At 46.9% G+C, this 65,595-nt stretch overlaps 3 protein-coding genes and 1 pseudogene across 10 annotated transcripts in view; 2 read left to right on the forward strand and 2 right to left on the reverse strand.

Moving 5' to 3' along the window:
• Positions 1–14,954, forward strand: part of PIGR (polymeric immunoglobulin receptor) — a 17,936-nt gene extending 2,982 nt beyond the window's left edge. For both annotated transcript variants that reach the window (XM_054658139.2, XM_514153.8), the window contains exons 2-11: positions 2,902–2,997; positions 4,022–4,366; positions 5,735–6,391; positions 7,657–7,989; positions 8,739–9,065; positions 10,316–10,496; positions 10,905–11,026; positions 11,679–11,810; positions 11,926–11,984; positions 13,059–14,954. In XM_054658139.2, coding sequence (XP_054514114.1) covers positions 2,955–2,997; positions 4,022–4,366; positions 5,735–6,391; positions 7,657–7,989; positions 8,739–9,065; positions 10,316–10,496; positions 10,905–11,026; positions 11,679–11,810; positions 11,926–11,984; positions 13,059–13,154 — 2,295 coding nt within the window. In that variant the 5' untranslated portion in view covers positions 2,902–2,954 and the 3' untranslated portion in view covers positions 13,155–14,954. The remainder of the gene's footprint in view (positions 1–2,901; positions 2,998–4,021; positions 4,367–5,734; positions 6,392–7,656; positions 7,990–8,738; positions 9,066–10,315; positions 10,497–10,904; positions 11,027–11,678; positions 11,811–11,925; positions 11,985–13,058) is intronic.
• A 6,247-nt stretch (positions 14,955–21,201) lies between these two features.
• On the forward strand, positions 21,202–40,591 carry FCMR (Fc mu receptor). Of its 7 annotated transcripts, XM_001165443.7 has the most exons (9): positions 21,233–21,331; positions 22,590–22,662; positions 30,385–30,720; positions 31,437–31,550; positions 32,527–32,749; positions 34,144–34,274; positions 34,625–34,768; positions 34,973–35,031; positions 39,313–40,591. In XM_001165443.7, the coding sequence occupies exons 2-9, from the start codon at positions 22,626–22,628 to the stop codon at positions 39,439–39,441; spliced, it is 1,173 nt and encodes a 390-aa protein (XP_001165443.1). In that variant the 5' UTR covers positions 21,233–21,331; positions 22,590–22,625; the 3' UTR covers positions 39,442–40,591. The 7 variants fall into 7 exon arrangements, with proteins under 7 accessions (XP_063648726.1, XP_001165443.1, XP_063648725.1 ...); XM_063792655.1 differs by lacking the exon at positions 34,973–35,031; XM_054658131.2 differs by lacking the exons at positions 21,233–21,331; positions 22,590–22,662 and adding an exon at positions 22,760–23,139.
• LOC107969967 (large ribosomal subunit protein uL13-like) lies at positions 36,241–36,868 on the reverse strand (annotated as a pseudogene).
• An 811-nt stretch (positions 40,592–41,402) lies between the features above and the next one.
• Positions 41,403–56,947, reverse strand: IL24 (interleukin 24). Its single transcript, XM_016949893.3, has 8 exons — positions 56,767–56,947; positions 52,511–52,582; positions 50,686–50,770; positions 44,967–45,162; positions 44,125–44,187; positions 42,804–42,962; positions 42,384–42,458; positions 41,403–41,486 (listed from the first exon to the last, which is right to left on the reverse strand). The coding sequence occupies exons 1-8, from the start codon at positions 56,945–56,947 to the stop codon at positions 41,403–41,405; spliced, it is 915 nt and encodes a 304-aa protein (XP_016805382.2).
• Between the last annotated feature and the right edge of the window lie 8,648 nt (positions 56,948–65,595).

A 65,595-nucleotide genomic window follows, 5' to 3' on the forward strand; every position in this document is an offset into this window, starting at 1 on the left:
AACTTAGTAAACTGAAAATGATCTAGCACATCCTAGCCTCAGCAGTGAAAAAACAACTGCTAGTTTAAGGACCAGAAAACGTGCCCTCATGCATGATATAATATCATATATATAAAACCCAATAAAGCAGGTCCCTTTGCTCATTTAAAGAGTGATAATGGGGTAGTGACCTCAAATTAGGATTCTGCTGTGGGTCTTGGGGTCGAGAATCCCTATAACCCTTAGATTTCCAACCTGTGTCATGAGGATAACAACATCTATCTCTTGGGTTGTTGTGCTGATGGATGAAGTCTTACAAGAAAAGAACCTAGCAAAGCATTTGGCACGTAGCAGGTGCCCAACATTATGTTCTTTTTCTTCCTTCCTTAAGCAAATCCTTTAAATCCAGCCCCAGCCACCCTGGGCTGGGGAGGTCTCCCTGAGATTTGAATCCCCAGGTTTGGAAGAAAGTCTCTGGTTTTGAGAGGAAGGGGTCTGGAATGATTCTGAAAGCTCGAGGTCCTTTCAAATGCTACTAGAGAAATTGTGCTTCAAGTTTTAGCTTTGGGCAAAGAAAAGCTCCTGTTCCTGAAAGCAGGGGTATCCTCTCCTGCCAATCATCCCGTCTAGGACTGGACTGTGTGCATCCCGCTGATGTTGCCATCTGCCCGACCTGCCTGTGCATGCCTGATGCTCTCATCCCTGGCTTGAGACCATGCAGAGGGTAATGGGTGCACACACATGTCCCCTCTCTACACAAACATGCACAGCCACCCAAACATGTCACAAAATGAGAAGTCTGGGACAGAGGTCAGGGTCTTCACCTTGGAGAAACTGGCATCTGACTCTCTGCAACCCAGGCCAAGTCCAGAGGAGGGCTGCATCCCCCAGCTCAGCTTGTGGGAAGACCACTCCTGTCTCACACAAATATGAGGCAGCTTGCTTATCTAGAGGTGAGGACAGGAACAAGAAGCAAGGACTTTTTTAAGGGTTCTTAAAAGCAGGCAGCATTTTGTCGTCCCACCTGTGACTGCACCCACCCTGTGCCAGCACAAGTAGCAAATGGTAGATCTCCCAGGACTTTGCAGCCAGCCCATCCCAACTGTTTCTGAGACTTCCTGGCCTCCTGAAAGCTGCTCCCACCTGGGAGCATCTCCCATGGCAGCTTGCAGTGCCCACGCAGGTGATGACATCCCAGCTAGTGTCCCCTGATTGCTTCCATGTTGGAGCTGACTGGTATTTGGCCAAGGCCCCACTCCAGGCATTAATCATTGACCTGGTAAGAAAGGTCTGGGGCAATTAACCGGACTCAAGAAAGCCTCAACGTTGCCATCTGACACCCATATTTGTTCCCACTCCCTCCCTTTACTCTTCCAAAGAACTGCAGAAACAAAATACCTTTATATTCACAAGGAAATAAAAGGTTCCTTGCTGGGAAATTCCCCTGCAACAAAGAAATAACCAAGATAAACAACTCTATTGCCTTTGGCTCAAGCTGGTGAAGGGAGTCTGGGAGCAGGAGCAGGGGCCAGGGTGGTGAGGGAGGTCTGGGAGATAACGCCCAGCTTCCTCCTGCTTACAGCGTCCTTATCTTTATGGGCACTCATTACTGCCCAAACTTACGATCATTTAACACTCTCTTTGTCAAGACAACTCCAAAGTTTAAAGTCTGTCAAAGTCTGGGAAAGTGGAGACTTCTGTCTCCTCCTCTAGGCTGTAGTTGGGGTCTTGATGACAGCTGCTGTCAGGCAGGCCCCTGGGACCCTCAACTCTCCTCAGCCCTGGGCTGTGCCCACGGTGGAGACAAAGTCCACACAGGCTGCTCCGTCTGAGTGGTCTCATCTTCGATTCTTCATCTTTGTCTGCCAGGCCTTACCAGGCAGGATTACAAAGACCCTAACACCTAAGCTTTTAACCCCAATTCCATAATCAAGTTGCTGGGAAAACGTAAGCCTATCATTCAGCATCTCAAGACCTCAATGTTTTATCCATAAAATGGTTGTGATTATACCTGTCTGTCTTATTTCAAGGGAACATATAAATCTCAAATGAAATAATGTAAATGGTAGTGCTTTCATAAGCAACAGGGTCTCTACAAATAACACAAATAAGCATAAGGTAAAAGCATGCTCTTGTATTTGGGGTGCGATACAGTAGTGGAGAGGTTAAGCACATGGACTTTGCAGTCAGACAAAGGTGGGCCCAAATCTTCCCCGACCCCCATTCTGTGTACCCCCACACACTTAACCCCATGTGCCCTTGAGGAAAGTACTTAACCTTGAAGCCTTCATTTCCTCCCATGTGAATGTGGATAAGGATACTAACCTTACAGGGCTGATATCAAGTCTGTATGAGATAGTACACATAAATTATTCAACACAGTGCCTGAGACAGAATAAGGGAGCAATCAATGGGGTTAGGACCATCATCATTACATTTACAGCCTTAATAATCATGACACCTCCTCTGTGGGTCTCAGTTTCCTCATCTGAACACACTGTGAAATATGTCAGCCCACTTCACCTCCCAGGAATGTAGGGAGGGCAGCTGAAACAGAAAGATGGGGGCCACATATTGGTAGGAACCAATCACCCAGCAAGCCGTTCCTGAGATCTTATGGTGTGCCTGGGACTGTGTCTCATGGGCAGGGAAACAGAACAAATGACACAATATCTCTATCCCAAAGGAGCTTGCAGCTTAGTTGAGAAGACAAAAGCTACTTATAGCTATTAAGGATATACAAGTGTTGAAGGATGATAAGACTTTGAGTTGTTATGGAAAAAGTGGAGGCACTGATTCATTCAACAGGATTTATGTCCGTTGCTGGAGATACAAAGCCAAACAGATGTCACAGAAACTCTAAGGTCAACTAGTCTTGGAAGACAAGGGGCGCTTCATCTCCTTGTGATTATTGTTTTTCAGCATTGCACAGGAGAAGTTGGCCTGAGTGGTGCGGCGCTCAGGACCCACCAGCAATGCTGCTCTTCGTGCTCACCTGCCTGCTGGCGGTCTTCCCAGGTGTGTCTACCAGGTCCCAACTCCCCAAGCTCCACCCCTTCAGCCTGCCCGACTCCAGGGTTCACCTCCCTGGGGACACTAAAATCAGACTCATCCCCAGGGATGTCCCTCTCAAAGTTGGCACTTCCTTGAGGAAGAGTCATACAGAGAAGACGCTGAAAGGCCACATCTGTGAGCATTGGAAGTCAGGGACAGGAATGGCACTTCCTAATCTCAAGGCCAGGGGTCTGTGAAAGATCTTCTTTGAGAATAACAAAGACCTTAACTTCAACCAAGCATCTCTATGACCCGCTGTGAAATCTGAGGGAAGTCACTTATCCTTTCTGGCTCTCAATATTTTTATCTGGGGGGAAAAAAGAAAAGAAAATCATCTACAAAGTGCTTTTAGAAATATAAGGAAATAACACATGGCAAGTGCAAACATGTAACACCTTACGAAAGTGGTGTTATTGTTTGAAAAAACAATGGATGGCTGGATGCTGGCTCACAGCTGTAATGCCAGCACTTTGGGAGGCCGAGGAGGGTGGATTGCTTGAGGTCAGTAGCTCAAGACCAGCCTGGCCAACATGGAGAAACCTTGTCTCTACTAAATAGAAACCAAAATTAGCCAGCATGCACCTGTAGTCCCAACTACTTGGGAGGCTGAGGCATGAGAATCGCTTGAACCTGGGAAGCGGAGGTTGCAGTGAGCCGAGATCGTGCCACTGCACACCAGCCTGGGCGACAGAGAGAGACTTTGTCTCAAAACAATAAAAATATATAAAATAAAAAACAAGGGTTATCATAAATTTGTCATTCCCTTGTCCTTGAAATGGTTATCATTAATGAATAACAATTAGAATTTAATCATGATTAAAACAGTCACTTTATTTAATCTCAGCAATTTTCCAGCTGTGATATACGATAAATTATCAACACAGGGCCTACGTGTCAGGTAGAAAACCACATCTCCTCATAGTGGGTTATCTGGAACAGGCTTTACCTCCCAAGGGCCTCAGAAAGCCTCTCTCTTCTGTACCCACAGCCATCTCCACGAAGAGTCCCATATTTGGTCCCGAGGAGGTGAATAGTGTGGAAGGTAACTCAGTGTCCATCACGTGCTACTACCCACCCACCTCTGTCAACCGGCACACCCGGAAGTACTGGTGCCGGCAGGGAGCTAGAGGTGGCTGCATAACCCTCATCTCCTCGGAGGGCTACGTCTCCAGCAAATATGCAGGCAGGGCTAACCTCACCAACTTCCCGGAGAACGGCACATTTGTGGTGAACATTGCCCAGCTGAGCCAGGATGACTCCGGGCGCTACAAGTGTGGCCTGGGCATCAATAGCCGAGGCCTGTCCTTTGATGTCAGCCTGGAGGTCAGCCAGGGTAAGGATCCAAGCTCCTTGGGCTTCTGGGGGAAAGTAGAGGGAATTCTCTAAGGTGCATGGAGGGCTTGAGGAGGAACTTCCTGACAAGGATGTGTAGCCGGGTTGGGAGTCAGAAGGCACCCCTTTCCCCAGGCAAAGACTTCTTAGAACAGGAGAAGGAGACAGATAGGGCCTACTTGGGGGTGATGAGTGAACCCTTCTAGGACTTGGTGGCCTATAACGTTTTAGGCGTTCTGGAGACCCCAGCTTAGAAGGGTATCAGAAGGACAAGTTTTCTGGTGTTTGCTACAGGTAGAAAGGGAAATCTGACATCAGGCTAAGGAGATAGAAAAGGTAGGGAGAGATTTACAGGGATCCTTAAATTCCTATCATTAATGCACCTTTCCATCAAGGTTTGGGCCGCCAAAAGGCTTCTTGTAAAATGCATATATTTTTTTTTAACCCAGGAACCTTTAGTCTTTTGGTTTTATCAGGGTAAATTAGATTATTAGATCTTGACCAAAGACCAAGATCCTGAAAGGATGGGTTGCTAACAAGCCTATTCTAGTTGGAGAAAGAGAAAAAAAGAAAAGCTCTTTCTGACAAGGGTTTAACAATGAGGCTGTTTTAGATAGTCAAGGGCAACTCAAAAGAGAGGTCTACGGAGAAAAGAAATTCAGGGGGACTCCCAAAGACATGTCGTGCTCCTTTGGAATATACATACTATTGTCTGTGGACTAAATGAGGAGGTCATTTAGGTGGGGATCAAGATTCAAAACCACAGAATCTTTAGAGGTGAAGAGGGCTTAGAGTTCACCCTAACCGGACACTTAGAAGAACATGCTGATGATGGGTATGCAGCCTCTGATTAAGCACTTTAGCAGAAACTCACTGCTCCCCGAGACAGCCCATTTCACATTTAGACTCTTGTAATTTTTAGAAACTTCTATTGTATGCGTTGAAATCCATCACCCTGCATTTACATTCATTCTGTTCATTTCAGCACACATTAATTTGGCCACCTACTACCCAGAGGCATTGTGCTTGTCACAGCAGAGGGGTCAAACATGAGAAAAACATGTTCCTGCCTTCAAGGAACTTCCAGTCCATGGAGAACATAATTACCCATACACCAGATTGGATGTAATAAGTGATGCAGATGTATCAAGAAAGCACAGGGCAGGGAGAGATTAGTGTTAGCTTGGGAAAGGTTTCATGGAGGAGACAGCTGTCAAGCTGGGCCTTCCGAAAGCATTCCTCTGGGAAGGAGGGCATTCCAGGTTATAAGTCCACCCACACCCTAACTAGGAATAGCAAATAGTCCTATGTTGCAAGAAAGTAGAATCGTAACTTGCCTGCCCCCTACCTTGCACCCCTCATCCTGCAGGTCCTGGGCTCCTAAATGACACTAAAGTCTACACAGTGGACCTGGGCAGAACGGTGACCATCAACTGCCCTTTCAAGACTGAGAATGCTCAAAAGAGGAAGTCCTTGTACAAGCAGATAGGCCTGTACCCTGTGCTGGTCATCGACTCCAATGATTATGTGAATCCCAACTATACAGGAAGAATACACCTTGATATTCAGGGTACTGGCCAGTTAGTGTTCAGCGTTGTCATCAACCAACTCAGGCTCAGCGATGCTGGGCAGTATCTCTGCCAGGCTGGGGATGATTCCAATAGTAATAAGAAGAATGCTGACCTCCAAGTGCTAAAGCCCGAGCCCGAGCTGGTTTACGAAGACCTGAGGGGCTCAGTGACCTTCCACTGTGCCCTGGGCCTTGAGGTGGCAAACGTGGCCAAATTTCTGTGCCGACAGAGCAGTGGGGAAAACTGTGACGTGGTCGTCAACACCCTGGGGAAGAGGGCCCCAGCCTTTGAGGGCAGGATCCTGCTCAACCCCCAGGACAAGGATGGCTCATTCAGTGTGGTGATCACAGGCCTGAGGAAGGAGGATGCAGGGCGCTACCTGTGTGGAGCCCATTCGGATGGTGAGCTGCAGGAAGGCTCGCCCATCCAGGCCTGGCAACTCTTCGTCAATGAGGGTAAGACCCTAGAGAGGGAGGGGGAGTAGGTGGGGCAGTCTCGCAGGTGAGAGCCAAGCTCAGCTCCCTCTGAGTGTATTCATCAATAGTCATCAATCAGCCAACAGCATCCACTCAATGACCAGCCCCGAATTGGAGGCTGCGTGGGCTGCTGCACAGGACAGCAAGAAAAAGCAACCTCTGCCTGATGGCAGCTCCTAATTACTCTTCTGTTATCAAAGTCCTTTTGATGGCTGTCCCTGCTTAACAAGCAAGAGGTGAGTAAAGCTCTTGATTGAGGCAGGACTTATAGACTGTGTTTCAGGGCTGTGGCAGGCTCTGCAGGGGCCCTCTGTCCCCTGAACAAGATGGGTGCCTCATCCCTCACATTCAGATGGAAAAAGGATTGGCTTATCTTGGTCTCAATGCGTTCCCAGGAGCGCCCCAGCCTCTAAATGTTTCACTGTCACATTTCGTAGGGTTATTTGTGAATTTCAGCACCATCTGGCCCACTCAGCCCTACTCCAGTGAGCCATCAGCATGGTGAAAGAATTAAATCCCAGCTCTGTCTCACCCCAGAGCACCCTGCATAGAGTTGCCCTCGTGAGAAGCAGCAAACCAGTACTTGCAGTTCCAAGTATCTGTGCTTGTGACTTTTTTTTTTAAGGGGCTTATATTCCCTGCATGCCATGTCCACATCCAGCTCTGGGTCTTCACCAGAATCCCCTGCATCTTTGGTCACCTGGTTCTCTCTGGACCTCAGCTTTAGCTGCCTGGAGAATGGCTATCGTCTTTGAGATGCCCCTTGGGGCCCCAACAATTAAGCCCACCTTTGCTACATACTTTATAGTTTACATCATACCATCCTAAATATATTTTCTTGATTTGGGCATAATCCATTGGGCCACTTTTGTGGAATACACTTGTTAGTGTACTAAATAGACAAAAACCTACACAGAGGGAGACTTTGTAAGAAGCCAAAGAAGAAGAGCTGATATCCTCTCCTTCAACTCCTTCCATTCTCTGCTCAGAATAAGATGGGGGAAAAGAACAACATGTGCAGGCTGATGGGGAGACTCCAAGCCCTTGGAGTCTGGCCCTGGTGGCTCCAGCTGCAGGCTCTGTGACATTAGGAAAGCTCCTTTTCATTTTCTGAAGAGGGTAAGGTGATGCGTGTAAACTTCACTCCCCCTTCTGGCTGAGACCCCGGGAAGAAGGCTTCTCAGGCCACGCAAGGCTCTTCCTGCGTGGCCATCCTCCCATCCCATCTCTGTCTGTGCTTCCAGAGTCCACGATTCCCCGCAGCCCCACTGTGGTGAAGGGGGTGGCAGGAGGCTCTGTGGCCGTGCTCTGCCCCTACAACCCTAAGGAAAGCAAAAGCATCAAGTACTGGTGTCTCTGGGAAGGGGCCCAGAATGGCCGCTGCCCCCTGCTGGTGGAGAGCGAGGGGCGGGTTAAGGAGCAGTACGAGGGCCGCCTCTCCCTGCTGGAGGAGCCAGGCAACGGCACCTTCACTGTCATCCTCAACCAGCTCACCAGCCGGGACGCCGGCTTCTACTGGTGTCTGACCAACGGCGATACTCGCTGGAGGACCACCGTGGAGATCAAGATTATCGAAGGTAGGAGTTGACAGGGAGGGAGAAAGCTCTAAGACCTCTCCAGCCAGCAGCAGCATCCCCAACCACTCTTCCTCCTTTTTCACCCGCCTCCACCCTGATGGGCCAGACCTCAGGAGGGAGCCCACCTATCCAGAGGTCACATTTTCATGCCTATAACACGCACCTTACACTCTGAATTACCATACATGGTACCTCCTACTACCAAGAACATGGGCTTCTTTCGCAGTGTGCAGGCATCAGCTGAAGTCAAGGATTGCAGATACCTCTTTGTATTGAGTCTAGAAGAGAAGGAAGAGTGAGGAAAGCAAACTGAAATCCATGTGCGAAGATCTATGGTCTATGGTAGACTCTGGATTGATCATGGTGCTCATCAATATTAATTATTACCTAGGCACACAATTACATTTCTTATGTAGTCAGAATAACATACTTATTTCTAATGCTATCCAAAGAGGATACGTAGACTGAACATGGTGGTGCATGCCTGTAATCTCAGCACCTTGGGAGGCCAAGACAGGAAGATCGCTTGAGCCCAGGAGATGGAGGCTGCAGTGAGCTATGATCGCACCACTACCCTCCAGCCTGGGTGACAGAGAGAGACCCTGTCTCAAAAACAAAAACAAAAACAAATATATATATATATATATATATATATGACATGTGGACAAAGGTTCCCACCAGAGTCACTTCCCTGCAGCATCTCCAAGTACCAACTTCTGTGTTTATTTCTACCTCCCTCCCTCCTCCAGGAGAACCAAACCTCAAGGTACCAGGGAATGTCACGGCTGTGCTGGGAGAGACTCTCAAGGTCCCCTGTCACTTCCCATGCAAATTCTCCTCGTACGAGAAATACTGGTGCAAGTGGAATAACACGGGCTGCCAGGCCCTGCCCAGCCAAGATGAAGGCCCCAGCAAGGCCTTCGTGAACTGTGACGAGAACAGCCGGCTTGTCTCCCTGACCCTGAACCCGGTGACCAGGGCTGATGAGGGCTGGTACTGGTGTGGAGTGAAGCAGGGCCACTTCTATGGAGAGACTGCAGCCGTCTATGTGGCAGTTGAAGAGAGGAAGGCAGCGGGTGAGTCTCCAAGGACAGGGCCTGCACCCCTCAGACCCAGAGGCAGGACTTCCTGAAGGCCCCTGCCTAAGAGCTTCTCAATCAGTGCTGGCCCCTATGTTTGGCTGTAAGAGGCTGAAAGTGGAGAGTGGGAAGGGAGGGGACATTTAGGTCCTATATAGCCTCGTTGAGCCCTTCAAAAGGGACATCTCGAATAAACATACCAACTAAGAAAAAATAGTGGGTTTGCTATTTAACCTCGGCATTAAGACAACTCCCAGCTGAATGTGGTGGCTCACACCTGTAATCCCAGCACTTTGGGAGGCCGAGGTAGGCAGATCACTTGAGGCCAGGAGTTCAACACCAGCCTGGCCGACATGGAGAAAACTCGTCTCTACTAAAAATACAAAAATTAGCTGGGCATGGTGGTGTAATCCCAGCTATTTGGGTGGCTGAGGCATGAGAATTGCTTGAACCCAAGAGGCGGGGGTTGCAGTGAACTGAGATCGTGCCACCGCACTCTAGCCTAGGCAACAGAGCTAGATTCCATTTCAAAAAAAAAAAGACAAGTCCCATAGTTGCCACTTCAACCCAGATTGAAGTCTCTTCTATATCTGGAAATATTCTTCTCTGTATAGAAGAATAATATGCATACATCACTGTCATATGCAATATGTTCATCCCCCTTCCCCCTGCCAAAGCTTGCCCTCGAAAGAGGGCCAGATACCTTCATTTACAAGGTCTGATCAGGAAAATTAGGAAACATCTAGTAAATTTGCATTTCAAGTCCCCTTTTAAAATTTCACATGAAATGTTTTAGCCCTAATAAGGGTATTTGTAGTCCCTCAAGAAATCCTATTGTGTCTGGACCCTGCGGATGGGACTCACTGAGGGGCCCATCGCCAGGCTACCTCCAGGGGGCAGCACTATCATACCCAGCTGGGCAGTCAGGAAGCCTGGGGCAGCGTCTCAGAGCCTTGAAAATCTCCCGGGCATAAGTGATGGGTCAGCCTTTATGCACAGCTGGTCTATGACACGAAGCCTTGAAGGTCCCCACTATACTTTTGGTAGTAATGGGGCAGAGATCATCTGTGACAGCTGAAGAAGGCCATCACAGCAGTTTCTAATGTCATCCTGGGTCCTACCCCAACAGCCTTGAGATCAAACCCTGACCCTGTGACTCCTCATGAAGTCTCCCCCAGACTCCTTCACCTCGAGGAGTAAGAGCATAGAGAAAAATCACAACCCAGGCCCACTCTTCCCTGCTGCAGGGTCCCGCGATGTCAGCCTAGCGAAGGCAGACGCTGCTCCTGATGAGAAGGTGCTAGACTCTGGTGTTCGGGAGATTGAGAACAAAGCCATTCAGGATCCCAGGCTTTTTGCAGAGGAAAAGGCGGTGGCAGATACAAGAGATCAAGCCGATGGGAGCAGAGCATCTGTGGATTCCGGCAGGTGAGGAAGGATTCAAGGCTCCCCACTCAGAGAACACCCCAGAGCTGAGCACCTGAGGCTGGGCCACCAGGTCCAAGGAGGAAAGCCCATCTGTCTCTTGAGCACTGGGGCAGCCCTTACTACCTCTGCTTATACGTGGGAGGGTCCTATGGTACCCTCTGCCCTTCTCCCATGACTGGGGAGGTGTTTACAATTCAGTTCAATCTTCCAGGCCTGGGATGCAACAAGGCCCAGTGCGTGCCTTTGCCAGTCTGGGAAGGCTTCTTAGAAGAACAGAGCTAGGAAGCTGCATCAGCAGGGTGGGGTGGATAAACCTGGGAGGAAAAAGGACTGAGCCAACCTTGCCAGCACATCCTCGGGCCCCCAGATCTCCCTTCCAGGGATGAACTAACTTAAGCCTTCTTCCAGCTCTGAGGAACAAGGTGGAAGCTCCAGAGCGCTGGTCTCCACCCTGGTGCCCCTGGGCCTGGTGCTGGCAGTGGGAGCCGTGGCTGTGGGGGTGGCCAGAGCCCGGCACAGGAAGAACGTCGGTGAGTCCCTGGGATACTCCCTGCCTCCCACCTCCAACCCGAGCCCTCAGTCCTGAATCATCCACCCATAGAGGAAGCTGCTGTGTCTCTTCTTTTTCATGAGCTAAAACAAAGGATCCCGAGAAAGCAGGATGGGGAAAGATAAACCCACACATACTCGAAACTGAAATTCAGAGCTGCTGTCCAAATACTAACACTGGAAAATCATCTCCAATTACCCAGGATCTAGGTTCAGAGACAGGGCTGCCAGGAAGAGGAGATTGGGTTTCAGGAGACCCTGGGCTTGGACTAATTGGATAACTAATGAGCCGTGTGACATTGGGCCATCCTTATGCCATGCCTCAGTTACCTCATGGCTCAAGTCAAGGATGATAATCACGACCTCACGGGGCTGATGTGAGGACCAAAGGAGATGCTTGCATTGGAAGGTCCCAGAGTGACAAAGATCAGGGATTACCAAGTCCTGATTACCCAGGAAAAGGGACTGGGGAGGAGACTTGGATCATTTCCATCCCCCCGGGTCATAGTCAGAGCTGCACCACCTCAGCTGTCCAGCAGGGCTACAGTGGATCTGCCCAGAGAGAAGCAGCCCAGCCTGGCCTTCTAGGTCCCAGCCCCTGTCCCTACACCAACTCCTCTTCCTCCCGGACAGACCGAGTTTCAATCAGAAGCTACAGGACAGACATTAGCATGTCAGACTTCGAGAACTCCAGGGAATTTGGAGCCAATGACAACATGGGAGCCTCTTCGATCACTCAGGAGACATCCCTCGGAGGAAAAGATGGTATGACCCTCACTCAAGGGAATGCTCAGCCCCTGGGGAGAGTAAGAATTGGTCCCACATCTGGGTTGGGAAAAGGAGGCTAGTAAGGGCTAACCTACCCTCTTTCTTCACACAGAGTTTGTTGCCACCACTGAGAGCACCACGGAGACCAAAGAACCCAAGAAGGCAAAAAGGGTGAGGAGGAAGAAGGAAGCCCCACTACGTGACAAGGAAATGCAGCATGAAGGGATGCAGTTAGACTTCAGAAAGAACTACCTCAACATGGGGGCCGATCCCAGAATAGGGAGGATGATATAAATAGTCCTCAGGAGTCCTCAGGACTTTTTGAGGAAGAACTATATCTTACTGGTTGTGGGATGCTGATGTGGATAAGGCCCAGGAAGGAGGTGAGCTATATGATTAGGCTGTAAAACTGCAGGAGAGAGGCAGGCCAGGAGATGAGGAAAGCAGGTGCATAAAAGATGGGAAGCTACAATGCCAAATGCTGGTGATTAAATGGATGCTCTTCCTGGGTTGGGGGACCCAAGGACCTCAGGCCACCCATCCTCCCTTGAGGGTTTGCTCAGGACCAGCTTTTTGCCTGGGCCTAGGAGACATTTGCTTGCGGTGGGCAGTTTGAGGCTAGAAGCCCCTGCTCACTTCTCTTGAAGCCCCACCAGAGGCAACTCCTGCCTTGGGTGCCATATACCATCCCCTCAATCTTCCCTAGGACTCAGGGGACCAAGAAAAATAACATCTCATGCCTTTAATCCCGAGGTGATAGTTTTTGTTGTTGTTTTTATCATATCTACTTTTTCTTGAAACATCTCTGGCATTTAGCAAAGTTAGAACGAGTTATTCCTGGAACAGCCTTCCCCTTTAACTTTGTGGTGCCAAAAAGCTACCTGTCTGGGCTGGTAGAGAAATAAAAACATACACCACTGTGGTTGACCCCAGCCTAGGCCACCTTGCCGGTGGACTGTGTGGGCAGCTTCCGGGGACAGGCCCGGGCAACAGAGGCGGTTCCACTCCGTGTGTCAGAAGGAGGTAGTGAGACAGAAGGAGATATTTTTAGAGGCTGCAACTTTCCATTTCTCAAAATGCGTCCTTCTTGGTGAGCATGGGGGCTGGGATGAGAACAGTGGGCCCCAAAGGCTTGTGTTGCTTGGACCAAGATCACGAATTCAGGACATTAAGCACCTCCCCTCCCCCGACTCCACCCACTGAGCCAGTGCCCCCAACACTGATGCCTCTCCTCTTGCCCCTTAGTCATCCAAGGAGGAAGCCGAGATGGCCTACAAAGACTTCCTGCTCCAGTCCAGCACCGTGGCCGCCGAGGCCCAGGACGGCCCCCAGGAAGCCTAGATGGTGTCGCCGCCTGCTCCCTGCACCCATGACAATCACCTTCAGAATCATGTCGATCCTGGGGCCCTCAGCTCCTGGGGACCCCACTCCCTGCTCTAACACCTGCCTAGGCTTTTCCTACTGTCCTCAGAGGCGTGCTGGTCCCCTCCTCAGTGACATCGAAGCCTGGCCTAATTGTTCCTATTGGGGATGAGGGTGGCATGAGGAGGTCCCACTTGCAACTTCTTTCTGTTGAGAGAACCTCAGGTACGGAGAAGAATAGAGGTCCTCATGGGTCCCTTGAAGGAAGAGGGACCGGGGTGGGAGAGCTGATTGCAGAAAGGAGAGACGTGTAGCGCCCCTCTGCACCCTTATCATGGGATGTCAATAGAATTTTTCCCTCCACTCCATCCCTCCCTCCCGTCCTTCCCCTCTTCTTCTTTCCTTCCATCAAAAGATGTATTTGAATACATACTAGAATTCAGGTGCTTTGCTAGATGCTGTGACAGGTATGCCACCAACACTGCTCACAGCCTTTCTGAGGACACCAGTGAAAGAAGCCACAGCTCTTCTTGGCGTATTTATACTCATTGAGTCTTAACTTTTCACCAGGGGTGCTCACCTCTGCCCCTATTGGGAGAGGTCATAAAATGTCTCGAGTCCTAAGGCCTTAGGGGTCATGTATGATGAGCATACACACAGGTAATTATAAACCCACATTCTTACCATTTCACACATAAGAAAATTGAGGTTTGGAAGAGTGAAGCGTTTTTCTTTTTCTTTTTTTTTTTTTGAGACGGAGTCTCTCACTGTCGCCCAGGCTGGAGTGCAGTGGCTCAATCTCGGCTCACTGCAACCTCCGCCTCCCAGGTTGACACCATTCTCCTGCCTCACCCTCCCAAGTAGCTGGGACTACAGGCGCCTGCCAGCACGCCTGGCTAATTTTTTGTATTTTTAGTAGAGACAGGGTTTCACTGTGTTAGCCAGGATGGTCTCGATCTCCTGACCTCATGATCCACCTGCCTCTGCCTCCCAAAGTGCTGGGATTACAGGCGTGAGCCACCGCGTCCGGCCTCTTTTTTTCTTTTCTTTTTTTTTTGAGACAAAGTCTCACTGTGTCACCCAGACTGGAATGCAGTGACACAATCTCGGCTCACTGAAACCTCTGCCTTCCAGGTTCAAGCTATTCTCATGCCTCAGCCTCTCAAGTAGCTGGGACTACAGATGTGGGCCACCATGTCTGGCTAATTTTTTTTTTTTTTTTTTTTTTTTTGTAGAGACAGGGTTTCGCCATGTTGACGAGACTGGTCTCGAACTCCTGGCCTCAAGTAATCCGCCGCCTCAGCCTCTCAAAGTACTGGGATTATATAGGCATGAGCCACTGAGCCTGGCCCTGAAGCGTTTTTCCCAAAGGCCCTCAGTGAGATAAACTAGATTTGGCATCTCCTGTCCTGGGCCAGGGATCTCTCTACAAGAGCCCCTGCCCCTCTGTTGGAGGCACAGTTTTAGAATAAGGAGGAGGAGGGAGAAGAGAAAATGTAAAGGAGGGAGATCTTTCCCAGGCCCCACCATTTCTGTCACTCACATGGACCCAAGATAAAAGAATGGCCAAACCCTCACAACCCCTGATGTTTGAAGAGTTCCAAATTGAAGGGAAACAAAGAAGTGTTTGATGGTGCCAGAGAGGGGCTGCTCTCCAGAAAGCTAAAATTTAATTTCTTTTTTCCTCTGAGTTCTGTACTTCAACCAGCCTACAAGCTGGCACTTGCTAACAAATCAGAAATATGACAATTAATAATTAAAGACTGTGATTGCCACCAACGAGGCTCAGACTGTATTTGCACCCAATACCTTCTGTCTCCCAGACAGCCTCTTCAGAGCTTTTCTTTTCTTTTTCTTTTCCTTTTTTTTTTTTTTTTTAAGACAGGGCACTCTGTTGCCCAGGCTGGAGTGCAGTGGTGCAATCATGGCTCACTGCAGCCTCAACCTCCTGGTTTCAAGTGATCCTTCCACCTCAGCCTCCAGAGTAGCTTGGACTACAGGCGTCCGCCACCACACTGGCTAACTTTTTGTATTTTTTTGTAGAGACAGAATTTCGCCATGTTGCCTATGCGGGTGTTGAATTCCTGGGCTCAACTGATCCTCCCACCTCTGCCTCCCAGAGTGCTGGGATCACAGACGTGAGCCACTGCATCTGGCTGCCTTTTGCTTTGGTCCCAATTTTAGGCACCCTGGGACCCCCTTGTCTGTTAAGATCATTCCTAGGTTCTGGTGCTGAACCATGTCATATCCTCTAAGGGCTGCCCAAGCTGTCTGTTGGCAGCTAGCCCCCCATCTCAACCCTAGACTCTTCCACAGGGCTTCTGTGTGTGGAGAGTTCTCTCTGCAAGAGAGTTCTCCCCAGTCTGCCATCCTGCCTGATGTGAACCTTTGCTTCCACCCAGGCCTTAAACATAATGCTGTGGATGCTATGAGCTTCCCAAGCCTACTTTTTCCTGGGACTCAGACTTCAGGCCTCCTTTGGTGTTCCCTCCAGCCCCACTAACTGCAGTACTCCAGTCTCAGTTCCCAGGCCCTGACCTGGGTCAGAGTCTTGGGCTTCTATCCAGCCAGAAGAGGGGGCATCAGAAATGTTTTTTTCTTTCTTCTGTGATGGGGATGCATACCTTCTGGAATGACAGCAAATCGTTCCAGGAGGATCAAAATGACAGGTGTGTCAGAAACTACCATTGTCTTACCCTTCCAGGAAGCTGTTCTCTGACTCACCAAAGGGCCATGTTTATGGTAGAGGATTAAGATGCAACTTCTGTACGCATTGCAATAACCAGCGAGCCAGTCCTGAACTCGTGTAACCTATCCCAGCCCTTTGAAGCAAAGGTCAAGAAATGTCACTAAAGCCAAAAGCGATCTTATATTATTCCTAAGTGATATTGTCAGTAAGGCTCAAAGTCCATCTGCTCCTCGTGTAGCACGAGAAACCCTTTTAAATAAGGAAGCTGGTTCATAGGTTCCAGTGGACGTGAATTTGGAGAGGATATGATTCAGCTTAGTACAGGGGAGTGACAATAAACTGCAGGATTGATGATGATAAACCAATTAGCAACGGTCAGTGACCCCGAGCATTCAAGGAACTGTTTAAACATTTGATGACAAGGAAATCTTTCCCAAGTTCTTGAATTATCTTAATGTTTATTCTTTTTTAAAGTCCAATATGTAAAGACAGGACTATCATTAAGGCCCAACAGGACTATTATGAAGGCCCAACTATTATTAATGCTCAACCACTGCTGGGCATTATTAAGGCCAAACAGTGGTTAGGAATTTTTTTTTTTTTTTTTTTTTTTTTTGGTAGAGACAGGGTCTTGTTTGTTGCCCAGGCTGGTCTGGAACTCCTGGCCTCAAGCAATCCTTCTGCCTCTGCCTCCCAAAGCATGGGGATGACAGGTGTGAGCCACTGCACCCAGCCAGGAACTTGTTTATAGCAATTGATTTTGTTTTGTAAAGCTAAAAAATAGATCTCTGATTTAGACTTTTCCAAAACTCAAGACAGAACATCTCTCCTAAGAACATTAAACAGCAGCGAGAGGAACTGACTGTGCTATGGTCTATGAAACCGGTCCCCCAGGCAGAGAAACAAGTAGAGTTTCCCACCCCATCCCTCCCAGCTTTCCTAAAATAATTATCTATACTAAGGAGTCTGTGCAACAAAAATAAGAGATCATCTCAAAAAGGCTACATGTCTAAGTGGACAGTGGACACGCTGAGAGGCAAGCTGTGAGACTGAGACCAAAGTTCCCAGCAGGCTGTGGAGCAAGGCAGGCATGGAGAGAGGATCATCGGTATAGGAGCCAAGCAGCTCTGGAGTGTCTCTTCCAAGGCTGATTCTTAAAAGGGCAGCCAAGCCACTCTCCCTAGAGCCAAAAATCTTTGTCCTAGATACAGGGACATGAATATCCTAAAATCCAGGTTGTTGCTGTTATGTCACACTGAAGTTGATCCAAAAGTCCTGCATATTTGGAGTTTTAACCTCAGAACTCCAATAGGAATATGGCCATAGTCAGGAAAGAAATCTTAGTCATCAAAATCCTACCATTTATTATCTTTAAAAAAGTCACATGGCTGGGTGCGGTGGCTCACACCTGTAATCCCAGCACTTTGGGAAGCCGAGGCGGGCAGATCACAAGGTCAGGAGATCGAGACCATCCTGGCCAACATGGTGAAACCCTGTCTCTACTAAAAATACAAAAATTAGCTGGGCGTGGTGGTGGGCGCCTGTAATCCCAGCTACTTGGGAGGCTGAGGCAGGAGAATTGCCTGAACGCAGGAGGCGGAGGTTGCAGTGAGCCGAGATCGCACCACTGCACTCCAGCCTGGGGACAAAGTGAGACTCTGCCAAAAAAAAAAAAAAAAGTCACAAATGGGCTTATTGTTATAAAGGTAAATGCTCCAAGGCCCTGCTGCTGTGGAGTGGCTTGCTCTGGGACAGGCAAGCCTGGGGTCCTGCGGTGCTTGGAAGGACAGGACAACAGGGTCCCTGAGTCAGGTACCTCTACCTGGGGGGGGCGGGGGGGGGGCTTGTTCTTGGTGAGTCCACCAGACAAGGAGATTCTTGTGGTCTGTCATTGCAGAGAACAGTGTTGGGTCATGGAGAGGACCACCTGAGGATGGAGGCCCTCAGTTTGGGAAGGCCCAGAAAATGGCCCTTGTAACCCGGCCATGCGGAGGTCAAAGCAGAGAAAAGCAATAACCAAGCAGAACCCATGACAACAAGCTCCACCCAGTGGCGGTGGCTCATCTCCACTGCACTCTGACCACATCGCAGGCTGTGTGCTGAGTCCCTTGTAACACTTGCCTCATGTGATCCTCACAACAGCCTTACGAGAAACGTTCTTCTTAGCCCATCTGTAACATAGGGAGGATGGCAGAGCCTAAGCTAAAAGGTCATCATACAGAGCGAACGAACACACCTCAAGGACTTCACTTTCCATTGGATCTGGCATTATTTATTCCCTCCACCCGCTGTCGGGGGGCTATGAATGTTTTCCATCAGGTTCACCCCTTCTGGCCCCTAGAGGGTGTTGGGCCATTGGCTCCCTTGCCCCATGGTGTGCTCCAGCCTGGCAGACACTCCCCTGGGAGTAAGAGTGCCAGGGCACCATGGTAGCCCTGTGAGTCAGAAAGGAGAAATCGAGCTTAGACGAGAAAAAAAGAAAGAAGAAAATAAGGATGTAAGAATTGTAAAGTTCACAATTTCACCAGCAGTCAGTCTTCCCTTGGGCCCCAACCCCCATGACCCGGGGGCAACAGCTAAAGGTAAATGGAACAAGCCCAGTTCTGGGGATTTTGATCCCCTCAAACTCCCGACATTCGCCGCCTGCCCAGCCGTCCTCACACCCCTAACTCTTAAGTCTTGTAACCTAATGGGATGTTTTCAGGGTTTCACTTGGGCCACACGTGATGCAAAAAGCTCTCCTGCCCACTCCCATCCCACACACCTTCCGCCCTGCCCGGCAGGCCCCAGCCTCAGCACAGCCAAACCCTGATCTTCACAGACATGCACACACACTCACACTCCACAGAGCACACACACAACCACACACCACACACACACTCAACCACACACCACACACTCATAACCACACACCACACACTCACACACTCCACAGAGCACACACACACTCATGGACGCACACCACACACACACACAACCACACACCACACACACACTCCACAGAGCATACATACACTCATGGATGCACACCACACACATAACCACACACCACACACACTAGACAGAGCAAACACACACTCATAGCCACACACCACACACACACTCCACAGAGCACACACACACTCATAGCCACACACCACACACTCCACAGTGCACACACACACTCATAGCCACACGCCACACACTCACACACTCTACAGAGCACACACACACTCATGGACACACACCACACACACAATCACACACACATAACCACACACCACACACACTAGACAGAGAACACACACACTCATAACTACACACCACACACTCACACACTCAACCACACACACACTAGACAGAGCATAGAGTGCACACACACACACTCATAGCCACACACCACGCAGTGACACACACTCATAACTACATACCACACACAACACATAGCACACACACATAGCCACACACCACACATTTACACACACTCATAGCCACACACCACACATTCACACACACTCATAGCCACACACCACACATTCACACACTCCACAGAGCACACACACACTCATGGACACACATCACACACACAATCACACACACATAACCACACATCACACACACTAGACAGAGCACACACACTCATAGCCACACACCACACACACACTCCACAGAGCACACACACACACTCATAGCCACACACCACACACACACTCCACAGAGCACACACACACTCATAGCCACACACCACACACACACTCCACAGTGCACACACACACTCATAGCCACACACCACACACTTACACACTCTACAGAGCACACACACACTCATGGACACACACCACACACACAATCACACACACATAACCACACACCACACACATTAGACAGAGAACACACACACTCATAACTACACACCACACACTCACACACTCAACCACACACACACTAGACAGAGCATAGAGTGTGCGCACACACACTCATAGCCACACACCACACAGTGACACACACTCATAACTACATACCACACACAACACATAGCACACACACATAGCCACACACCACACATTTACACACACTCATAGCCACACACCACACATTCATACACTCCACAGAGCACACACACACTCATGGACACACATCACACACACAATCACACACACATAACCACACACCACACACACACTAGACAGAGCACACACACTCATAGCCACACACCACACACACACTCCACAGAGCACACACACACACTCATAGCCACACACCACACACACACTCCACAGTGCGCACACACACTCATAGCCACACGCCACACACACACTCCACAGTGCACACACACACTCATAGCCACACACCACACACACACTCCACAGTGCACACACACACTCATAGCCACACGCCACACACTCACACACTCCACAGAGCACACACACACTCATGGACACACACCACACACATAATCACACACACATAACCACACACCACACACACTAGACAGAGAACACACACACTCATAACCACACACCACACACTCACACACTCAACCACACACACACTAGACAGAGCATAGAGTGTGCACACACACACTCATAGCCACACACCACGCAGTGACACACACTCATAACTACATACCACACACAACACATAGCACATACACATAGCCACACACCACACATTCACACACACATACATCACACACAGCCACGCATCCTACATTCACACACATACCACACAGCACATACACACTCATAGCCACACATCATACATTCACACACACTACACATAACACACTCACACTCTCATAGCCACACACTACATGTTCACACTCACTACACACACTCACACTGTAGCCACACACCACACACACACCACACACGTATCACACAACATACATTGCACCCTCACACACCACACCTCAGTCACACACCACACATACTTCACACGCTCAAACATCAGAGTCATACAACACACATCATACACTCACACATTCATTCATACATATATTCATACTCACACACTCTTGCCCCCACACACATCACGTTCATTCACTCATATTCCCCTTCTCTGTCTCTCCAAGACAGCCCCAGGCCTCAAGCCCAGTGCATGGTGGAGCCCAGCTGTGTGACAGCTCTGGGGCATTGGGAAGAGCCCGCTAAGTAGGGAAGGGTGGGGCTAATCCCAGCTGGGAGCTCTGGCACTAAGGAGAGGCCCGAGGCTGCCCTCTGCCATCTTGGCCCATTTCAGGGCTGGAGGACATCACAACCACAGCTGCTCCGGGCCAGGGGAGATTCAGATAGGGATGGGGCAGGGCAGGCGGCCCACCCCCCCACACACTTCCTCTGCACCTGCTCTGAGCCTCACATTCAACTTCCACCACGGATGTTGTTGTTTTAGAGAACATGTGACAAATCTGCTGTGTGGGGGCGAGCAGGGAGTGGCTGACACAACCACTGTGGAGCCCGGGTCTGTCAGGCACATCCCCCCAGAAACAGTGTGAGTATAGCCCGGATCCTCCAGGGGCACAAGAGGTCCTTTCACCTGGGGTTGGGGCCCTGAGAACTGACCTCCAGGGATGAAACTTCCAGGAACAGAGCCCTGAGAAAGCCCTCATAAGTAATACCCCTGCGCAGCTCACAGTGAAGGCTTCTTAAAGCACTTCCATGCCTGTGAGTTCTGCTGGGCCTCAGAAAAGCCATGTGAGGTGGGCAGGGTAGGGGCAATCCCTACTTTATCAAGGAAAAAACTGAGGCCCAGGGAAATTTGCCCAAAGCTAGAAAGTGCCAAGCCAGTACAAGACCTGAGGTCTTCTGACTTGCATCCAAAACTCTTCCCAAGATGCCCTGTGGCCTCAGCATCTCTCTCCATCAGTCATGGGCCTTACCCTTGGGCCCTTGGGGTCCTGAAGGAGAGCTCTACCAGGGTGCTGTGACTTCAGGCGAAGTGGCTGCATGACCTGTCACACCCCAGTTCTGGCATTGCCTTGGTGGTCACTGGACAGAGGCCTGAGCCCTTGCCACAGGGCAGCACCTTGTGGGGACACTTTGGGGAGATTAAGGGTGAAGGTTGGCTGAGGTGCTGGGGAGCTATGTGAAGTCCTCAGGAACTGTGTTCTGCAGGAGGGAATGGCAGGGATCATCTAGTCCCAGCTTCATTTATTTCCTAGATGAAGAAATTCAGGCTCAGAGAAAAGTAATGGATTGCTCAAAGTCCTTAGTTAGTACCCCCACATAGTAGGTGCTCAAAAACGTTTGTAAAGGTGAGTTAACTGGTGACTGGTAAGGACTACAGTCAGCATCTTCTGACTTCAGGCCCAAGCGTCTGCCCATACAGCCTTTCTCAGGCAGGGAAAATTGGTGATAAGGCTCTTTTATCCTGAAGGCAGAATGAAAGCAAATGACCCCAGCACGGAAGCCAATGAGTATACATAAAGCACGGGAGGCCCTGCTAAGAAAAAGCACCAAGACAAAGGAATATCAGGCCTGGTCACTGCTAATAGTCTGGAGGAACTTCTTAGATGCCTTTTGAACAGGGTGACCCTTTCTTACTCCACACAACATGTTTTCTCAGCTCCTGACTTCCGCTGTGGTTTGTCAGCACTCTCTTTTTAGCCTAAGAATAGTTAGCAAACAAGGGAGGTTGTCATTTCCTCATCGTCAAGCTTTGTTCCTCGTGGGGGCTAGAAATCTCTTTCCAGTTCCAGATTGTGAAGGGTTCCTGAATAAGCAGCTTGTCTCCATCCCCCTCTCTAGGGGCTCTTGGATGGACCTTGCACTCTAGAAGGGACAATGGACTTCTGGCTTTGGCCACTTTACTTCCTGCCAGGTAAGTACCGTGGGGAAACACTTCAGACCTCTGAATGAGGCTTGAATTGGCCACAAGTAGAAGAATTGCCTGGTAGCTCTAGCTCTGATGTTTCTGGATGGATTCAGTTGTGAACCAACACCTAGGGCAGGACAAGAATGGAGGCCACGTGAGGTGTTGGATGCCTTCCTCACTCCATGCTAATGCTCCTTGCTCCACTCCAGACACTCTCCTGTTTCAGTCAGGTGTTAACTCTATCACCCAGGCTGGAGTGCAGTGGTGTGATCATGGCTCACTGCAGTCTTGTACTCCTGGGTTTGAGTGATCCTACCACCCCAGACTCTCTAGTAGCTAGGACTACAAGTGCATGCCACCATGCACAGCTAATTTTTAATTTTTTTGTAGAGATGGAGTCTTGCTGTGTTGCCCAGGATGGTCTTGAACTTGTGGCCTTAAGTGATCCTCCTGGCTCAGCTTCACAAAGCGCTGGGATTACAGGTGTGAGCCACTGTGCCCAGCCAGGTGTTAACTCTTAAGAGCTGAAGGTGTCATCTCTCCTAAACATATTAGCCTATTAATATGGGATCTTAAAGCAAGTGTCTCCGTACTTCTTTCTTCTTACCTCTACACTCTTTCTATAGATCTTTTTCAGTCCCGAATTTCCAACTTTCAACCCTAAATGAAAATTCTGTAATCCATTCAGTAGCTCTAATCTATTTCCTGAATTCCATATCTCAACTTACAACTGTCTCCTGGGCAACCTCTACTTCAATATTCCACCAAGATTTGAAATGTAAACTGCCTAACCTTACCTCAAATTCTTCATTGATTACCATCCAAACCAGCTATTTCACCTGTCTGAAGTATCGCTGATCATCAGCCACAAAGTGCCAGAATGGCTAATTACCACCTCTTCCCATGTATCCTCATTCAGACCTTGATCCAGTCAATGGCCAAATCATTGCAGTTTCTAGATCCATGTCTACTGGGATAAGAAGCAGCAGCAATTGATACTAGGAAGGTAACAGAGGAAATGGACGGGAAAATAACACACAATCCCCTCTTAACTATCTTTCCCACTTCCTCTAACTCAGGATGCCTGCAGTGCCAGATTAATTTTCTTAAACTTGACTTCTAATCACAGGATTACCTCTCCCAAGAACCTCTAATGACTCCTACTGCCTACTGAAGTCAATATACACTCCTCCCTGTATCCCCTTTCATACTCTGAGCCAACCATACTCCCCAACACTTTCCTAACCTCCGGCCAACAGGACTCCTCCTTGAACACAAGCCACACATTCCTGCCACCATGTCTTTGCCCATGCTGTGCCTTCTGCCAGGAACACCCTTCCTCTCACCTTCACCTTTTTTTTTTTTTTTTTTTGAGACAGAGTCTCTCTCTGTTGCCCTGACTGGAGTGCAGTGGCGCAATCTCATCACACTGCAACCTCCGCCTCCTGGGTTCAAGTGATTCTCCTGCCTTAGCTTCCCAAGTAGCTGGGATTACAGGTGCGCACTATCGTGACAGGCTAAATTTTGTATTTTTAGTAGAGACGGGGTTTTCCCATGTTGGCCAGGCTGGTCTTGAACTCCTGACCTCAGATGATCCACCCGCCTCGGCCTCCCAAAGTGCTGGGATTACAGGCTTGAGCCACTGCACCTGGCCACCTTCACTTTTTATGGGTTCTTCAAAGTCCATCTCAAACTTCACCTCCTAATTGTAGACATTCCTGAGCCCCCTCTTCTGAGCCCAATGGCTGCCTTGTATTATGTTCAATGTGTGTCCATCTTAATTTGGTTTATTCAGTGATAAGTTCCTTGTGGGTTAAAGTGGCTTCCTATTATGTTTGCTTTCTTTGTGATGTCTTGAGTATGAAAGAAACTCAGATATTTGTTAAGCTGAAGATTGAAAATCTCTAAAAGTCCAACGGAATGGAGTTTACATGAAACATCAAACACTGTGAAAGGTAGTAGGACATAGGAGGGCACGGTGGTTGGTTAACTAAACTTAGGCCTGAGGAGGAAGAGAGGATTTGGTGGGGAGTGGAAGACCTAAAGGCATGAAGGGTCCTCAAATTGCACCACTTCAGTCTGTCCTGAGAAGTACCCTCATTCTAGCTGGGCCAAGGGATCCTGCTATGGGCTCCACCCTTCTCCAGTCATGCCCATGCCCACAGGGTGAGCAGTTTGCAGGCCGGGGGAGGCACACGCCCCAAGCCCACACCTAACCCCACTTTTTTTTGAGACAGGATCTCACTCCTGTCACCCAGGCTGGAATGCAGTGGTGTGATCATGACTCACTGCAACCTCAACTTCCCAGACTCAAGTGATCCTCCCACCTCAGCCTCCTGAGTAGCTGGGACTACAGACACATGCCACCTCTCCTGGCTAATTTTTGTATTTTTAATAGAGATAGGGTCTCACCATGTTGCCAAGGCTGGTCTCAAACTCCTGGACTCAAATGATCAGCCTGCCTCTGCCTCCCAAAGTGCTGGGATTACAGGCCTGAGCCACCATGCCCTACCCAAACTCTCTCTTTTAGAACTAGAATTCCCTGTCCACATGACTCTGGGCCCCCTTTCAATGACAGTGCAAGCTTCTATCCCGGGTCTTCCTCTTGAGGTTGACCCCTGGCCTATAAAAGGTGGCCATGGGTGGCTATTTGGGAAGAAGGTGGGGGTGGAAGAAGACTGTACTTGCAAGCTGGGGTATCTACTATGTATATAGCAGGACCCTTGTGCTGTGGGCAGGAGGAAGGGATGAGAGGCTGGGGGCAGGAAGCTTGGGGTTGTTTTCCCTGCATGGCCACGGAGTAGAGTGGACATCCAAGGAGGGTGCATTAGTCAAGCTAGGGAAGTAAAGCGAATTTTATTTAACAGTTTATTAGCTTGATTTATAACTTAAAAATATTCAGATATATAGTATTTGGGCCTTAATTTGTACTCCTACTCCAGGTCCTGCAAATGCTGGAGTGGGTCTCCCTAGGGCCTAGCGCATGAGGCACAAACTGTAGACCACTTTGCCTGGAGCCCTGTGTAGAGCTCTATAATAAAGCAAGGCAGTGTCATGCAGTGTGAGCTTTCAAACCTTTTTACCTTGACTAATGATAATAATAATACATACATACATACCTTTGATGCTGGGACCTAGCATACATAGACACACACACACACACACACACACACACACACTTAAAATTTATTCTTGATTCTTTAACATGAAGATGAGTTCTAGGCTTCAGCAGATGGGTGGATGATGGGGTCATCGGAAGAGTATGTGAAGGTCAGGTTTTGGAAGAGAAATCAGCTCTTTCTCAGCTGTCCTAAGTTTGGCATATATCTTACCCATTCAAGTAGGGTCCAAGCGGAGATGTCAGAGCAAGTCTGGAGCTCAGAGGAAGACTGGAGATCACATTTTGGTGGAATCTATAGCATTAGCCTTAAAAGCCATGGGAGTCAATGAGCGAGTGAGGGGAGAGAGGGAGGGAGGACAGAGAAAAGAACAGGTCCAAGGCACAGGGCCTGGGCTAGCCAGGATGGAGAGGTAGGAGAGAAGGAGAGGAAGAATGCAGGCTGACAGGGAGCCACCGTTGAGGGTATGCACTAAGGAAGCCACACCAAGGGTGTGTTTCAAGCTGGGCTGGCTCCATTCTGTCAACCGCTGCTGAGAGGATGAGGGGAAATGAAGACAAAGAGGTGACCATTACATGTGGCAAAAGGAGAATTTCAGTGACTTGACAAGAGCAGTTTCAGTGGAATACTGGACACGAAATTCTGATAGAAGTGGATTGAAGAGAAATTGGGAGGTATGGAAGTGAATCTGATTTAGCGAATTTGATGACTGATTTGAGAAAGAGAATAAAGAGGTGTGTTGGCAGGTGAAGGGGAGGCAAAGGTCAACTGAAGGATTTCTAAAGATGGGCAAAGCCAGGCATGGAGACTCATGCCTGTAATCCCAACACTTTGGGAGGCTGAGGTGGGTGGATCATTTGAGCCTGGGATTCAAGACCAGCCTGGGTGAAAGCCCATCTCTAAAAAAAAAAGAAAAAATATTCGCCACACATGGTGGCAGGCGCCTGTGATCTCAGCTACTCAGGAGGCTGAAGTGGGAGCCTCAATTGAGCCCAGGAAGTGGAGGCTGCAGTGAGCCAAGATTGCACCACTGCACCCCAGCCTGGGTGACAGAGAAAGACCCTGTCTTAAAAAAAGAAGGAGAAGAAAATATGGGCATTAGCAGGACATGTGTGTAAGCTATGGCAATGCTAGATGAGAAGGCCATTTTTCTCCAATAGCCAGAGAAAGAAACAGGATCACTGCAGACAAGAAGTTCTAAAACAGGTGAGAATGATGGACTCAGGATACAGGTGGAGGGGCTGGCCTTTGAAAGGAGGTGGACACTTCATTCTTTGTGACAGGCTGCAGGCCTGGACACACCCAGGTTACTATATTTGGAAATAAGAAGCTGAGCGGGATGTTTCCCATCCTTCAAAAAAAAAAAAATCCATGCCCCGTTTGATAAACATAAAAATCACAGGCCAGCTCTCCTCTTCCTGAGATCTGCTCTTATTTGAGTTGACTAGGTCCTCATCTGCACTTCCACCTGGAAAATCACCCCAAGTGGGTGCCAGAGTCCCTCTCCAGAGCTCCCCAGCCACCAAGGACCTATGGACCTTAACCTTATTTTGTATGGTGAAAATTTTTTCCCATTTTCCAATCATGTATTTACATCCGTTTATATATTGAGAGTGATTCTTTAAGCCACATATCCCCCTCTTCCCTACCATAACCACTGAAAATCAAGTCACCAATTTAGAGATTAATGTCACTTACTTAGCAGCCTCTCAGAAATATTACTATTGAACAGGTTGGTTCCTTTCGATGCCTTCTCTCATTCCTCCCTTTCTTCCCCAGAATCATTTGTAAATGTTATATAGCCCAGGATTGCAGAAATGCAAGAGCACCTGGGACACCTGTTTAAAAACACGTATTTCTAGACCATGCCCTAGACAGATGTAATCACCTTTCCTAAGAACGGGACCAGATCATCTGCATCGTAGCCAATCTCCTCAGATGAGTCTCATGCACACTGTGCTACTTTAGATGTCTAAACCAGTAGCTTATATCTGTCTTTTCTCTGTTTTCAAAATCTACTTTACTAAGTCTTGGGAATAGGTTAGAAGCTACCATGAACTTGAGGAGAACTAGTTTCTTTTTCCTGGGGTCTGGTCATTTTCACATCGCCAACTACTGCTTCCTTGTGGACCAGAGCTCAGCATAGCCAGCAGCTTTCCTTGCACTTCATCCATCTAGGGTCTGCACAAGGAGCTGAACAGGCAAGCCAGGGATTTACCAAAAGCTCAACCCTGGGAGGCCTGAGGCTGCTGGAGGTTGCTACATAGGTGATGACCCCATCTCTGCTATCTTCCCCCTGCCCATTTTGTACCATCTTGCTCTTGGGAAAGTGGCATTCACACCCCCTTCCTGGCTGGGTTAGTCTCATTTGAATACTTCCACGTGCTTCCACCCTCGGCATTCAACTTCGCACACAGGTAGGGGCTGTCTGGATGCACAAGGTGATTCCTCCAGACCTTCCTTTGATTGGGTCTTTGTCTGTTGATTGACACTTTGTGACAGGTCACCTTTCCATTGCAATGTCTAGTTGTGAGGCTCCCTCATGACTCAATTTCCAGTGGGTTTAAAGCAGTGCTGGGTTTTTCATGTGAGGGTTTCCATGTCAGAACTCGTGGTTTTGGCTGGTCCATCTGCCTGTCCCTACCATGTTTACATCAGCTACACTTTTAGATCTCAACGCCCTCCTGTACGCCCTCCCTCTCCAACTCTCCCCACCTGCCCCAACCCCCTTTTCCGCCTCCCATGATTGTTTTTACCTCTCTACCATTGTCAGAATTCTTCCCTTTGCCCAGAATGTCTTTATCCCAAAGCCTCAAGCCCCACCTCTTTCCTAAGCTATCCCTGACTCTTGTTTGACTAAACTCAATAGTGCTCTTCTTAAAGTGTGCCCTGTGGATAAATCTCAGTACGTTTGCAAATGTCTCTCCGCCCATGGACATGCTATGTTCTCTCTCATATCCCAGACTGTTAGGGGACTGTTCTGGCTATTTGGAAGAATCTCTTCTCCCCACTTCAGCCTTCCAGCCCCACCTCGCCACACACACACAATTTTGCCCTATGAACTTTCTTCCCAGAAATATGCAGACACTTATGGGATCCACTTAGTTGGCAATTAATCAGACATGGCCTTACCCTCTTCTGTAGCTGGCTCAAGTGCATTAGACCTGACCTCTGTCACTCAAAGCATAAGCTTTATGGTGTCAGGGATTCATGAACCACATCTTTTATCCCTCCCCAGCACACATACAGTGTGTGCACACCTATGCACACATGCACACACACCCTCACTTCCCCTCCTATGTCCCCTGCCTCCATGATGAGCATCGTCACTCTCTCAGTTGCACTCCATACCCATTCCTTCAGGTCACAACTCAGACGTCACTTATTCCAGAAAGCCCTCCTCTGACCACGCCACCCCCTGCAACAGCCTACATCAGGCGCCCGGGTTTGCTCCTTCCAGGGAACCCCATGCAATCTCTCTCATGGGATGTATTACACTGCTCACTGGCCATTGATTGGTATCATTCACTAAATGATCTGTGACTGAGGGAGGGATGCCAGCTGGTTTACTGTCACAAGAAAGGCATTCAATAAACGCTTGTTGAATGATTTCATAAATAGAGCTGTGGATAAATGGCTGGATGGATGCACCTGAGCAAAACCAAACTGGAAAGGAAAACCTGTTGCAACATAACCGCACCATGCTCCCAGCACCACACTGAGGTCACATGGGGGCTGTATGCTGTTTGGGGTCACCTGCGGCATATCATGTCTCTTTGGAGTGGGTGATATACTTTTGATTATCATCTCAAGGGTTTAGTGTCTGGGTCCTTATGGGTTTGGGTTTGGTGGTGAGGCCAAAGCTGGGGGTTAAATTAAGGTAACGCTAGGGCACAGGATTGGGGATGAACATACAGCTGGCCTGAGGTTGTGAATAGGACTGGGGATGGGACAAGGCTGAAGTTGAGACTAAGGATAGAAATGAGAATAAGGGTTGGGCATGGTGGCTCAATCCCAGCACTTTGGGAGGCCGAGGCAGGCAGATCACTTGAGGTCATGAGTTCGAGACCAGCGTGGGCAACATAATGAAAACCCCATCTCTACAAAAAAGACAAAAATTAGCCAGGCGTGGCAGCATGCACCTGTAGTCCCTGCTACTTGGGAGGCTGAGCTGGGAGGATTGCTTGAGCCCAGGAGGTTGAGGCTGCAGTGAGTCACGATCACACCACTGCTCTCCAGCCTGCGTAACAGAGTGAGATCCTATTAAAAAAAAAAAAAGAAAAGAAAAGGAAGGAAGGAAGGGAAAGAAAGAAAGAAAGAGAGAGAGAAAGGGAGGGAGGGAGGGAGGAAGGAAGGAAGGAAGGAAGGAAGGAAGGAAAGAAAAGAAAGGAAAAGAAAAGAAAAAGAAAAAAGAAATGAGGATAAGGCTGTGGCTAAGGACAGGCTGAGGCCAGGCTAAAAATTGGGTCAGGGCTGGATCTGGGGATGAATGTGAGGTTGGGCTGGGGCCTGGGCTAGGGTTGGAGAGACGGCTGGAGCTGGGAAGTAGATGGGGCTGGGATATAGCTAGAGATGGGGCTCCCTCTGCATTAATCTCCTCTCCCTGCAGTATCGGGGGCCCTGAGGATCCTCCCAGAAGTAAAGGTAGAGGGGGAGCTGGGCGGATCAGTTACCATCAAGTGCCCACTTCCTGAAATGCATGTGAGGATATATCTGTGCCGGGAGATGGCTGGATCTGGAACATGTGGTACCGTGGTATCCACCACCAACTTCATCAAGGCAGAATACAAGGGCCGAGTTACTCTGAAGCAATACCCACACAAGAATCTGTTCCTAGTGGAGGTAACACAGCTGACCGAAAGTGACAGCGGAGTCTATGCCTGCGGAGCGGGCATGAACACAGACCGGGGAAAGACCCAGAAAGTCACCCTGAATGTCCACAGTGGTAGGTTCCTCCGCTGATTGGAGGCTCAGACTACCCAGAAAATGTTTCACTTGGGAAGATTGGGACAGCCATCTAACTGTAACAGTCTCCTAGACTCTTACACTGTTGCCATATAAGCCACATAATGATTAAGATCCATATGAAACCTCATAGTCAATTAACTCCATGGTCCACAGAATTTTCTACCCAACATGGATGAAAAGAACAAGATAGGTGCTCTCTTTGCATTGTTCATCCTACCCAGGGCATGAGGGGAGTGGAGGCTTGAGATTGAGGAGAGGCTCTGAGATGGAGGAAATTGGAAGCAAAAGGAAATAACTATCCAACGTAATTGTCCCATGAGAAATAAAGGAAAGACACTAATTTATCCAGCCACATTTATAGGCCAATCTTATTACTCTATGACCTGATCCTTTATTTCTCTGGAACCCCGCCTTTCTCCTTTCCTCCACTGAGTTCCCCACACATATGCAGCAGTAATTCAACAGCCTAGAATCCCAATGACCTCTGCTGGTTTTGCAGGGAATGTTGACTGGACTGGGGGAACCAGTATTTCCTCCAGGGAAGCCCCCAACCCAGCTCCTTCTCTGCTTCTTTCAGTGGACCCTGCCCTCATCCCCTCACTGTCATCCACTTTGGCTGAATTAGCTTCAGTTTACACCCAAGCCTCAGTCTCCTCCTAGAGACCACCAACATATTCCTCTTCCTTCCAATAGAATACGAGCCATCATGGGAAGAGCAGCCAATGCCTGAGACTCCAAAATGGTTTCATCTGCCCTATTTGTTCCAGATGCCTGCATATGCCAGTTCTTCCAAATTTGTAACCAGAGGTCAGTTCACCATAGCGAGGGTAGGAGAGGTGGGTGAGATGCTGTAGCAGTGTGAAAATGGAGGAGGGGGTCTATGTTCAGTTCATAGAGTGGCTGGCAGAGCTGAGCTGAGTCTTAGGTGTGTATTCCCTGCCTTTAGAGAGGGCACATACCTCCCTGAGATCTGCTGTCCATATGCTTCAAGCCTGTCTGACAGTCAGGTCCCCTGGTCCTAGCTGCAGAACTTACATATTACCACCAGGTGGCACCATAAGCAATGATGTTTGTGCTCCACTCACAAAATCTAGCTCTTTTTATGAATGACTGCGGAAACCAAGACTGGGCAGACATTTCCCAGCTGGAGATCATCATGTCTCGTGCTTCCCATAGGGCTGTCTTCTACCTGCTGGCATCTAATGATTTTAACTCTATTTTGCAACTAAAAGATTAAGGATGTTCATACAAATGATACCTTTACATTTTGATATCATCATCCAGTTTTAAATGCATTTTGACATGCAATATTTCCATCATATTATCCCATATGCCTATGAGGTAGACACATTAATTGAACATTACTACACTAGGTAACCCTGCTGAGAGCCAAGAGGGATAGTGTAATTGAACAGATCATGTAGCCAAGGTTGTGACTGATAGGTGTGAAATGGGGGAGAATAGATTAGCACGCAAATACAGCACAAGGCAGATTGGGAATAGAACTACAAAAAAGGTTTTCCCCCTGCTCAGAGGGGGCAAGCTCTTCCACCTGGGAAGTCAGGGAAGGCTTCCTGGAAGAAATGGTATTTGAAGCAAATATACTTGGAATTGAGTAGGCCTAGATAGCATGTTAAAAAGGATTTTAGGCCCTGAGGACTGCAAGAACAGAAGTAGTCTGTATAAAAGGGAAGGGTATGTTGTGGAAAGAGGTGATGACCTAATCCTGTTGGAGAATAGAGTGTATAAAAGGAACATCCCTTTTTCCTGCTACCTCCTGCAGTTACCACACCAGCTCAAAGGGGCAAGGTCCCTCCAGTTCACCACTCCTCCCCCACCACCCAAATCACCCACCGCCCTCGAGTGTCCAGAGCATCTTCAGTAGCAGGTGACAAGCCCCGAACCTTCCTGCCATCCACTACAGCCTCAAAAATCTCAGCTCTGGAGGGGCTGCTCAAGCCCCAGACGCCCAGCTACAACCACCACACCAGGCTGCACAGGCAGAGGTAAGAGACCACTGTCCAGGATCTAGAGTTAGGCTAGAATTAAGAGATCCACTGAAACCCACTGCAATGTCCATTATTAGACACCCTCCTTGGCTTTGTCTCTAGGCCACTGTGAAATATACCACCTATGAGTATAGCTCATTAACTCATTAGTTCCTTTAACAAAAACACACTTGTCAATGCCCCAGCATTGATCCTGTAGAAAGAAGTGAGACCCAGCTCTTCCAGTCGCTTAGATTCATTCAGATCTATTTTTATGGGGAAGAACTAAATGAGAATAAAAATAAAATTAACTATTAAACTAGTAATATAAAATTACTTTCACACATTTCCTTTTACTGTTTTAATGTGGCTACTAGGAAATTTAAAATTACATATGTGACTCACATTTCTCCTGGACAGCACCGGTCTAAAGGCTGGGGTGCAGTCCAAGGAAGTACTGCAATACACCACTAGGGGGAAGCATTATAGCAGACTCCAAAAAAAAAAAAAAAAACCCTATAATAATCAAAATTGGTTTTGCATAAGCAAAGACAAAGGTGATAGTGAGAAAGAGGACCTCCAAAATCATTTGGGTTCTATAGGTAGGAGAAACTGGGGCCATGAGAACCAAGTGGTTTCAAATAGAACAAGGTCTCTTGCTTCCTACCTATTAGTAGGGAAAACATCAAGGTCAACCAGCATTTTCTTATTCTCTACTATGTGGCAAGCATTGTGCTATGTCCTGAAGATATAAGAAGATGACAATATGCAATATCCAGATCTTACTAACATAAGTCTGACTGTGATAAAGTCTGAAACAGGCATGACCACAGAATTGGAAACCCAAAGCGCACACACACACACACAAATCTGGCTTACCATAATTAGGAAGAAAAGAGGACTTACACAATGTCCTTTAAGAAAAGTAAGATTTCAATATGCAGAGAAAATTGAGGGGAAAACTTCTAGGCAGAAGGAGCACTATGAGAAAAACATCCTTTCCCCCACCATTATAAGGAACTAGCCCAGTCAATATCTGCAATAATCTCGTGAAGAAACTAAGGTGCTGAACACCGGAAGGTGCATTAAATTCTTTATATCCACTCTTATTTCATCCTCATAACAGTTCTGTGAAATAGATTTTACTATACCTATTTATGGAGAGATAAGGCTCAGAGAGGTTAGGAGACTCCTTCGAGATCACACAACCAGTAAAAGGCGGAATATGAATTTGAATTCAAGTTTCGTGACTCCATAGGCAAGTCTTTTTGAGGGGGGAGTGGAGTGAATTCTGTTAACAAAGGACAAACCTGTAAGTCATCTCCAAAAACGTTGGCTACACAGGAGCAAGCCCTCAACCTACCTCCTTTAATAATCTCTTCCTCCCTCTCTCACTTTCCTTCCCTCCCCAGAGCACTGGACTATGGCTCACAGTCTGGGAGGGAAGGCCAAGGATTTCACATCCTGATCCCGACCATCCTGGGCCTTTTCCTGCTGGCACTTCTGGGGCTGGTGGTGAAAAGGGCTGTTGAAAGGAGGAAAGGTGAGCGGCTGGGCTGGGGGCTTCGGTAGGGAGAGCTGAGCTGCCCAAAGAGCCCACAGCGTTCAGAACCCCCTTGTGAACTTCCATGGGAAACTCAGGGAGCTTTTGATGAGCAGCCTGGGGTGTAGGGAAGTTAGGGAAGTGGGGGCCACTGGTCTGAGGAGGAGAGCGGCCTGGGCCCTTTGGTCTTCAGGGCAGGGCAAGGTCGTGCCTCGTACATTCCCCACGCTTGGAGCATCTCCAGGTCAGACACTGCCAAGCCCGAGGGAGGAGGCAGCCTTTCGTTTGGGGAGGGTGGCACGGGCCTCTGATGCCATTTTCCTCCCTCTTCCTGTGGCTTTGTGGGGAAGCCCTCTCCAGGCGGGCCCGCCGACTGGCCGTGAGGATGCGCGCCCTGGAGAGCTCCCAGAGGCCCCGCGGGTCGCCGCGACCGCGCTCCCAAAACAACATCTACAGCGCCTGCCCGCGGCGCGCTCGTGGAGCGGACGCTGCAGGTGAGCCGCCGGGCGGGCCACGGGGAGTAGCGGAAAGAGTGCGCTGGCTCCGGGAAAGCCGGGCGCAGCGGGGCGCGCTCCCAGGTGCCAGGGCTTCCCACAGGGTGGAGCTGGGAGTGGGGCGGGGGTGGAGCTGGGAGTAGTAGCATGACGGTGGGGCGGGAGCCTCGGCCGCCGCCTCACCTCGCCCTCGCTGTTCCCTAGGCACGGGGGAGGCCCCCGTTCCAGGTCCCGGAGCGCCGTTGCCCCCCGCCCCGCTGCAGGTAAGCTCCGCTCCTGCCCTGATTGGCAGCCGCGGCCCGACTGGGCGGCCCCAGCCCTGGGCGGGGACCCGAGTGTGGCTTCCTGCGCCGCCGCCGGGATCCGGAGAGCGGGTTTCCCAGCAGCTCCTGGGCCCTGAGCCGAGGAACAAGTTGTTTTAGTTTCCTCCTTGTTTGGTGTCAGGAGGTTGAATACCGGGAACTGTAGAAGACCTGGTTCCGTGGCTTCTAGCCAGGCAGTTGTCACAGGATACCTGCGTGCTGGATGCAGCTGGCTTAGCAGAGAATGATAGGTGGCAGCTCCACAGTTATGTGAAAGGCTTTCTCGTGGAGGAGATTAGATTTCTAGGGGGTCCTAGGGAGGTGGAAGCTACCTAGACAGTTCACCTTCCTGTGCGCGAGAACTTTCTAGTAAACTCTCGAAGGTGAGAGGAGGTAATTTACCATTCTCTGGAGGCAGTTAAGCTTGGTCTAGAGGATGACTTGGGAGAGATGTAGACAGGGTTCAACACCTTGAGTGAGGAGGATTCATCTTTAAATCTAGAGTGGATGGAGGGAACTCGCGTTTCCACTCAGGGCCACTGATGGTTGGGTAGAAAGCCTTTATCCGTTCATCTTTAAGAATTGAGATGAGAAAGCTTTTTATTCTCTAAAGCAGCCTACAGTGTCCAAAACACGCAGAACCCAGAATAAAGTTGTTTTTTAAAGGGTGTGGTAAAAATCCCTGTTTTTTTTCTTTAAAAATAATTTATTTGATTCTGATTACAAAATACAGGTGAGGAGCACAGGCAATTCCTGTAACCCCTTGGTCGCACATCTTCCCAGTCTATGGTTCTATAAATACCCTTTGTACAACAGCAAGCTCATGTTGTCCCCAAGCGCTTGCACATTCTAACAGCTGCAGAGCTATATTACCAGGTGGAAAGTTAAACAGACGCCCCACTCACAAGGTAGGGCCCCTCCAATTAGTCTTCCGACTCCTTTTTGCTAATAGTAACTGGTTGCTCTTCCTATTGGTCGTAGATAAATTACACCTGCACAATTCTCTGAGTGCTTTCAAGTAACCTCAGAAAGCAGTGACTAAGACCCTTTCCTTGCTCCCAGCTTCCTATGTCCCAGGCTGCCTGTGGCACCTGGACTGCTGCGGCCCCTGGGTCCCGCACATTCCAGGGCGACGATGGAGGAAGGGCAGGCCAGGCCAAGCATGAGAAATTAACAGTCTTTATTGGGCTCAGACCAGGAGTCCGTGGGCCTTGAGGACCTCTGTGTATTTGTCACTTTTCTTCTCCACGTTCTTCTCGGCCCGTTTCCGTAGCCTCATGAGCTGTTTCTTCTTCCAGTAGTGGAACTTGGCCTTCTCCTTCCTCTTCTCCTCCAGGGTGGCTATCACTGCCTGGTACTTCCAGCCACCATCGTGAGCCAGGCGCTCCAGATAGGCAAACTTTCTTGTAAGCTTCAGACGCACGACCTTGAGGGCAGCAGGAACCATCATCTGCTTTTTCCTGTCGTAGGGCAGTGGGATGCCGTCAAACACCTTGAGGCGGTCCAGGGCGGCCTGGCCTCACTTGGTGGTCATGGGGCAGCAAGCCTCGTACTTGTGCCAGAAGATGCGGCTGGGGGTCGGGAAGTGGTAGGGACCTCGGGAAGGGTTGGTGTTCATCCACTTGCGGGGGAAAGCCAGGTACTTCAACTTGTTTCTGTAGAAATTGCCAGAAATGATGCCCTCCCAGCGTACGACCACTACCTTCCAGCCCAGCAGTACCTAGTTAGCCACGATGGCCGCCAGGGGGCCCAGGAGATGGCCTCCACCATCAAGCACCAGGACCTGCACCCCCGTCATCTTCGGCAGCCGCCTGGGAAAAGAAAATCCCTTGTTTAATTCGCATGTAGACTAAGCTAATGCAGCAGACTCCAAAAGACAGGGCCCACACGGTGGAAGCCTACTTCCCCCTCCCCAAATAAAGGCTCAGAGACAGGGACAGGAAGAGGTGGCCTGAGCCAGTGAGGCAAGAGGTCATCTTGGGACTGAAATTCCCTCTGTCTGGTTGCTGCGCCATCCTCTGGAGTCTTGCCAGCTCCATGGTCAGTACACAGGCACCAGGACCGTGTGCACGTCCCAGCTTACAGGAGGGAGGAAGAGAATGCTGCTTCTTAAGCCCATGACCCTGACGTTTCCCACCATTTCCACTTGCATCCTAGAGGCTGAAACTTAACCATGTAGTGAACCTCCCTTCAAGGCAGGCTGAGAAATTTAATCCCCAGCTGGTCAATCGTGGGCCTGGCTACAAAGAGGAGAGTGGTACCCAGCAACAAGAGGCAGTTCTGCGCAGTGCCCCCCGCCCCCCCCCCCCCGGCTTCTCCGGCTTGCCCTTCCCCACCCCTGCTAGAGAAGGTTCACACCCGCGTGGCAGTGTTCAGCAGTCTGAACATAGTAGGCATTCAGTAAGTACTCATTGAAAGGAACTTTGATATATTTTGTACTTTACTAAAGAGGGAAGCAGCAGCAGCTTGCTTCGAAAATATGTGCACAAGGTCCTGGTACCTGAATACTGACCATTGACTCCAGAGGATGGTGCAGCAACCAGGAGGGACAACAGGCGCCACACTGTCTGTCTACTCCGTCTTTCCAGCAGCCCTTTCCTCTAAAACTGCCCTGTGACCACACAGACCCTCACCTGGGCCTGCACCTTGTTCCAAGCTGACCCTGCCTCTCTACTTGAAACTCTCATTCCCACTATTAGGGGCAAAAATCTTGATGGAACAAATTTACAAAAAGGTGCCTATGCTTAATGACTCATTATTATAGCTTCCATGGGGAGCATTTCCATTTCTTAAGCCAAATAAGTTAATCTCAAATGATGAACTATAACAGGCAGTGAAAGATAAATTTTTGTTTTTTAGCAAATCTAAAACCATCTCTATTATCAAAGAAAGTTAATTAAAACATAATAGAAGATAGTGTGAAAAACTAACAAAGGACTTGCTCACCTTTTTCAGAGTTCGTTTAATTTAACAAAAACAAAAAACCATGTCATACATCGAGGATTTCCTCTGCCTCATCCTCTTCCCCATCCTCAGCATCATCTTCTTCCCGTCCTCAGCCTCTTCTTTGGCCTCTAAAGGAAGCTCAGATATTACCACCTTCCTTCCCACCCTGGAAACTTTATCTTGATCATCTCTCATTTCTCTGTGTCACCTCCAACTTTGTGTATCGTTTCTCCTATTGTTATGTGCTGGTTAATTTGCTTCGGGTTGACATCTTGAGCTGTTCTGGGATCCAGGTCTTTCTTGACTGGTCTTATATCATCTAAGTGGAGTGCTACCAACATGTGCTTATTAGCTGTCTTTCATTGATTACTTGACTGAGTTTCATCCTCACTGACATTTATACCAGGACCATGTAATTTTGTTGCTTAGTTTTCTTTGCTCTCACTGTTACTTTTCTTTTCAACCTTCTCTCTTTTTTTCTTTTCTGTTTTGTGGCTTCTTACTTCCTTGACTGATGGAAAACATGTTTTCAAAGCAAGCTGCTGCTGCTTCCCTCTTTAGTAAAGTACAAAATATATAAAATTTCCTTTCAATGAGTACTTCCTGAATGCCTACTATATTCAGGCTGCTGGACGTCTAATTCTCAGAGCTTGTGTTTAAATACATAACTGTCCCCCTTGTGGCCTTCCTCAGTGGATGAGATAGTAACTGTGCCATGTTGGGGTCACTGGCACAGTCCTGTCTTTTGAGAACTGACTGTCCTCAAGGTGGATGATCCTGAAGTTTCCGTCTGGGGAAGAGGAGCACCAGTGTTCCATGTGGGCTGCCATCTTATCCCCTTCACCATCCATCCCCCTTCCTGGAATGCACTGTCACGACGCCACATCACAGCATCTCTGAGCCCTTACAGAGGTGCTGAGGGTGACTCACTCTACTTCTGAATAACTCCCTAAGAAGATGCATATTTATGCCATAAGTCACAGCATCTTATCCCCGAGGGGATACTCCTCTGGCAGCTGGGTCTCTTTCAGGCCCATGCTTAGCCACATGATTTTACTCTGAGCCCCATTTAAGGCATTTCCTGCCCACATTAGGTTTTCCAGTTATCTCAGGTGAGACACTACCCTGAAAATCCCCAGGGCTACTCCACTTGATGGAGCTGAGCCATCTCTGTGTCTTTGCCTTCTGGAACTCAGCAGCCATGTCCATGCTCCATTGCCCACTATGAAAATCCACCTGGGGAGATATTAAAATCACCCTACCCAGATCCAGTGATGCTTCTTTCATTGTGCCCAGGTGTCTGAATCTCCCTGGCTCCATGCCCCATCTCTGAAGACCAGCTGTGAATACGTGAGCCTCTACCACCAGCCTGCCGCCATGATGGAGGACAGTGATTCAGATGACTACATCAATGTTCCTGCCTGACAACTCCCCAGCTATCCCCCAACCCCAGGCTCGGACTGTGGTGCCAAGGAGTCTCATCTATCTGCTGATGTCCAATACCTGCTTCATGTGTTCTCAGAGCCCTCATCACTTCCCATGCCCCATCTCGACTCCCATCCCCATCTATCTGTGCCCTGAGCATGGCTCTGCGCCCAGGTCCTCTTGCACACCTTGGCAGCCCCCTGTAGTTGACAGGTAAGCTGTAGGCATGTACAGCAATTGTCCCAATGCCACTTGCTTCCTTTCCAAGCCGTCGAACAGACTGTGGGATTTGCAGAGTGTTTCTTCCATATCTTTGACCACAGGGTTGTTGCTGCCCAGGCTCTAGATCACATGGCATCAGGCTGGGGCAGAGGCATAGCTGTTGTCTCGGGCATCCTTCCCAGGGTTGGGTCTTACACAAATAGAAGGCTCTTGCTCTGAGTTATGTGACATGCCTCAGCCCCATGGACTAAGCAGGGGTCTGGTATAAAAACACTCCTGGAAACGCCTTTGCCCTGATCCAAATGTTAGCACTTGCTAGTGAACGTCTACTTATCTCAAGTTCTATGCTAAAGGCAATTTATCTTGATGTGATGATAAACCAAACTTATTAGCAAGATATGCATATATATCCATAAATTCTCTTTACTCTGTCTCCATCACTTGATGCACATAAGTGCCCTGACCTCAGCATCTCCCCTCTAAAAAAAAAAAAAAAAAAGTATCTCTTTATCTTTCTTCCATAGCCTGACACTGATATTTGTGCACTTACCTTAACTTTGGTCTATTTTATTCATCCAAAACCATTGCATTTCTTGGTTTTCACAAATGTTCCCCATTTCTTAGCCAGTTCCAGACAATGTATAGCAAGCAGGGGAAGGACAGCAGTCAGGAGTTCCTGGGTGGCCACGGCTCTGCAATAGCACTTATGTCATGGAAGTGATATCCCACCTCCTACATATACTCTTTGCCTAGGTTTTTGGAACAAGGTTATAGTCAGACACTGTATCTTTAGATTGATGTCGACCACAAAGTTCAGCCAGAGCTTGAGGCTAGATGCACAGCCTTGCTATTGGGAAGAAGGCCTTTTCTAGCTGTACAACACAGTCTCACTGGGCATTCATCCAGAAATAGAGAAGAAAGTCTGCCAGACTTGAGTTATGTTGTCTTTTATTAGCAGGGAATGTCATCACAGATTGGACAGTACATCCAGGTGCAATGTCACCATCAGCAAGGTCAGCTTGACACTCAAGTGGAAGATTAGGGAAGAATGACTAGGATAAAAAAAAAAAGGAGGGCACCAAGGGAAAGGGATGATGGGGTGAGCTGGCGAGTGTGGGTGGGAAATGAAATGTTTATTGAGGATCTGCTTTGTGCTGGGCACTTTAATCCACATTTTATCGTTTACTTTTCAAACAGATGCACCTTACCCCCACCCCAATGCTCTGTCCCTGCAGATATCAGAAGACAGTGTGATTTTCATGCTCTGAAGTTCAGTTTTACATCCAAGCATCCCTCTCTGTTTTTTAACAATCCAAAGACAGGCCAAAAAAAAACACCACAGTTTATTAAGTACTTACTAAGCACCCATCCACTGCCCCACACTGTGGCAAGGATTGTGAGGGGTAAAGAAGCATGGGGCACAATATTCTGCTGCCTTCATGTAACTTACAGTCTCACAAATAAATAGAACTTCAGTTGAAATACTGACATTAATTAAATAGAGTTGTAATAAATACAAGAATCTTCTCTGTAGACTCTTCACAGCATCCAGAGGCACCTTCCCTGACTGTCACTGGCGCTGCTTAAAGAATGACTTCTTTGACAATAATCCTGGGCCAAGAATGGGACCCATGGCCAAGGGCGTGAAGTGTCCAGTGAACAGCATAGGAAGGGAGACTGTTTGAAATGACACAGGGAACGAACCAGTGCCAGGGGGAGGGAGGTCCTGGTCTAGACATTCAGAGCTTGTAGAATTTCTGCATCCAGGTCAGAAGAATGTCCACTTCCCCAAGGGCTTTGGTCAGAGCTGCTTCTACGTCCAACTAAAGGGAAAAGAGGGTTGAAGGTCAGCCATGTTAGCTATGAGAATAGTCTTTCTTCCAACCTGCCATGCCTAAAATAGACCTGACTCCAATCCAAGGGATGGGTCACCTTTGGGATGAGCCCACTGATGAACCCACCTGCCTGTCACTTTTCCTCCATCTACATGTGTTTATCTGCTTCAGGGGTGAGGACAAACAGGCTAGTGAATATCAGTGGGCAAAGAACAAGGGAAAGACATATGGCACCCCTAACAACAGCAACCACAAACTGCAGTATGGGGTGGATATGGCCCACCACCTGAATCCACTGCCCAGGTGAAATGAGCCCAGGTGGCCCCTCTCCATCAGATGTTATTGCTCTTCACCATTTATTTAAAAGCTGATGCATCTCTTCCTCAAAAAAAAAAAAGTGATCAAAATCATTTATGTTTTTAGGGAGGCTGGGGATGAAATTTGGGTTTTCTTTGTTGTCATAATTTTGGAAAAGCAAAAATAATTTCCCATAATTGTTTTTCACAACTAGACCAGTTGAGCATCATGGAAAATACTGCAGATATGTATGGGGTGGGGGTGGGGTGTCTCCCTTCTTTCTCTGTCTCTTCTGACTTCAGTTGCCCAGCCCAAGTACCTACAAAACACAGGGAAAGTTCCTTTTGTAAAATCATCTTGTAGGGAAATATAAAAGCACTTTAACTTGAAAACTGGAAGAAAAAAGACCACTTAGTTTACGATGCTTCTGCAAATATAACTGTGCTCCTGCTAAGTCAGGGGGCTTTGGGGCAAAGCTGATGGTGTCCCCTGCATTACATTCTGCATTGGGTCTCTGAGGTGCCCTCGTGTGATGGTGCAGACTAGTCTATTCTGCTGGATGGGCAAGCTCTCAGCTCTTGGCCTTACCTGTTTGAATGCTCTCCGGAATAGCAGAAACCGCCTGTGTGCACTGTCTCTGATGGAAAACATCTCATTTTCTTGCTGCATAACATGGGAAAAGAAGTTGTGCCAGTTTTTAGATAGGAGCAGAAGCAAACTCCCTCTCAGTTTTCCTGCTGATGCCACAGGGCCTCCCAAAGCCTGAGAGCCCAGGGCTGAATCCTGCATTCCCCAAGGTAACCAATACCAAACTCCCACCTTGTGAAAGGGGCTGCCTCCTTTAATACTCGCAGCAATCCTGCCAGGCAGGAGTGATCATCCCCATTTTACAGATAACAAACTGAAGCCCAGGGAGGTGGAGGACTTTGCAGAGGGTCACCCAGCAGATTGCAAGCAGACCTAGACTTGAACCCAGAGCTGCCAGTATCCAGAGCGTGTGCTACTCACACTGGGTTGCAGTTGTGACACGATGAGAACAAAGTTGTTGGCCAGAGTAGAGAATGACTTCAGAGTCCTGACTTCAACTGTTCTATTGTGGTAGTTTTTGAAAACAGTTTTCAAGTAGAACTCCAGCAGGGTGTGGACAAGGTAACAGCTCTCAGCATCCTGGGGAAGGTCTGGGTCACTGCTGAGCCAAGGCCTCTGCCCACCCTGACCCCCTGAAGGAACAACCCACATGCCACCCAAGGCAAGATAAGCACAGCAGAGATAGGGATCTTCTAGAAGGTGATGATGAACCTTAGATCTGTAGGAGCCTTCAGGGGCCATGGAGAGCAGGTCTTTGTTTGAGAGGAGGAACCAAGACCCAGGGAGAGAAATGACCTGCCCCGGGTCACATAGTCAATGACCTGCCCCGGGTCACATAGTCAATCAGTGGCAGACACAGCCTAGCTCCCAGGATTCCTGACTGCCCATCTGCTTAATATTCTCTTTCTTCTATGCCACATGGCCTCTTTAACAGCTATGGGGATGTGATGGACCCTGAAAAGGGCTTGAACTTGGACTTGGTGATATAGAGTTTGCTGGAAAATGACTGAGAACAGAAGAAATGAGGAGAAACTAATATCTTTGGACACAGCAATTGCACTCTAGCCCCCTCAAACTCCTAAAGTGCCACATCTTTCAGGGCTCAGGGCTCAGTAGGTTTGTGCCCACTAGATGGATGATGAGAAGATGGTGACCCATCCTTGATAACATACTCTACCTGATTGTGGTGAAAGAAAGGATGAATCCTTTTGTTAGGTATTATTTTAAGTCATGAGCTCACTTCACATGAGCTCACATGACAGAAAGAAAAGATGTCTCCAGGTTAGGGTTCAGCATAGAAACCAGCTCTGCAAATACATGCTGCTTCCCTGGACCCCCTAAATCTATCCAGTCTATGAGACATCAAAGGCCAGATGGACCAAAGGAGGACCCAGGAAAAAGGACCCAGAGAAAAGGATGAAAATGGAAGAGAGGACATGAACCTAAGTAGATGCCTATTGGGCCTACACAAGTAAAAGAGAAATATATAATTATCTGGCTAAATGGAGAAAGATGTTTACAAGCCTCCACCTTCCCCATCTCCCAGTACCACTGCACACACATACCACATAGCAATAACCCCAGACACTGACTTCCCTGGCTCACAGCCTGGCCCTGTCCTGTGTAAGGTCAGTCCAGGGAAGAAGTGAAGGGCTTTCATCAACCTCCCCTAAGAAAGCCTTGCACTCCCACCCACAGTAGACCAGTCCCACAGAGGGTGGTGTCCCCGAGGTCTGATTACCGAGACGTTCTGCAGAACCTCCTGCTGCAGCAGCCGGGCACTCGTGATGTTATCCTGAGCTTGCTTGGCAAACAGAAAGAAAAGACGTCTCCAGGTTAGGGGTCAGCATAGAAACCAACTCTGCAAATATGTGCTGCTTCCCTAGACCCCTAAATCTATCTAGTCTGTGAGATCTCAAAGGCCAGAGGGACCAAAAGAGGACCCAGGAAGGGCTGGGCTGAGCTGGCCCATGGGGAGGGGAGACAAGGTTGCAGCCACGAAAATGACTAAGCTTGGCCCCCCAGGAGCAAATGGAGTCCCAGGAGTTCTTCTTATTCTTAGAGCATGAACATAGATTTGATAAGGAAGCAGTTTGATGCCTCTGGTCATTTGAGATGGGAGGAAATAAGCCTATCTGCTTTAAGAACCACTATGGGCAGGATTTTGGCTCCATATTCCATGTGGTGAGGAAGCAGGATGTGAGGGAGGACAGCCTGCACCCTAGAGCTGCCTCTTGCCCTTGGAGCTTCCTCCACAGCCCAGCCACTCATTCCAGTTCTCAGATTTAGAGCCGAAGACTCTATTCGGGACGAAGCCTGGATGAATCTAGCTCTCTTCATGGTTTCCCTTGGGCACTGCTTATTTCACTCGAGGCTGCCCACATTTTTTCTGAGCCCCAATTTCCTCATGTGTAAATGGGGCTTGTGGTGCCTTCTGACCTCACAGAGTTATTATATGGGAAACTGGAAACTGATTAGCAAGCTGTGAAGGACTCCAGAATCATAAAATAGCATCCCCTCGCCCCACTGGCCCACTGCCCCCAGGAACCCCCACGACTGGGTCCAGAACAGCACTTTACTCACCGTAGTGTCTTTCACAGCCCAGAAGGCTTCCCACAGTTTCTGGGGAACAACCCCCTTCACTTGGCAGGGCCCAAATTGGAATTCTTGGCCCTGGGCCCCTGATACCTGGCTCCAGAGAAGCAGGGTAAAACCCAGACAAGGGAGCACAGCCATCTGCATTTGAGAGGCTGTCGCCAGCAAAGGAGGGCAGAAGGGTCTGCTGAAAGAAAGGGAGGCAGCCTGTGAGGCCGGCCCTCTGACCCAGAGTTACATGCCCTGGGAAAATGCTCCGAGGGTCTCCCCGGGCCAATCTCGAGCACTCTCCAATGGGCAAGTTGAGACTATTGCAAACCGGCAGCCTTGCTAGGGTGCAGTGGGGGTGAAGCAGGGGTCTTTCTGCCCCTCAAACTTAAGGCCGCTCGTCTTGCCATCTGTCCACCTGCTCTTCCCCACCTTGCCGGTCCACACCCACACGCCCTGCACCTCCTCCTTCTCCATTGCAGTTCTCTCTAGCCTACAACCTACGAGTCAGAATTTGACCCAGAAGAGTGGAGAAATGGGAGGTTCTAATGTGCCACGTCTGGGGAGCCCAAACCCAGGAAAACAAAGAGCTGAACTAGACATGTGCTTATCCAAGTTCTGCCCTGAAGCCACTAGGCACACATAGGCTGGCAGGTCTTTTTCTCCTCCCCAGGAGACGGCTGTCCCTCACTCCTCATCACAAGGGAGCGAGGGGTTAATCCTGGTCCCAGGGAGGGGCACAGAGGGCAGGTCAGGGTCACACACAGACTATGCCACCTCCACTAACCACTCACTCTTGAGTCTAAAAATTCACTTTTTTTAGTAACCAAATGAGAGAGAGGCATCAGATTTCCAGATGAATCATCTCTAAAGCCTTCCTCTGAAGTGCCAGTTGGGAAGGACTGAGTGAAGAGCCTCCAAGCTGGGGAACCTAACGCCATTATGTATTTATTATAACTGATGCAGAGAATTTCTTTCCCCCTGCCTTCTTTGCCCTTTGTCCTTTCCCTCCCTCTCTCCCTCCCTCCCTCCTTACCTTTCTTTCTTCCTTCTTTCCTCTCTCGCTCCCTCCCTTTCTTACTTTCTCCCTTTCTTTCGTACTTCTTTACACAATCATTTAAGAACCTTTCTTACTGCAGGCACTGGTCTGACACCTAAAGAAACTGCCTCCCACCCCTACACCGGGAGGAAGACCAGAGAAGACCCGGTTCTGCTGGTACCTGGGCTAGGGAGGCGGCGACCCCTGGGTTATGGGTCACGGGGGACGGGGGCTATGCTTTAGCATCTCCCTCAATGTCTTTTCATTCTGTTCTTTCAAACTCCACAGGCTTTTTTTTTTTTTTTTTTTTTTGACAGAATTTCAGTCTGTCACCCAGGCTGGAGTGCAGTGGCATGATCTCGGCTCACTGCAACCTCTGCCCACCAGGTTCAAGTGATGCTCATGCCTCAGTCACCCAAGTAGCTGGGATTTTTGTATCTGAAAATATCAAAAACACATGCCCAACTAATTTTTTTTTTGTATTTTTAGTAGAGACAGGGTTTCACCATGTTGGCCAGGCTGGTCTCGAACTCCTGACCTTAAATGATCTGCCCACCTCAGCCTCCCAAAGTTCTGGGATTACAGGTGTGAGCCACCACACCTGGCTAAAGTCCACAGGCTTTGCAGCCTCTGTTGAAAATTCATCTCTCAGTCTCGTGTTCCTCCTGGCCTTCCTCCCAAGCAGCCTCAATTCTTCTTGGTGTTAAATTGGCGAAAGCAGCTCCTCATCACAGTCATGTCTTGTCCCTACATCAACACTCAAAAAAATTGACTTCTGCTGTCCCCACCTTGACCCCTTTTCACAAATAAAGCAGAGGTCTAGTCCTTCAAAGAAAAGTAACCAAGAATCCCCCATGCTCACCTCTGGTCCTGTAAGTGATGCTTGAGGGCTGGCTGCCTGGAGGCAGCTGGTTCTTTTTACAGAAAAGTTAGACAGGCACCCTCACCATTCACCAATCAGAGGCATAGCTGTGGGTGGAAGGTTCCCGTCCCAGCCGTGGAAGTCATTTCAGAAGTAAAGGTTTGCAGGCAAGCAAGGCTTTGTGGAGATTTGGGCATATATATGGGGGCTGATGGGGGAGGGGTGGAGGAAAAAGAGGGAGGTGGAGAAAGGGAAATTGGTCATGCTTTCCTAGAGAATTACTTCATTGCCTAGTCACCCATCACTTTAAGGACAATACAGCGATGGGGAAAGCAGCCCCTGAGGTGAGATGAGACCTGGGTTTGAGTTCAGGCTCTACTACTGGCTGTGTGGGCAGGGGCAAGTCTCTTAGCTTCTCTGCGCTGCAGTCTCTGCATGTATAAATTTTTTAAAAATTTGTCCCACCTCCCCCCAAGGGCAAGTGTAATAAACAGAGGCAAAAACAACACAGAGGTGCTTGGTAAACTCTGTACACATGTAAATACATTATTACTGTGCAGCATACACCAGTCTCCTTCCTGTCAAAATAATTCAATAATGATGCCCTATTCATGCTGGGACAGTAGTCCACAGCGAAGAAATAACCTGTAAGTACCTCTCCTTTAATCCATCAGGGCCAGGAAGTTGAGGAGTGTTTCCTGACATGCAGCTACCCATGGTCCCTAGGGTTATAATCACTCAACCAAAATGTGCCTCTCCTTAGGTTCTGGAAACCAGGAAGAATAAGGAAATGTATGCATGGACAAGCCCAGAAAGCTGGGAGGCCTGGTGCTCTGGTGGGCTAGTCTTGGCCTGTGTGGCTCTGAACCACTCAGGGGACACAGACAGCGCGATGTGTCAAGACTGCCAGGGCAGTCAAGAGCCCTGACCCTATCTCCAGCTAGCAAGGCACTCAGCTCTAGATTCTACCATGTGCCCAGTGAGGGCATCAAGCAGAGCAGTGTTTCCCAAAGCACAGTCCTCAGACTCTAGGTTTGAGGAATTCTTGTCTTGCAAGATCCTCCATGAAACAGATGAATCCTAATGAGGTCAGTTAGAGAGCCCTGGCATGTGCTAGCCCGTCCTGGAAATGTCTGATGCTTCTTAACTCTGTTTAATCCAGCATTTCCCATAAGTATTTGCCCACATCCCTGAGGAATACATTTTGGGAATCAGGGATTGGCCAACTGTAGGTCACAAGCCAAATCCAGCCTGCCGCTGCTAAGCTGAGAATGGCTTAACCTTGCGACCTAAGAGTAGTTTTTACGTTTTTTAATGATTGGGGAAAAAATCAAAAGAAAGACATTATTTTCAGGTTTCCGTATCCATAATAAATAAAGTTTTCATGGGGTCACATATGTTTGTTGACATATTGTTGCTAATTGCTTTCGTGCTACAGAGGCAGAGATGAGTAGTTGTGACTGAGACCATATGGCACACAGAGCCTAAAATAGTTCCTATCTGGTTCTTTACAGGAAGAGTTTGCCCAACCTGGGTCCAGGCATGGGAAACGGGAGTAGGAATGTGATGTGGGGGACAGGATAACTGCCTCCAGCTCAGTGGAGATGAAAGAAAAGAGGAGAGTGAGTAGAACACACCCTTGGCAGACTCTTCCCAATCTCTCTGGCACCAACACCCCCTCCCTCCATCTCATACTCAGTGTTGTTTATTTTCTTAAGCAAACAAAATACTCCTTTGCAATCCCTGGCCAGCAGTCTGCTTCGCTATAGCTGCCACCAGCCTGAATCCTTTGTTCCTGGAGGGCCTGAGTCTTACCCTCCAGAAGTAGGCACAGCCCCACAGCGCACTCTCTTCCCCCACTCCCCCCTTCCCACCATGTGGATTTAGGGCATTACCAAGAACCCCTAACTAACTACTATGAGATAAAGATGTCAAGAGGCAGTGATGAGACAGAAAAGAAGACCAGGTGAGAGTGCTGGAGTAATAGGTGAGTGGGAGGCAGGAGACAGCTAAAGCAGGAAGCTGAGAGGGAAAATGAGCCCCCAGGGCAGCTGAAATCCTAGACTACTGTCTGCAGATAGGCGGGGAGGGCAGGCAGGTGGGATGAGCTGTTAAAGGGCAGGCTGGAACAGAGGCATGAGGTCATGGATACACCTTGGCTGGCCTCAGGGTACACCTGGGATCGTGAGTAGCTCACTCTGTCTGAGGAAGGAATCATATAACATGGATAGTTCAGGCAAACATGTGCCTGGGCCTCAGACTCCGATGAGCTTATCACAGCGTTATTACTTCAGAAGGAAGGGCAAGGAGAGAACCTAGGAACCTTGGCCCAACATCAGTTGAGAATCAAGTTATGAGTACAAGCTTTGGAGGCAGGCAGACCTGGGTTCAAAAGGTGATCGAGCCACATATGAGCCCTCTGAGGCTCACCTTCCTCACTTGTGAAATAGAGTCCTCATAAGACCATGAGGATGTGATGACCTGCAGCTTTGCTCACCAAGTGTGGCCCATGAGCCAGCAGTGATAGCATTATCTGGGACCTTGTTAGAAATGTACAATCTTGGGCTGGGTACAGTGGCTCACATCTGTAATCCCAGCACTTTGGGAGGCCAAGGTGGGAGGATTGCTTGAGCCCAGTAGTTTGAGGTCCTCCTAGGCAACATGGCAAGACCCTGTCTACAAAAATAAATAAAAATTAGTTCGTTGTGATGGCACATGCCTGTGGTCCCAGCTACTCGGGAAGCTGAGGCAGGAGGATCATTTGAGCCTGGGAGGTCAAGGCTGCAGTGAGCCATGATCTTGCCACTGCATTACACCCTGGGTGACAGAGCAAGACCCTGTCTCAAAAAAAATAAATAAAAGTAAAGTAGAATCTCAAGCCCTTCCCCGAAAAAATGACTGAATTAGAATATGTAGTTTAAGAACCTTCCAAGGTGATGCTTATGTTCATTAAATTTTGAGAACCATCAGCATAAAACGCATGAAAGATTTAATTCAGTGTCTTCTCCATGGTAAATGTTTAATAAACAAGAGCTCCAGATGAAGGGAGGAAGGACTGGTTTAGGGGATCTAAATAAGGTGACTTCATACTTCATACTTCATGCCCATCTGTACTGGGCAATGTCTGGAGATATTTTTGGTTGTCATAACTGGGAGGTGCTATTGGTATCTAGTGGAATGGGCTGGGAATGCTGCTAAACATCCTATGGGCCACAGGACAGCCCCTCATCACAAAGAACTATATGACCTAAGGTCAATAGTGCTGAGGGTAAGAAACCCTGGATTAGAAGGAAGCAGTGGCTATGGGGGAAATAGCTGGAATAGGAGCAGAGGAAGAGAAGAACATGACCTTATTGGGAAAGGAGGCAGTAGGCTGATCAGATGATCAGGGGAATGGGAAAAACAAGGTGACAAGTTGGAAGGCAGTGCCCAAAGGCCAGGTGGAAACAGTGGGGAGACCTGGCTCACTGGCCCACCTCTGGGAAAGCCCCAAGTCTCAGACTTCAAGAGGTTGAAGGAAGTGGGGCTGGCCCTTTTGTCCAGATTCATATACTTTTATCCAAACTCTCCTGGACCAGACCAAGGTCTGAGGCTCTGCTAACCTCTACGAAAGGATGGAACTTGGGGAGTTTTACAAAAATGTTGGGTGGAAGAAAAGTTTATCTAAAGATAAATCTTCACATGCAAGACTGTTTTTTTTTCTCCAAACTACTCCTTATTAGATTCAGAGGTTTTATTCTAATAATCTCATCCCATCTCTGTCCTGTATATCTCTCTGCAGAGCCTGAATTTCACATTTGAGAAATAAATATACTCACATTCCCCCTACAAAGTCCTCTAAACCTAAAGGGAGAGAAAGAGACTGAGCCACCATGGACCAGAGCTCCTTCTCCACTTCCACTTCTGTGTGAGGCAATAAAGAGCTCACTCTTAAACCTGAATCTCCCCTCTTTGCGATGGATGCAAAGGCCCTGCAAAACAGAAAGTAATTAGCATATTAATTAGAATTTCCTAAGAGCAAAAAGATAAGAGGAAATTATATGATCATTTTTCTTCCAGTGAATTGAGTTTAATTTTCACTCGAGAACAGATTTTTATCTTCCCATTTGGCTGGGAAATGCATGTGGTAATGGATATGGGATAACCAGGGCATTTGTTAGCTCTTTTCCCTGAGTTAACTGCAGTCATTCCAGGAGCCCATATCCCACCGGTTGATCTCCTTAGACTGGCATTCTGTCGTTCTTCCTTCTCCCTGTGTCATTCGTGTAATAAGTGATTTATTTTTATAGGCATTTCAAGGGATGAGAGTAAACACAAACATAAATTATTCTTACATCTGTACAGCCCGCTTAGAGCTATACAAAATATTTCCAAGTGATTTTTTTCATTTGACACTTACTGTGGACTTTTGAAATAAGGAGGGCAGATATTATTATCCCTCCTTTACAGACTAGAAAGCTGAGAGTCAGAAAGGTCAAGTGATTTTCCCTAAGTCACATAAATAAATGACATAACCAGGCCTAGAGTGCAGGTCTTCTGGCTTTTGGTCCAGTGTTCTTTCCCCGGTGCCATGCTTCCAAGCAGTTTCTCAATCTTTAGTACATTCATTCATTCATCGAACAAACATTTCCTAAGCACCTACTGAATGGCAGAATAGAGTGTACAAAAAATAAATTACTATGAAAACATTTATGTAAAATGTCCAGAAAAGGCAAATTTATAGACACAGAATATAGATGAATGGTTGCCCAGGGCTGAGAGTTAAGAATAGGGTAGGTGGGAGGAAAGGGAGTGACTACTAAGGAATACAATGTTTCTTTGGAGAGTAACAGAATGTTTTGAAATTAGATACGGTGATGGTTGCACAACTCTGTGTCTATATTTAAAAAAAATTGAACTGTGCACTTTAAACAGATAACCTATGGTATGTAAATTATATATTTAAAAAGCTATTTTAAAATAAATTAAGACACAGTCCTTGTGCTTTAATGACTCAGTAGAGTGGAGATACATTTGCAAACAGATAAATGGCAACACTGTGTCATGGGTACCACTATGGTTTGAACATTCCCTCCAAAACTCATGTTGAAACTTAATCCTCAGTGTGGCAGTATTGAGAGGTGGGACCTTTAAAAGGCGATTGGGTCTTGAGGGTTCTGCCCTTACAAATTGACTCATCTATTCATGGATTCACGGGTTATCATGGGAATGGAACTGGTGGCTTTATAACAAGAAGAAGACAAAGCTGAGCTGTCATACTCAGCCCCCTTTCCATATGATGCTCTGTGCCACCTCGGGACTCTGCAGAGTCTCCACCAACAAGAGAGCCCTCACCAGATGTGGCTTCTTGACCTTGGACTTCCCAGCCTCCATAACTATAAGAAATAAATTCCTTTTCTTTATAAATTACCGAATTTCAGGTATTCTGTTATAAGAAACCAAAAGCAAACTAAGACAGGTGCTATTAGCAGAAGGATGGAGCCTGTGGCAACAGCAAGATGAGGCAGAATCTCCCTCAGTGCTGGCACAGTGCTGGAAGATGCGGGAAGGCTTTCCATCGGAAGTGACATTCGATCTGAAATTTGAAGCCTGGCTAGGAATTCACCAGCAAAAATAAAGCCGGGAGAGGTGATTGATGGAGACCCTGGTAGCCTCCACATTCGGCATCCACATAGTTACTGGACAGGACCAAAGAGCAGGTGGTTCTGGAAGCCGCTAGAAGAAAGAGGACCACTGATTGTTCTTTCGTGTAATAATTCATGCAAATCAATGGGAACAAGCTATGTAAACACAACTTCAGGGCTCCCAAGGGGACCTAGGGTGCTACTGATCCCACAGGGCTGCAGACAGGAATGGGGAGGAGAGAAGAAGGGCCAGGGTCTCACTTTCTAAGCCAAGCCTCCTGTACAATTGCAGGAAAAAGAACCACAAGAGAAAGCCAGTTCTGAACTGCAACTGCCTCCCAAGAGTCAGGATCCTGGACCTCCCACGACCTGTAGAACATCAACTTTGAGTCACAAGGACATGAGTATTCAAATAAATACATGGCATGGTACATGTTGGGGAAATAGTAGCTACAGAGTCTTCTGAGTAGATCCAGGTAAAGGACTGTGGTTTATTTCCCCTGTGTCACCCTGCCCCCTGTCTCATATATCCAGGGTTGCTTTTTTTTCTGAAGGAGATTTTTTTAAAAAGGAAGAAAGAATGGAAGAAAGGAAAAAGGCTTTCGTGTGAATGAAATAACATCCCATTCTCAGGCATTAATCAGAATCAATACAGTAGACTCCCCTTATCCATGGCAGACACGTTCCAAGACCATTGATCAGTGGATCATGCCCAGTAGATGCCTAAAACTGCAAATAGTACCAAACCCCATGTATCCGATGTCTTTTCTTTTCCTATACATACATATCTATGATGAAGTTTAAACACAAAAAGAGATTAACAAGAATAACAAATAATGAAATAGAACAATTATAACAATATGCCAGCGTCACTACTCTTGTGCTGTGGGGCTGTTACTAAGTGAAATAAGGGTGACTTGAACACGAGCACTGCTGTACTGTGACAGTCGGATGTGCTGGACAAAGGGAGGACTGACGTTCCAGGCAGGACGGAGCGGGATGGCATGAGACTTTATCACGCTGCTCAGAGTAGCACGCGATTTAAACTTATGAATTGTTTATTTCCGGAATTTTCCATGTAATAAATATTTTCAAACCACTGTTGACATCAGTAACTGAAATCACAGGAAGTGAAACCACAGATAAAGGGAGACTACTGTACTCTTAAAATAGCACCCTCCCTTTCCTCCTATCCAGGTCCACTCTCCACACCTACAAAGAGATTTTCGGATTTCTGGACAGTGTTAATCTCCCCTCTCCTGTGCTCCTAGGAGTGCTGCTAGTCCCCCTTTGATGGCACCCAGGCGATCCTTCCCTGCACCCTGGTTGTGTCTCCTTCACCAGGCTGTGAACTCCCTGGGCACTAGAACTGAGTATTATCCATGTCAGAATTCCCCTTAGAACCTGGCACAGGACAGGAGCTTAGTAAGCATTTTTTGAAATAGTGAATTTTATTTGACTGGTGTGACATAACCCTCTCCCTTTCTTGGCAGCTTTTAAAACCCTTGGAATCTCACCAATGATAGTGTCTTTTTTATGCTAATGCGTGACTGACAGCTGGGGGTTCCTGGATAGCCTAGGGATGGGAGCTGTTTGCCAGGGAATCAACCATGAGATAAGAGGGTTGGAGCTTTCAGCCCTACTCACTCCACCCCACCCCACCCCATCCCACCTCCAGGAAGAGGAGGGAGAGTGAAGGCTGAGTCAATGCTCAATGGCTCATGATTTAATCAGTCATGCCTCTGTAATGAAACCTCCACAAAAACCCTAAAGGAAGAGGTTTGGAGAGCTTCTGGGTTGGTGAACACATGCAGGTACTGGGAGGGGGGTGCCCCAGAGAGTGCAAGGAGGCTCTGTGCCCCTTTCCACATACCTTGCCCAATGCATCTCTTCCATCTAGCTGTTCTTGAGTTGTATCCTTTCATAATAAATGGTAATCTGATAAGTAAATTATTTTCCGGGTTTCTGTGAGCCATTTTAGCATATGATCAAACCAGAAGACGGTGTCATGGGAACCTCCGATTTATGGCTGTTTGGTCACAAGCACAGGTGATAACTGGGACTTGTCATTGCTGTCTGAAATGGGAGCAGTCTTGTGAGATTGAACCCTTAACCCGTGGGATCTGATGCTATCCCCTGGTAAATAGTGTCGGACTTTAATTGAGTTGTAGCCATCCATTTGGTGTCCACCGAGAATGAAGAATTGGTTAGTGTGAGAAAAAATCTCACACATTTGGTGGTGGAAAGTACTGGTGTGAGTCTAGTCATATAATTACTACTATGTAATTAGACTGGTTCACAAATCTAATTATGTACAAGGTCAAATTGTCTCCCAGGCTATTTGCCCAAAGATCTTTGCCAAATATTTCTCATTTTTGCTCAGGCAATGGCCACAGGCTGAGATGTGGCCTGCATCCAATGGCATTATTAAATACTGATCCGCTTTGCATGTGTTCCCAGCGTAAGAGTAAAAACCCAAAAAGTGATGCCATGACCACCCGTCTGGACATAGAAAGCCAGGGAAACAGAATCTGCGATTAGGCCAGCACAGGAGAGAGTTCTGGGTCTGTGGATGAGGATATCATAGTCTTATCCCTAGAGCAGCCATATCCTGCTACCTTGAACAAGCCACTTACTTTCTCTGTGCCACCTGCCTCATTCTGTCCAAGAAGGAAAATGATCCCTATCCCGTCTATCTTACAGACTCTCTTCCAGTTTCATTCCCCTTTAAAATCCCTCTCCCTCATCTAGGAGATTCTTCTAAATGCACAAGTCTGATCATATTATTCCTCAGCCACCAAATCATTTTTGGTTTCTGATAAGGAAAGTTCCTCCCTCCTCTCCCCACAACCCATTGCTCTTTTGTTCTACTTTTGCAAACCAGTGTGCTGGGTGGGTGGGAGGGGTTTATAGAATGTATATGTTCATGAAATTAATGTTCATTAAATGTTCATGAATCAATTTTTAATTTCAAAACCAGGTAAATGAAATGTATTTAAGGAGGAGGATAATTCAATTGCCTTTTCCTTTTGTGTGATCTTTAATTGGTTATTTCTATGGGTAAAAGTCCATGTAATAGAATGCTATTCCACCACTCAAAATAGTTTATATTTACATTCTTAAAAAAACTTTTATAAAATTTTAGGTTTAAAAAAATCAGGTTACAGATGGCATATGCAGTAGGATCCCACTTTTGTAAAAGATAAAATGGGCACAAGTGTTGAAAATGACCTAGAAATATAAATGCTGAGATGTAAACAAGATTATATTTGAGTGGTGAGATCATGGGAGTTTTTCTTCTCTATAGCTTAACTGTAGTTTCCAAGTTACACAAAATGCAAGGCTTTTAGAAAAGTTGTTGTAAATTTAAATAAATCTTTAGTTTCACTATTGCCCACTGAAAATTGTTGAAATTCCCCTACCTGGCACTGCACATTCTCTGAGACCCAATCCATTCACCTTCCCAGCTTTCTCTCTTCTACACTTCCACACACCATGGTACCAGCAAAACTGAGCATTTCATCTTCACCTCGTGCCTCTATGCCTTTGTTCAGCTGGATCTGAAATGTTCTTGCCACCAGCCAAACACTAGCCACCCTTTATTGCTTCAACATAGAAACATGGCATATGTTGCTGACTGTCAAAAGCAGATTACTTGTATATGTATGTATACGTATACATATATGCATATACAAGCATGTGTGTGTACATATGTATAATACACACACACACCTTTTTAAGAATGCTTATTTTGAAGGAATAAGATTACAGGCTTGGCAGGCTTTTATTTTCATCTTTAAGCTATTTTGTATTTGCAAAACAAAGAATAAAAGAATTCTGCAAACACCAATTTAGAAAGAGAGGTTGAGACTTATATTAAAAATTTTTTTAGCAGTACTTCAAGGCCAATTCCTTGAAGCCATTCCCAAAAGCTGCAAGGAATTTCTGTCACCTCTAAACAATGTAGCAATTTGAACTTCTTTTGTGGCACTTAGTCTTCTCTCTCTTTCTCTCCTGGGCTAAGATCATGGGACCGCAAAGGAACAGATCTTATGTTCTTCTCTTTTGCTCACACTGCTCAGCACAGTGTAGCAGCTTGTTAAATAAACAAACAAATCGTGAGTAAGATACTTGCTGTCAGAAGTGTTCAGGATGACTTGAAATCTGCATTTGGCAGGTTAATATCACCACAAGAATAAAGACTTTTAAACCTGAAGGTATTCAAGGCTGGATATCCACTTAAAGGTATGATAGACATTACAGTTGTTCGCTCACATTTATAGTCTTCCACTTCTTGGAACACAGGAAAATTGCACTTCACTGTTCCATTGAAGTTAGACGTGGCCATGTGGCTGTTTAGACCCATGAAATATAAGTGAAAGAAACACATGTCATGCTTGGAGGAAGCATTTAAGAGCCAGCACACAATCGTCCACACGCTCTCATCCCCTGCCATGTTGAGATGGCAGCATTATTACAGGATGATAGCATTTCCTGCAGCCTGTCCCTGAGTACCCATGATGAGGAGAGTCCCCATGCTAACATCTATTCCATATATAAAATAAGTGAGAAATAACTTTTGTTGTAATATGCTGCTGAGAGACATTAAGGAGTTGTTTGCTTCTACAGCATAACTTAGCCTAACCTGACTAATGCAGAAGGGATGTTAGAAGGGAGAAGGATTCTAAACACTTTAAAAGTGTTTAGAATGAATTTAGACTTTGCTAGGAGCAAATGAATTTAGACTGCTATAGATAAAGCTCCAGAAAGCTCAATGAATTTAGACTCTGCTATAGGTAAACTTTGATTCTATATGCTATTTAGTCAACTCATTATAAGTCACAGAGATTCTCAAATTCCTTCTTTAATGGAAAGCATTGCTTTCTCCTTGAACACGGAGTTAATGATGCATTCAACTGCGTGAGGTCAGGTTATAGCATGATGCTGACCACTTTGGGATTTAGCAATGGGCTGCTCAGTTCACTTAGGGGTCACATAATGAGAAGAAAGCTCTGTAACGGATGATGGATGGAAGACTGAAAGCTGACCTGCAGAAAAGGGCCTTTCGCTCCTGGTAGGGGTGATGTAGAGCAGCAGTCTGCAACCTTTTTGGCTCCAAGGACCAATTTCATGGAAGACAATTTTTCCACAAACAGGAGTTGGGGGATTAGGTTTCAGGATGATTCAAGCACATTACATTTATTGTGCACTTTATTTTTATTATTATTACTACATTGTCATATACAGTGAAATAATTATACAACTCACCATAATATAGAATCACTAGAAGTCCTGAGCTTGTTTTTCTACAACTAGACAGCCTCATCTGGGGGTGATGGGAGGCAGTGACAGATCACCAGGCATTAGATTCTCATAAGGAGCATGCAACCTAGATCCCTCGCATGCACAGTTCACAATAGGATTTGTGCTCCTATGAGAAGCTAATGCTGCCACTGATATGATAGAAGGCAGAGCACAGGTGGGAATGCAAGGGATGGGGAGTGGCTGTAAATACAGATGAAGCTCCGCTCACTCACCCACCACTCACCTTTTGTGCAGCCTAGTTTCTTTCTTTCTTTCTTTCTTCCTTCCTTCCTTCCTTTCTTTCTCTCTTTTTTTTTTTTTTTTTTTAATTGTAGGAATCTCACTCCGTTGCCCAGGCTGGAGTGCAGTGGCGCAATCTCAGCTCACTGCAAGCTCTGCCTCCCAGGTTCAGGCCATTCTCCTGCTTCAGCCTCCCGAGTAGCTGGGACTACAGTCACCCGCCACCATGCCCGGCTAACTTTTTTGTGTTTTTAGTAGAGACGGGGTTTCACCGTGGTAGCCAGGATGGTCTCGATCTCCTGACCTCGTGATCCACCTGCCTCAGCCTCCCAAAGTGCTGGGATTGCAGGCATGAGCCACTGCACCCGGCCGCAGCCTGGTTTCTAACAGGCCACAGATGGATACTGGTCTGTGGGCCAGGAGTTGGGGACTCCTAATGTAGAGAATCTTCTACTTGCAGAAGCCTAAGATGCCAGTAAAAAGTTTAGGATGAGCCAACAGCCACACAGACACACACACACACTCATACACACAAAGACTTACAGCACACACACTTACTACATGGATTTTAAAACTGGCAAAGAAAGGCAGGCTAAGGCCTGGCAGGTCCGAGCTTGCCCCAGAATAAGAGCAACTAGAGTTTGTGTCCCTGAAAAAGCTTATATATGGTACTTGAAATGAAAATGACATGAATTCTTACATTGAAATCTTATCTTTTGGCTTCTTATCTCCAGCCTTTGCCCACCGCTAAATAATCAGATCCAGGGAAGCATCAAAAGTCAAAGAAAGGATGAAGAGAAGTTGCTTCCAGCCAACAGTGGGTGGGGCTTTCCATTTAAATTCTGCCTTCAACTTCCAAAAAATATCCTCTTGGGAAACTTATTACTCATGAAAATGAAGAGAAGGTGTTTTCCTCCATGGAGCAATCTCTGCCTTGAAAAGTCTCCATCCTTCTTCCTAGCCCAGAGAGATGATCCCACAAGGAAGTGGATTTTGTTGCTTAATCCTAGTTAACTGAATTCTGTTTTCCCACAATAAAATAATAAAAATAATTTGGAATAGCATAACCTGAATGTTCATATTTCCACAGCCTGTGATTAAAAATTAGAAATAAAAAATCTTGAAATTCTTTCGTTCCATCTGCTCATATAAACATAGCAGGCTCTTGCAGAGTCTGTCCCTAGAGTGTTTTGAGAATTCTCAAAGGGATGTTTCTTCCAAGCCCATGACGCAGTCTGTGCTTTCAGGGCTGGCTGAGCTAGCTATTGCAAGCTCCATGTGTGACCCCACTGGTGGTGAGAAGAGGGTTCTCCTCAGCAGCTTCTCAGTGCTAAATTGCTCCTGCCAAAAAATTTTGCAAGGTCACATTCACCCCAATAGGGAGATTGAGTCCAAAGTGTTGCAGAGTTCAGTGAAGCAGCTTTCTCAATGTACACTCTGAGACCTGCTTGGCCCCAGGATGCCCACATACCTCCACAGTGGTTGGTTTGGAGGAGTTTCTCGTAACATGGGACTGGAATTCATCAATATCAGTGACATTGGTTCCTGTTACTGAGCACAGCTCACATGTCACACTCCTTTCTTTCTCAAGGTGAATCCTCTTTAAGGGGTAGGGGTTGCCATTAACCCCCTGTAATCTGGATTCTGTATGCTCTGATCTATCAGCCATGTCTATGAGTGTTGAATCCCAAGTGTGAACAGAGTTCAAGCCTTTTCCCCGGAAAGTTCTTCAGCCCCACTGTAATTCAATGGAGGCAAATGAATACTTGTAGGGGAAGGGGAGCTAGCTCTACTGGCTGGGTTTCTTGGAGGCAGGGAGCAGGGGAGTTTCAACCCCAGTCCAGTGAGCCAGTTGGTAGTGTAATGCTTTACAAAGTACTTCTACAATTTGATACCCACAAAAACCCTATAAGACAGAGCAGATATCATTATTTCTGTATTATGATTATAAAACCAAGGCAAAGGGAAATTTGGTGGTTTGCCTAAGCTCATAGAACCAGAAAATGGAACTACCTAGAATTCATCCCAGGTCTCTGACTCCAAGTTTAAATACTTGGGAGGCAGTACAGTGTTCTGGAAAACATGCAGACTATGGAGTCACACGGTGTGTTTGTATTCCTGGCTCTGCAACTTACTAGCTATGTGACTTTGAATGATTATTAAAATAATTGAATAAGTTACTTGATTCTTCTTTGATTCGGTTTCCTCATCTGTGAAGTGGAAATAACAATATCACCTGCTTCATAAGTATTTATGAGAGTGAAATGAGAAAATACAGGCAAAGCACAGAGAAGAGAGCTGGACACATTAGTAAGCACTAGAAAGAGTAAGCTATTAGTTGCTGGGAGCGGTGGCTAACACCTGCACTTTGGGCAGACCAAGGTGGGCAGATCCCTTCAGCTTAAGAGTTTGACACCAGCCTGGGCAACATAGAGAGACCACATTTCTATTTTTTTAATACTTAAGAAAAAAATAAAAATTAGCTATTATTAACAATTGCTAATTTTATTTTTATATATTCCTGTGCCACATTCAATGCCTTTCCCTAACAAAAAGAGCTTAGATCAGAGAGGCTAGACAACTGCAAGCAACTTTTCACCCTTTAACTATATGATTTTTAAAAGACAACTACCTGATAAAGTGTTCATAATAGTAACCCAGACAGAAACAACAAAATATATTGTGATTAATCCCAGTTCTTACCAGTCTGTTTCGGAAGACTGTAAAGTTGCTTTAAAATGATAACAGGAATCTAATACCAAAACAAGTCATAAGAGAATATGACATGAAAACTTCAGGACCAAATTCAGTGAGCAAGCTCTTTTTTGATTAACAATAGTAATGAAAGTAGATGTGAATGCAATCATCTTCTAACAAGCCAAATCATTTTGTTCTAAAATCATTGTGAATTAAATAACTATTTCTACTTTCCCCTAATGTTTGATGACCTGAAAATGTTTTTATTTCATCTTTGTTTTTTCATAATAGCTTTATTGAGCCATAATTCACATACCCATAAAATGCATCCTTTCAAAGTATACAATTCAGCAGTTTTTAGTAGTTTCACAGAGTTGTGCAACCAGCATCACTAATTTCAGAACATTTTCATCATCCAGAAAGAAGCCTCATACACATTAGCAGTCATTCCTGACTCTTCCCATTCCTTCGCTGGAAGTCTGGTTCACTTTTTGTCCCTACAGATTTGCCTGTTCTGAATGTTTCATATAAATGGAATCATATTATAAGCATTTCATATAAATGGAATCATACACTATGTAGCTTTTGTGACTGGCTTCTTTCACTTAGCTTAATGTTTTCAAAGTGCATCCACGTTGTAGCATGTATCAGTTCTTCTTTCCTTTTTATTGCTGAATAATTCTATTGTATGTACCACATTTCATTATACATTCATCAATTAAAGGATTTTGCATTGTTTCCACTTTTTGACCATCATGAATAATACTGCTATGAACTTTTGTGTCCATGTTTTTGTGTGGGCATCTCTTCAACTCTCTTTCAATACCTGGGTGTGCAATTGCTAAGTCATATGGTAACTCCATGTTTCACATTTTGAGAAACTGCCAGACTGTTTTCTAAAGTTTCTGCACCATTTTACAATCCCACTAGCAATGGGATTATAAAGCAACATATGGGGGTTCCAACTTCCCCACATCCTCATTAACACTTATTGTTGGCTATGTTTTTATATTTGAGCCGTCCTAGTGGATGTGTAGTGTTACTGCATTGTAGGTTTGATTTGACTCTCCTTAATGACTAATGATGTTGAGCATCTTTTCATGTGCTTATTGGCCATTCATACATCTTTTTGTTTGTTTGGTGAGACGTCTATTCAATCTGGATTGTCTTTTTATCATTGAGTTTTAAATGTTCTTTACATTTTCTGTAGGCTAAGTTCCTGTATTAGGCTATTCTTGTGCTGCTATTAAGAAATACCAGAGGCTGGGCACGGTGGCTCAAGCCTGTAATCCCAGCACTTTGGGAGGCTGAGGTGGGCAGATCACGAGGTCAGGAGATCGAGATCATCCTGGCTAACCCATGAAACCCCGTCTCTACTAAAAATACAAAAAAATTAGCCGGGCATGGTGGCGGACACCTGTAGTCCCAGCTACTCAGGAGGCTGAGGCAGGAGAATGGCATGAACCCAGGAGGTGGAGCTTGCAGTGAGCCGAGATCCCATCACTGCACTCCAGCCTGGGCGACAGAGCGAGACTCCATCTCAAAGAAAAAAAGAAATACCAGAGCCTGGATAATTTATAAAGAAAACAGGTTTAATTAGCTCACGGTTCTGCAGGCTGTACAAGTATGGTGCTGACATCTGCTTGGCTTCTGGGGAGGCCTCAGGAAGCTTTTACTCACAGCAGGTGAAACAGGAGCAGGCACTTCACTTGGCAAAAGCAGGAGCAAGAGATAGAGAGCTGATGGGGAGGTGTCACACACTTATAAACAACCAGATCTCGCAAGAACTCACTCACTGTCACGAACACAGCACCAAGCCATAAGAGATTGCTCCCATAATCCAAACACCTCCCACCAGGCCCCACTTCCAGCATTGGGTATTACAATTCAACATGAGATTTGGGAGGGGACAAATATCCAAACTATGTCAGTTCCTCATCTAATATAATTTGCAAATATGTTCTTTCATTCTGTCAATTGTCTTTTACTTTCTTGATAGTGTCCTTTTTTTATGTGTGTGAGATGGAGTCACTCTGTCACCCAGGCTGGAGCACAGTGACATGATTTCGGCTCACTGCAATCTCCGCCTCCCGAGTTCAAGCAATTCTCCTTCCTCAGCCTCTCAAGTAGCTGGGATTACAGGCATAGGCCACCATGCCTGGCTAATTTTTGTATTAAAAATTCAACTAAAAAGTGGAGATGGGGTTTCACCATGTTAGCCAAGCTGGTCTTGAACTCCTGACCTCAGGTGATCTGCCTGCCTCAGCCTTCTAAAGAGTTGGGATCACAGGCGTGAGCCACCATGCCCGGCCAATGGTGTCCTTTGAAGCATACAGTTTAAAATTTTCATGAACTCCAATTTATCTATTTTTTTCTCATGTTGCTTCTGCTTTTAGTGTCATATCTAAGAAAGCTTTGCTTAATCCAAGGTCATAAATAATTACTGCTTTCTTATATAAATTTTATACTTCGGCTTTTTTTTTTTTTTTGAGATGGGGTCTCACTCTGTCACCCAGGCTGGAGTGCAGTGGCACGATCACAGCTCACTGCAGCCTCACTCTCCCAGGCTCAGGTGATCCTTCCACTTCAGCCTCCTGGGTAGCGAGACTACAGGCACACGCTGCCACACCCAGCTAATATTTTATATTTTTTGTAGAGATGGAGTTTCACCATATTGCCAAGGCTGGTCTCAAACTCCTGGGCTCAAGCAATCTGCCTGCCTCAGCTTCCCAAAGTGCTAAGATTACAGGAATGAGCCACCAGGCCCAGCCATTTTGAGTCAATTTTTGTATATGTTGTGAATAGGGGTCCAGCATCATTCTTTTACTTATGGATATCCAATTGTCCCAACACCATTTGTTGGAAAGACTATTATTTTCCCCATTGAATAGTAATGTCACCCTTGTTGAAAAATCAAGTGACCATAAATGTAAGGATTTATTTCTGGGCTCTCAACACTATTTCATTGATCTGCATGTCTAGTCTTTTACCAGTATGAACCTGTCTTAATTACCATAGCTTTGTAATAAGTTTGAAACTGGGAAATGTGAGTCTTCCAACGTTGTTTATCTTTTTCAAGATTATTTTGGCTCTTCTGGGTTCCCTTAATTTCATATGAATTTAAGATCATGTGATGTTAATTTTATGTGTCAACCTGACTGGGTCACAGGATATGCAGAAATGTGGTTAAACATTATTCTGGGTATGTCTATAATGGTGTTTCTGGATGAGGTTAACATTTGAATCAGTAGACTGAGTAAAGCAGATTTTCCTCCCCAATGTAGGTGGGCCTCATCCGACTTGCTGAAGGCCTGAATAGAATAAAAGCTCTGAGGCTGGGCACAGTGGCTCATACTTGTAATCCCTGCAATCTGGGAGGCCGAGGTGGGAGGATCACTTGCACTCAGGAGTTCAAGACCAGTCTGGGCAACATGGTGAAACCCCATCTCTAAAATAAATATAAAAAATTAGCCAAGTGTGGTGATGTGAACCTGTAGTCCCAGCTACCAAGAAGGCTGAGGTGGGAGAATCACCTCAGCCCCCAGGAGGTCGAAGCTGCAGTGAGCTGTGATTGCACCACTGCACTCCACCATGGGTGATAGAGTGAGACTCTGTCTCCAAAACAAAAACAAAAACAACAAAACAACCCTGAGGAATGGAGAATTCACTCTCTCTGCCTGACTCTCTTCAAGCTGAGGCATCGGTTTTCTCCTGCCTTCAGACTTGTACTCAGACTGGAACTTATAAAATTGGCCCTCCTGATTATCAGGCCTTTATACTGAAACTAGAACTATGCTGTTGGCTTTCCTGGGTCTCCAGCTTTCCAGCTGCAGATCTCAAGACGTCTCAGCTTCTATAATCCATATATACTATTTGTTCTGTTTCTCTGGAAAACTCTGACTAAGACAGATCAATTCGTTAATTTCTGCAAAAAAAACAATACCAGTTGAGATTTTGATAGAGTATATTATATATGTATTCACCATCATTTACGAAGCATTTCTCCTCTGGTTATAGAACTTTTGGTTGACAGTACTTGCTTTTCTTTATAGTTGTTTTTTCCTCCCAGCAATTCAAAGATATCGTTTCCTTATTTTATGGCTTTCACTGTTTTTGTTGAGAAGACAGTTGCTAATCTTAGTCATTTGAAAGTAGTTTTTCTTTTCTTCTGATTGTTTCTGAAATTATACTTTTGTCTTCAATTTTCAGCAATTTTACTATAATGTGCTTAGATGTGTTTTCTTTGTATTTTGATTGCCTGGGGTTGTGGAGTTTTTAAAATCTGTGGTCTTATACGTTTTATCAGCTTTTTAAAATTCCCAGTTATTATCTCTAGGAATATTGTTTCTGCCCCACAGTTTCTCTTGCCTCTTTTTCAGGGAATTCAATTACATGTATACAGACTTCTTCACTGTGTTCTCTATGTTTTGTATGATTTTCTATATTTTCCATTTCTTTGCCTCTCTATTTTTTTCTGGATATTTTCTGCCTTTATCTATATCTAATCTCTGTCAAGTTTCATCCATTGAACTCTAAATTTGTATTATCTTTACCGTTCTAGAATTTCAAATAAGTTTCTTTATAGTTCCCAGTTCTCTGTTGAAATGGTCTTGCTTTTTATTTCCTTGCATGTATTTTTCATAGTTACTATAAAGCCTATATCTGATAACTCTATTATCTGCACTCCCTGTATATCTATTTCTATTGTCTGTTATTTTTCTTTGAAAACTAACATTATTTTTTCCATTATTTTATATCACATTATTTTGTCTCCTCATTTGTTGTTATTTGTCTTTGAGCTCCAGATATTGCATATGAAAAATTATAAAAATAACGTTAAACTTGGAATAATATTATCTTCCT

Source organism: Pan troglodytes, chromosome 1 (genome assembly GCF_028858775.2).
Source record: "Pan troglodytes isolate AG18354 chromosome 1, NHGRI_mPanTro3-v2.0_pri, whole genome shotgun sequence".
NCBI lineage: Eukaryota > Metazoa > Chordata > Mammalia > Primates > Hominidae > Pan > Pan troglodytes.

What these genes read in the sequence shown, in the direction of transcription:
- FCMR (XM_054658131.2), top strand. Translation starts at nt 22,839, where the DNA reads ATGCTAATGCTCCTTGCTCCACTCCAGACACTCTCCTGTTTCAGTCAG. An exon ending in GGCTGTTGAAAGGAGGAAAG is followed by an intron (nt 34,275 to 34,624) that starts GTGAGCGGCTGG and finishes TTTGTGGGGAAG; the next exon opens with CCCTCTCCAGGCGGGCCCGC. An exon ending in TCGTGGAGCGGACGCTGCAG is followed by an intron (nt 34,769 to 34,972) that starts GTGAGCCGCCGG and finishes GCTGTTCCCTAG; the next exon opens with GCACGGGGGAGGCCCCCGTT.
- IL24 (XM_016949893.3), bottom strand. Translation starts at nt 56,947, where the DNA reads ATGGCAGGGGATGAGAGCGTGTGGACGATTGTGTGCTGGCTCTTAAAT. An exon ending in AGGTTCTGCAGAACGTCTCG is followed by an intron (nt 42,963 to 44,124) that starts GTAATCAGACCT and finishes GACCTTCCCCAG; the next exon opens with GATGCTGAGAGCTGTTACCT. An exon ending in TGTCACAACTGCAACCCAGT is followed by an intron (nt 42,459 to 42,803) that starts GTGAGTAGCACA and finishes CATGTTATGCAG; the next exon opens with CAAGAAAATGAGATGTTTTC.